At 37.6% G+C, this 72,089-nt stretch overlaps 1 protein-coding gene across 1 annotated transcript; it reads right to left on the reverse strand.

The window, feature by feature from the left end:
• Positions 1–41,277: 41,277 nt before the first annotated feature.
• On the reverse strand, positions 41,278–42,406 carry LOC103126331 (nucleoplasmin-2-like). The gene has a single exon (XM_007537229.2). The coding sequence runs from the start codon at positions 42,400–42,402 to the stop codon at positions 41,704–41,706; it is 699 nt and encodes a 232-aa protein (XP_007537291.2). The 5' UTR covers positions 42,403–42,406; the 3' UTR covers positions 41,278–41,703.
• Between the last annotated feature and the right edge of the window lie 29,683 nt (positions 42,407–72,089).

The raw sequence follows: 72,089 nt of genomic DNA on the forward strand, positions 1-72,089 counted from the left end.
ACCTAATGTTCTTTCCTTTCTATTCTATTCAAAGACAGTCAACCTTTTACTCCTTGTCTCTCTCTTTTCTACTGTACAAATTAAAAGATTTACTAGTTTTTCATTTTACTCAGCAGTTTACAGGTATGCACAGAGTATAGGGTTGCTCACAACAACAGGAAAAACAGATCCTAGATTTCTTAGTCTTGAAAAATTATTGGGGTTGCTTTTCCTCATATGCATTTGAAAACTAATGCTTGTCTTTGTATCCTGAGTACAAAGTGCATTTGGAGTTATTTCAAAAGTGGACATGATAGGTGGATGGATATACTGTTTAATATATGACATACTTCAATACTGGATATTTCAGTATCTTTTCCTTCTAGCCACATTGTGTTAAACTATGGGAATTCAGGAAATAGCAGAGAGAATGTGTGTGAGTGAGTAAATTTGGTTTGCTAACCTGGATGTTTTTGTTAGGACCATATTGTTTAATACCAACATATCTAAGTGTTTTCCATAGCCCGTTCTGTTATTTATGATTTCATGCCATTACTTATGAGAACATGACTCAAAATACTTTAAATTTATTGATACTTATATGAGAGTCTATCTTGGGAAGTGATTTTTTTTAGAGATATTTTTATTCCTGAGACAGAAAGACTTTCACAAGAGTAGACTGAAAAAAAAAAAAAAAAACCAGAACACTACTCTGGTTCACACATACACATAATCTTAGGCATTAATCCTGGAGTCTCAAGCATGTAAGTCTTGTACTTTACTAGCTAAGCTATTTCCCTGGTTATTGAATTAAATTTCCCACACTCTAAAAAGTGTGACAATAAGAAAGAAAAAAAAAGAGCAGGGAAAAAAAAAGAAAGGTGTCTCTAAAGTAGAACAAGTCTTTTTGTGACATAAAAGAAATAATTGATAAGGATATCAGTTTTTCTTTACAATCTTTGAGGCAAATTGAGAAATTTCTTTATTCTGGATGAAATCAGCATGATGTAACATTCTGGAGAATTTTTGGAATAGGAGATAAATTACTAGTGATGCCGGTGATTCTCTTGGAATAAATATCATGATAACAATGTGCATCCCCCGAATTTATTTTTATTTTTTGCGGCCAAGTTTTTCACTGAGGCTCTGTATGTACATGATTCTACTTTTCTTGACAGACTGATGATTTTTTTCTTTAGATAGAAGGTGAGAAATAAAAAAGAGAAAAAAAAAGAGAAAGAAATACCATAGTACTTTCCCCACTACAGACGAATTGTATTTTTTTTTTCTTGTATAAATGATCCCTTTAAGAGCTAGGACTAGGAAGTCAGGCGGTAGTGCAGCAAGTTAAGCACAGGTGGCACAAACCGCAAGGACCGGCATAAGGCCAGGTTCGAGCCCCAGGCTCGCCACTTTCAAGGGAATTGCTTCACAGGCGGTAAAGTAGGTCTGCAGGTGTCTCTCTCTCTCTCCCCATCTCTGTCTTCCCTCCTCTCTCCATTTCTCCCAGTCCTATCCAACAATGACAAGGGCAACAAAAAGGGATAAAAAAGTATGTTAAATATTTTAAAAAGGTCTAGGGCTATAACCTCAGTCCTCACTCATGGCAAATTGTGTAGTCAGTTGATGATCAGCCTCCAACATCCAAAAAAAAAGAGAGAGAGAGAAAATTCAGTAAAGTGAAATGAGTAGGATAAAAAAAAAAAAGCAGTTAGAAGGGAAAACTTGTAGATAAAATTCAGAGCTGAAGCTATCAATGAAGAGAGTTAAAGAAAGATAATATTTTAGGGAGGGTTGGGTAGCATCCAGCTTACCAGGGCCATATAAGATCTGCAAAGTCATGTCCTGCCAAGGCAACATGAACTTTTATTATAGCAACATTGCTGATTTTTAAGTTGATTATATATGGTCCCCCAAACAGTGTTATAAATATCTTGGTAGTCTTTGACAGATAAAATGCTTCCCACACCTGGAAGCAGAACTTTCAGATTGAACTACCCAATAGAGAAATTTTCAAAAAAAAAAAAAGAATCTTAGTCTCCTTCTACCCTATATGTTCTGTTTTGCTTTCTTTGAACGTGAATTTCTTTTCAAGTCACATGTATTCTGTTAAAAATTTTTTTTTAATTAAGTCATATGTCACTACTATCTCCCCCCTTCCCTGCTCTAAAATATTGGTGGTGTTGTCAGTCACTATACAGATTTATAGCTATTTCACTTTCATCTCAAAGCTCTTATCACTTTGTAAAATGTAACTTCAAAAAACACTTGACAATTTCCATTATTCAGCTTTAGAAGACAGAATACGGTATCTTCTATTAAAAGGTGTTTAATAGGAATATTGCACAAATGCTTTGTAAAGGATTAAAACTATGTAAAAGATTTAGCTCTTTACAGACAAAAATCCCAAGAATAAATTTTTGATGATTTAGAGAATAAATTCTGTATGTAAAAGAATAAAACAGTGTAGATAAAACAATGGGGCAAACCGCAGAAGTCAATTTATTAAAGTTTGAAGCATTCATAATAGCAAAGATAACGACTAAGAATTCTGAGCTATGTATTAATTTTTCTTTGAAGAGAATTATTATTATACATTATTCTTTTCATTGTTGTTGTTTATTTGCCTCCAAGGTTATCGCTGGGGCTCAGTGTCTGCACTACAAATCCACTGCTCCTGTGGCCATTTTTTCAACCCCCCTGAAGGTGGAGAAATGGGGCTGTGCCGGGATAGCCTGAGGGTGCTTCTTCCCGAGCTAGTGCTCTCTGGCTTGGAGAGAACTCAACTGGAGCCAATCTAGGCTGCTGCGTGGGAGAGGGATCAGGAACTCGTGCCACACTAACTTCCGCAGGAGATACACTCTGGAACTCTCAGAGCCAGAAAGCAATTTCCAAGTGTCTTTAATCAGAAGAGCAGCTGTTTTTATACTCTCCAAGTAGGGTGGAAACAGGATGTGATATAGAGAGGGTGGAGAGAAAAGTGACTGGTGAAAATCAGAGTGTGACAAGGAGGGGGTGGAACAGGCGAGAATCCTATCACTGAACCACCAATGCCCTGGAGGGAGTGCTTTATGTAAATGTAAAAGTGATTTATGTAAATAGACCAAAGCTTTGAATGGGATCAGTAAATCCCTGTATAGGCATATGGTTAAGCAGAAGCCAGGGGGAGGTGGCATACTACCCAACATCTCCCCCTTTCTTTTTAACTATTTGCCATAGTATCAGGAGTGCGGGGCACTTTGTGAGGCAGGGAGACTGATAAGAGGCACACCTTTTTTGGGGTTCTACTGTCCCTCCTTGCTCAACCTCTCTGTGGAGAGAGAGACTAACAGGATTGACACACCCCTCAGGCTCAAGCCCTTCCAAGCTCAACCATATCCTCACAATTCCTCAACATCTTCCTCTTACTTAATGGCCATATATAACTGGGTCAATGTCTGTAAAAGGCTTCATCTCTGTCAGGGGAATAGCAGTGTAGGGGTGAACAGAAACCTGTTGGGAAGAAAGCAGAATGATAGTGTGTAAGTGTCTTCAAAAAGAACTAACAAGACAGGGAGGGATAAGTAAGAGTAGCAAGAGACAGAGTGAGCCTGATGGGTGGAGGAGTGGAGGCCTGATAAGCCGAGGGGCTAGAGGGGTGATCTGGCATTGCAAAATCCCGAGTCAGCTGGCGGAAAGTTCTATGAACTGCTACAGTCATTCTTCAAGAAGTCCAGCAGTATAAAAGGAGTATCCAGCAAGTTCTATAGAAGCATCAGTCCAATGTCAACGGCCAGGAAATAAATGCCACACGTCTATCTTGATGGAGGAGGATGGCCACTGGAACTTTTCTTCTCTGTAGAGAGTGACCTGGAACCGCCAAAACATGGTGGGCGAAACAGAAGCAGGAAGAGCAGACACCGATGGTTGAGAGAAAGGCAGTAGGAAAGTCTTGTCCTTTGGAGTCTGTGAATCAGGTTCTCCAGATCGTGTCAGGTCACATCATGGGTTTCGGAGGATGGCTGTAATTGTGGGTGATGTCAGAGGTCAGGGGTCCAAGATGGATTTCTGGGGATTCTATATGAGCAGATGCTTCTTTATGCGAAGGCTTGTCATAGCTGTAGTCAATTACTTATGAAAAAACTTTGTAACAAATTAGAAGTTTACTACAATTAATAACTCAATGATTATAATTGGTTTAATCTTTATAATTTCGTGTAAAGGTCATCTTATGTGACCTCATGTAGCAGTCTTTATATAGCAAAATTTTCATATCAAATTTAAGTCACATATATTGATTCTTAACTATTTTTACATTGGGTTTTTAAGCAAACTCAGGTTACTAGAGTTAACACATTTTAGTGACAATTTTTTTTTTTTCACAATGCTGTCTTTATATATACTTCCCAAGTAGGGTGGAAACAGGATGTGACATAGAGAGGGTGGAGAGAAAAGTGACTGGTGAAAATCAGAGTGTGACAAGGAGGGGGCGGAACAGGCAAGAATCCTATCACTGAACCACCAATGCCCTGGAGGGAGTGCTTTATGTAAATGTAAAAGTGATTTATGTAAATAGACCAAAGCTTTGAATGGGATCAGTAAATCCTTGTATAGGCATATGGTTAAGCAGAAGCCAGGGGGAGGTGGCATACTACCCAACAGGGCTGGAACCAGGATCCCTTGCAGGTCCTTGTGCTTCATACCATGTGCACTTAACCCTGTGCACCACTGATGGACCCCTTATTATACATCATTCTCATAGGTACATAGCAAATAATGAAGCACAAAGAATATAAAAGTGAAGAGGATTGTTTTAGACAGGCAAAGCGAGAGGGAGAGGGAGAGGGAGAAGGGAGAAAAAAAGACAAAAGTTTCAAAACTGTTTTCAATATGTTCAGAGCCAGGCTCAAACCTGTGCCATGCACATGACAAAGCAGCTACTTTGCAGTCCCAGAAATTAATTGTTAAGGAGATTAATGCAAGGCAACTCTGTAATGTACCAAGTGTAAGCATTATTTAGAAGAAGCAAGGGCATCACCCAAAAATAAATAAATAAATAAAAGGCAGCAGCTTTAATTTGTATTCACTGTATTGGGTAATCATTTACAATGTATTAGTTGTCACACGCACAAGACCTTTTTTTTGTTTTGTTTTCATTCTCTTTGCCTTCCTCAAGACTTCGCTGCTCTGGGACCACTTTTTCAGAGGGGGATAAAGGCATGAGGGAAGCCAGAAGAAAGAGATGGAGAGAACTGGCAGTACTGAAGCTTCCTTCAGAATTCTTCAGTGTTGTGGAGGCCACACTCACACAGCACTCTATCCAGGTGAGCTGTTTTGCAGGTCCTTTTGTTTCTTTCTTTGGAGTCCTGGTGCATAATGAAATAGTACACATGCGTGACTACACTTTAAACAACCATCTTCATATAAATGATAGAAACTTCAACAATTTGTTTGGCTTTGTATGTTATCTCTCTTTTCAGCTACCAGGTTCCAGATGCCAGCATGATGCTGACCAGACTTCCTTGGACAGGTAATCCCACCAATGTGTCCTGGAGCTCCCCTTCCCCAGAGACCCACCCTACTAGGGAAAGAGAGAGGCAGACTAGTCAATGCCCATGTTCAGCAGGGAAGCAATTACAGAAGCCAGACCTTCCACCTTCTCCATCCCACAATGACCCTGGGTCCATACTCCCAGAGGGATAGAGAATGGGAAAGCTATCAGGGGAGGGGATGGGATATAGAGATCTGGTGGAAGGAATTGTGTGGCGTTGTACCCCTCCTATGGTTTTGTTAATGTCTCCCTGTTTAAATAAATAAATAAGAAAAGAAAAGCAAAAAAAAAAAAAAAAGATAGAAACATCTATTTATTCGCGTCAGAGAGAGCTGGGACATAGAGGAGCAGAGAACAGCTCAGTTCTCCCATAAAGTGATGACTGAGATTAGCCTGCAACCTCTCAATCTCCTCAGCATAACTGGGTTTCCCAGACCCTCTCTATCCTCTATCACCCTTTACCTCCAAACCCCTTTCTTTAGAGTCCTAGGATATGCTAGTCAAAGTTTGATGCTACATTTACACATTCTTTGTTTCCCAAATTCCACCTCTGAATGAGATTATCCATTATCTGCCCTTCTCCTTCTGATTTATCTCACTTAAAATGATTTTTTCAAGCTTCATCCAAAATGTAACAAAAGTGATATCATCATTTTTTTTTACAACTGAGTAGTATTTCATTGTATATACCAGGTTGTTCTTAACCATTCATCTATCATTGAACATTGGGGGTTGTTTTTGCATTATGTTTATCACAAATATTGCTGTTATGGACATAAGTATGCAAAGATCTCTCCATATATGTGATTTTGTGTCCTATAGATCCCTCAGAAAGAAATTAATGGATTGTACAGGCCTAAGGATCCTGGTTCGAGCCACTGGCTCCCCACCTACAGGAGGGTCCTGTCAGAAGCAGTAAAGCAGGTCTGCAGAAGTCTATCTTTCTCTCCCCCTCTATCTTCCCATCCTCTCTGTCCTATTCACCAACAACGATGTCAATAACAACAATAATAATAACCACAACAATTATTTTAAAAAAGGGGAAAAATAGCCTCTAGGAGCAGTGGATTTGTGGTGCAGGCACCGAGCCCCAGCAATAACACTGGAGGCAAAAAAAAAAAAAAAAAAAAAAATGAATGGATTGTATAGTAGGTGCATTTCTGAAGTTCTGAGGAATATCCAGACTGTTTTCAACAAAGATTGAATCATTTAACTTTCCTTCCAACAGTGTAAAAAAGTTTCTTTTCTTTACATGCCAAGACTGAAGAAGATTTGACAGGATTCCTGACTCAGGACTCTGTGTTATACGATTTCTCAGGTATAAGTGATATTGTAAATGTCTTCTCATTTTCAACTCCTGAGAATGAACCCAGAGTCTTGTCATGCATAATAATGACCAGTCTCTCTGGATTAATTACTATATATTTTATTATTGAAAAAGAGGCAGAGAGGGTAGTTCCTTAGGGCTATTCATATTGATCCCATGTGAAGCCTAGTATTGGGGAAAGCAAGTGCTCTGGTAACTGAACTATTTTCTAGTTCCTGTAAATGTCTCAGAAGTATGGATATGGGAGTCGGGTGGTAGCACAGTGGGTTAAGCGCATGGTGCAAAGCACAAGGACTAGTGTAAGGATGCCGGTTCAAGCCCCCGGCTCCCCACCTGCAAGGAAGTCTCTTCACAGGCGGTGAAGCGGGTCTGCAGGTATCTATCTTTCTCTCCCCCTCTGTCTTCCCCTCCTCTCTCCATTTCTCTCTGTCCTGTCCAACAACAAGGACATCAATAACAACAACAGCAGCAACAGTAAAAAAAAAAAAAAAAAAAGACAAGGGCAACAAATGGGAAAATAAATAAATAAATAATAAAAAAGATAATTTAAAAAAGTATGTTTGTGATTTACTGTCACAAATTTTATATTTCAGTTTATATTGCCATGTAGTGGCTGAGACTTAAAGCTACCTGGATCCCCTGTACATGGTGAAATGTGTGCTGGGCTGTGTGAGCTATCTCCTGGCACCTAAAATAATTTTTGCTCAGCTGTCTTTTTGAATTTTTTCCATATGTTTATTTATGTTTGGATAAAGACAAAGAGAAACTGAGCAGTAAATATAAAGAGGAATAGTGAGAGGGAGGGGGAGGAATCAAGAGAGAGCTACAACACTGTCTCACCACCCATGAAGCTTGCCTCCTGCAGGTAAGGGGCTTGAACTCGAGTCTGTGCAGTGCAATGTGTACAATCAACAAGGTATGCCACCACCCGGCCCATATAGTTTTTGCCATAACTGATTTTAGTTAAAAAAAATATTTCTGAAATCTACTAATGCAAAGCAAATAAATATTCATAATTAGATAGCTTTATATAATCAACACATTTTCATAGCCCAATGTTAAAAATACATATTTCTTCTTTTAAAAAATTATGTTTATTTATTTGTTTGTTTGTTTGTTTTCCCTTTTGTTGCCCTTGTTGTTTTTTATTATTGTAGTTATTATTGCTGTTGTTGTCATTATTGTTGGATAGGACAGAGAGAAATGGAGAAAGGAGGGGAAGATAGAGGGGGGAGAGAAAGATAGACACATGCAGACCTGTTTCACCGCTTGTGAAGCAACTTCCCTGCAGGTGGGGAGCCAGGGACTTGAACAGGGATTCTTCCTCAGGACCTTGCGCTTCGCGCCATGCGTGCTTAACTCACTGCACTACTGCCCGACTCCCAAAAATATATATTTCTATAAATTAATGTAGCTGTAATTAGACTAGCATTACCCAAAATGAAAGCACAAAACACAACATAGTCTTCCTTATAATTTTTAAATACCTTCTTTAGATTTCCTATTTTTTTTTTATAAAATCTCAGATAACCTGAGGAATTTTCTAATTACATATCATGTTTTTACACCATATGTTAAAACATGTACTACAAAAAAATCATCTGCTATCATTAAGGAACAGAAGCTCTATTACTAATTTTTTATTAAATATATATTTATTAATGAGACAACAAAAGAGAGAAAGGAAACCAGAATTTCACTCTGGCACATTCAGTGTGAGGGATTAAACTTGGGGCCATATTAATAAGAGCCCAACACTTCATCTACTTTGTCATCTCCCAAAATCCATCATTTAACTAGGGAAGTTCTGCTTGACTTCTGTCTTCTTCTTACTTTTACTTTTAGCTCATTAACTATAGTTTCTAAGACATGAGATGATGGAAGAAATAAAGGAGAGAGCAAAGTTCTCATTTGTACTGTTTCTGATTATGGTCACAGTTACATTTAAAGTATCACTAAAGCAGTCTGAGAGGTGGAGCAGTGGATAAAGTTGGATTTTTAAGCATGAGGCCTTGAGTTCAATCTTAGGCAGTGCATGCATCAGAGTAATGCCTAGTTCTCTTTTTCTTTCTTCTATCTTAAAAGTCTTAAAAATCACTAATGTCTGACATACATCTATTATTTTAAGTTTTCTTTGTGTCCAAACAGTTCCCTAACACAACATTTGGTTTCTTTCCTGACTTTCTGCTTATGCAGATGAGATATGCAATCTTTTTTAAAAATATGTATTTATTTATTCCCTTTTGTTGCCCTTGTTGTTTTATTGTTGTAGTTATTATTGCTGTCTTTGTTGGATAGGACAGAGAGAAATGGAGAAAGAAGGGGAAGACAGAGAGGGGAGAGAAAGATAAACACCTTCAGACCTGCTTCACTGCTGGTGAAGCAACTCCCCTGCAGGAGGGGAGCCAGGGCTCGAACCACGTTCCTTATGAGGTCCTTGCGCTTTGTGCCACGTGCGCTTAACCCACTGTGCTACCGCCGGACTCCCGAGATATACTGTCTTAAAGTTGCCTCCTAGTCATGACTATTTCAGTCTCCAATGGAGCCCATCAGCAATGTTATTGCCACGGGACTTGTTCATATCCTTGCATATCACATCTCTTGGTTAGTCTATGGCTGTGCACCTCCAACTGCGTTACTATGTTTGAGTTGGTGTAATATTGTAAGAATAATCTAGAAACTCACTGTCTGCTAAAAAAACATCTACTAAGATTTGGAATTGCTGCAATGAGCATTACTATTAAAATTAGTATAATTTCGATGAGGAGGAAAATAGTATAGACATAAATGGAAACAAACTATGAGTCATTTTTCAAGAAGTTTTTGTGAAAATAAGGCTCATGCAGGCCAGGGACTTGTTTGTTTTTATTTTAACAGAGCCCGATGAATATTTTTTCTCTATTAGCATATGTTCCTGTGAAGTTCATGATGTCTGGAATAACTAAAAGGAATCTTCTTTTAAATTATCTTTACTTATTTATTGGATAAAGGCAGCCAGAAATTGAGAGGGAAGGGGAAGAGAGACAGACACCTGCAGCAAAAGAAACATGACAAAATTACTCTACATTGCACTAAATTCCCCTCAACACCATATGTTGCTGAAGCTTGAATCAAATAAAATAAACAGCATGAAGTTGCTATACTTTTCAGATTTAGAAAAGTAGCTCTTCTCATCTCATTCTGGCCATTTATTCCCTACTATTTCCAGTTAATTTCTTAAAAGTCAGAAACTAAAATAATTTATTATCACAAGTGAAAAATTATGCCTAGCTGAGGCTTAACCAAAAAAAAAGAAGTGACAGTAATAGAAAAAATTAAATTAGCTCTAAAGGAGAAAGCTAAAGGTTTTCTCACAGTGAATCCCTTAGGAAACTGATAGTCTTTTGACTCCTCTTCCTAGAAAAGAAAAACGAGCAAATAGGTAAAATGTTCCATAAAATTTCACTGAGTTCATTATACTCATCTACAAACTGTATTTCACGAATCCCAGTAAGTAAAGAACATTTACAAATGACAATGATATAAATTTTAATGAAATGGAAATTACCAGCTGTATGATTTTGATAAATGCTTCATTCTGTCACACGTAGTGATTGTTATCAATTGGTGAAACCAAAACTGAAAATTTCAACAACAACAACAAAATATATGATTCCCTAAATACTCATGTATGCTGCTTTAGAATTACAATTACAATAGGATCATAAAGGGATTTTTTTTTTCACTTCAAACATCAGAGAAAATTTTCATTTGTTGAGAACAAAGTCAGTCAAATGATATTAATATGGTAAAAAATGTTTGAATGAACCCATCACACTTTATTATAAGTCATCACATAAATGTCTCTAGAGTATTGCGAATGAGCGTGCCAACTCAGTTTTGTGATTTTTTCTTCAACAGCTATAAAGGAATATAATAATAACTACATATGTGATTTTAATTTTTTTAAAATTGTATTTATTCATGTTTTAGATAGGAACAGAAAAAAATTTAGACTGAGACAGCTCTGAGTGGGGGTTTGAACCCAGATCGTTGCACATTGTTGCACGTACACTTACTATCTGGGAATTTCACAGCATTGCTGAGAGATCCAGTATTGAAGACATCAAATGCATTTTATGTTTTGAAAAAAACTGAAAGCTCTTTGTATTATTCTGTTTAAAAAATTGCTAAGACTAAGACAAGCAACTTTACATTCCTCTTTTGTAACAAATAACAAATCAATCTTTCATTATTTTATTTTTTAGAGAGAGAGAGATGGAGAGAGAAAGAGTAAAAGAAACAAAAGCACTGAAATTTCTTTCAATGCAGTGGAGGCTGGTCTTGATGCTGGGTCACAGACATGACCGATGTGTATGTTATCCAGTGAACTATTTTGCAGGCTCTGTAATTGCATTCTTGACACTAAAAAAAGAAAAATGAAATTCTTATAGATATCAAAGCTTACAGACATTTTAAACCTGAAACTTAACTTGCAAATGCATAGTGGCCTTTTGATCTTGCACTTAAAATATATACTCTTTAGTTGAAGTATGTACCATGTATATACATAACCAAATTTGATGATTAAAATAGTCAAGTATATATTTTTTAATAGTTTTTCAAGGTTGTACTTTCTTATTGAAAGCCTTTAGTGACTCTAGTGTAGAAGCATACTATGGTGGTGGAAGATGGCAAGTTGGTCTAAGATGTAGTGTGCTGACACTTATCATGGCTATACATGAAACTATACTTTTTCCAAGTCAATATTTGAAATGCAAGTGTATCAAATGATCTCTCTCTCTCTCTCTCTCTCTCTCTCTCTCTATATATATATATATATATATATATATATATTTTTTTTTTTTTCCCTCTCCAGGGTTATCGCTGATGCTCAGTGCCTGCACTACAAATCAACTGCTCCTGGAGGCCATTTAAAAAAAAAAGTTCATTTATATAATGGAAATATTGACAAGATTATAGGTTACCAGGGGTACAATTCCACACAATACCCACCACCAGAACTCCCTATCCCATCCCCTCCTTTGATAGCTTTCCTAGTCTTTGTCCCTCTAGGAGCATGGACGCAGGATCATTATGGGGTGCAGAAAGTGGAAGGTCTGACTTCTGTAATTGCTTCCCCGCTGATCACAGGCATTGGCAGGTTGATCCATACTCCCAGCCTCTCTTCTTCCCTAGTGGGGCGGGGCTCTGGAGAGGTGGATTCCAGGACACCTTGGTGAGGTCATCTACCTAGGGAAGTCAGATTGACATCATGGTGATATCTAGAACTTGTTGGCTAAAAATGCTTTAAGATACACAGCAGAACAAATAGTTAAATAATCAGGAACCTAAAGGCAAGTATATAGCAGATGAGATTTGGGGGTCTCCATTTTGGAAAAATCTAGTAGGTAGGTCTATTTTAGGTATATTCCAAGGGGCCCATGAATTTTCTATTTTTATTACTATTATTTTATTATTATTTTATGGCATAGGACAGAGAGAAATTGAGACAGAAGGGGAAGATAGAGAGGTGGAGAAAATGATAGACACCTGCAGACCTGCTTCATCGCATCTGAAGTGACCCCTCTGCAGGTGGGGAGCCAGGGGCTCAAACTGGGATCCTTGAGCAGGTTGTCCTGCTTTGTACTATGTGAGTTTAACTGGGTGTGCCACTGCCCTACCTGAAATGATCTAGAATTTTTTTTTTAATATTTATTTTCCCTTTTGTTGCCCTTGTTGTTTTTCATTGTTGTGGTGGTCATTATTGTTGTTGTTGATGATGTTGTCATTGTTAGGACAGAGAGAAATGGAGAGAGGAGGGGAAGACAGAGGGAGAGAGAAAGACAGACACCTACAGACCTGCTTTACCCCCTGTGAAGCAACTCCCCTGCAAGTGGGAAGCTGGGGGCTAGAACCCAGATCCTTAAGCCAGTCCTTGTGCTTTGCACCATGTGCGCATAATCCTCTGTGCTACTGCCGGTTTCCAATGATCTAGAATTTTAAAGATATATAAAAACATAGAAAAAGTGTGTGTGTGTGTGTGTGTGTGTGTGTGTGTGTGTCTGGGCTCTATAAAAAAGTGCCTTGACTGGGTTAATAAAAACTGTTCAAGTATGCTTTTAAAAATATATAGTTTTAAAAAATATATAGCACACAGGTTACAATGCACAAGGACCTGGGTTTGAGCCCCTGGTCCCCACCCAAAGGCAGAAAGTTTTGCAAGTGGTGAAGCAGTGCTGTCTCCCTTTCTCCTCCTCCCCTCTCAATTTTTTGACTGTCTCTATCCAATAAATAAGTAAAGATAACATATCTATACATATATATTATCTATTATATAAAGCTATTACTTTTTTTTTACTTAGTCTATGGATAAACACTGTTGCACTATGTACTCTTTAATAATTAATTTAGGATAGATTTAGAAAATTGAACACATGAAATGCACTCAGTAAAATGAAATATTTGGGGGATTGATAATTAAAAAGTGATATAAGTTGGAAAGTAAATTTGCAGGGACAGAAAAAAGCATGTGAATATAATGAGTAGGTATATTTTACTACTGCCACTACTACCCCTTGTAGAATTATTTCCTTGTGTCTTCTACATAATAAATACTTTTCAAATGTAAGAGTTAGTTTGTCACAGTTTTCTTTTTTTTATTTTCCAAAAATCAAATAATTTTTAGTGTCTAAAGGAAGTTATCTGGTAGGTATAATAACTTTCTCTATTTTTCTATTATATTTTTTCTTTTCTTTCTTTTTTTTTGTCACAGTTTTCTAACTGAAATCAGCTGTATTTTCCATTATGAAATCTATATTTACACAAACACTTTAAGAATATACTTATAGCAGTGTTTCAGTTTTATTTGTGTCTGGAGTTATTTGTAGCCTGCATTTTGAAATATAATCCCATGAGATATAGAATTCTAGAATGAACTTTTTCTTTCAACAAAAGGAACACATTATTATTGTTATCATCCCCATCCCCCTCCCCCTCCCCCTCCCCCTCCCCCTGCCCATCCCCATCCCCATCCCCATCCCCATCACTGGATTATCACTGGAGCTTGGTGTCAGCACAATCCTCTACTACTTCCAGAGGTCACAATTTCCTTTTGTAGAGGTCAAGATAGAGAGAGGAGAGAAACACTGAAGGAGGGAGAAAGAGGAAGACAAGATACCTGCACACTGGTGCAGTACTCATGCAGCTGAGGACCCATAGCTTAGGTCCTGGTCCTTCAAGGTGGTAAAGTGCGTTCATTACTCTTTGGGTCACCCCCCACCCCCCAACATTATTATGTTGATCTAAATATTTTAAAGATACATTGGAAAGATTTTTTTTTACGAGCATAGGGGCATCTGTTTTCTAAGTAATTTTCTCTTTCATTTCTGCTTAGTATTTCAATCACATATGTAGCTAAAGTTGAGGGTTCCACTTAGAGTGATTTTTCAAATCTTGGAGACTTGAAGATGTTAACTCTCCTGCTAACAAGCATAATGAATCAAGCATGATACATTGTGGACATTGTTTTGAACTGCTCATGCTGAGCTACTTTCTGTGTGAAGCTGAGTCAGACAGCTTGTCTTTGTAGGTTTCTGTTGGGTATACACATAATTATAGTACATTTTAACTTTTGCCTAAGGTCTTTAAGTGTATATTTTTTATGCAACTACCTTGCTTAAGAATGGGTGACCTTTTTATATTCCAGGCATAATATATAAAGGCCCCACAGTACTCCACAGAGGTGTAAATTGTTATGCTTCACACTAATTATTACTCATAGGTTATCTGCTTACCCAAAATATAGGAACATAAGTTAAAAAAAAAGAGGATATATCACTAATCTTAAAAGCTCCTAATGACATAAGAGCTACTCCCCACTTTTTCGAGTACATACATTGCTTGTCAGTAATTCCCCTGTCAGTTTGATCTTCAATGAAACTGAAACTCTTGTATATGTCAGGAAGTTGAATTCTATTCTTATAATCATGGTGTTGTAAACAACATTCAAAACTACATGTGAGAATGTAGTCTCACATTTGGTGGGATAAAATGTCATGAGAAGGCTAGCATAAAAAAGTTTTAGGACATGTATTATTCAGTGATTTTTTTTTAAGTGAAATTACATTTTTGGTCAAGCATCTTAGAAATAGTCAAGGAATTTAGAGATTTCAACTGCTCGTAGTTAGTCTAGGATGGCCAACTTAAAAAAAAATTATTTATTTATTCCCTTTTGTCACCCTTGTTGTTTTATTGCTGTAGTTATTATTATTGTTGTTATCAATGTCATTATTATTGAATAGAACAGAGAGAAATGGAGAGAGGAGGGGAAGACAGAGAGGGGGAGAGAAAGATAGACACCTGCAGACCTGCCTCACCACCTGTGAAGCGACTCCCTTGCAGGTGGGGAGCTGGGGGCTTGAACCTGGATCCTTATACCGGTCCTTTCACTTCTTGCCTAAACCGCTGTGCTACCGCCTGACTCGCTAGGATGGCCAACTTTATGAAGCATGAAGCTTTTTTATGTTTCACTAAAATCCTGTTGGTAGTAGTTAGTCCATTAAAAGTAGCAATATTTAAATATCTGGGACAATTTTTAAACTTATTTATTATTTATTTGTATATTGGGAATTAATGGTTTAATTTGTATATTGGGAATTAATGGGTTGCATTGGATCGACCTTCTCGTGGTGCATCCCGTGAGTACCCATTCATTGGGGAAACTGACGATCCTTCTTAGCCGACTGAATCCACATGGATCCCAGTCACTTTCAAAGCCAGCAACAAGCAGCTCCTGACAGCCTTCAACTTGACGCTGTTGACTGGCTATGGAAGAAGGGCAAACGCTAGAAGAAGAAGAAATGGTTTAAATTTGATAGTAAAATCCAGTAGTTGATACATGTGTGACTTTTCTCAGTTTTCCACATTACACGCTAACTCCCCACTTAGGTCCTCCTCCACCATCATCTTCCAGAACCTAGACACTCCGCTCGCCTCAGGTCCTTTACGTTGGTATAAAACACCAAATCCAGTGCCAGTTCTTTGGGTTTTCCTTCAGTTCTTATTTTCCAACTTCTGATCAGAGACTTTTTTAATATTAAATATTTAACTGCAGTCATACTTTAAGCTCTGTAACATTTCATATAAATAAAACAAGTACTGGAGAAGAGAAAGTGTCAATGCCTGGCATGATTGATGCCAGGTTAAACAACAGCAAATGAGATGATGTAGTATTTTATTTCCTTAGGACAAACAACTGTAGTTTGATATATAACATTTCATGAAAGCATAAAGAAATAAAGTACATCATTTTTTCTTTTTTAATATTTATTCATTTATTTTCCCTTTTGTTGCCCTTGTTGTTTCTTATTGTTGTTGTAGTTATTATTGATGTCGTCGTAGATAGGACAGAGAGAAATGGAGAGAGGAGGGGAAGACAGAGAGGGCAAGAGAAAGATAGACACCTGCAGACCTGCTTCACCGCCTGTGAAGCAACTCCCCTTTTGCTAGAGAAATTAAAGGGTGAAAATCTATGAGAATCCCCAAGAGACCCCTAGACACATATATTAATTTTCTCTGATATGCATCACTCTTAGCTTCAAACTGTAATTTCTGCTTTTTGAACTCTCCATGGATGGGGTTGATTTAGGACAAAACCGAGGGGAGAATAAAAAGGAAACAGGCAATCAAGATAAAGCAATTTCCCTCAAGGGAAAAAAAAGAGGGCACCCTACAAGTTTTTAGATACGATTCCAAATGCAGAGAGAGAAAAATGATTTTTAAGGAACAGATGGCTGCAATCAAATAAATGATCACTAGTCTTTATACCGAGTCAGATACCATATCATTGCAGATAAGATAAAATATAAGCTTTACTGAGTTGAGAATCAAGCAAAGACTCACAGGGAATATATTAACAAACTTTTTCAATAAATCAGTCACTTTTGACTAGACGGTGCCTTTACATTTCTATTACATATGTTATCAACTCTGTACCTAAAGTGAAAACATGATTTGAAGTGTGCTGAAAAGTTATATAAGGTTATTTTTTTTCTTGTGGCCTGGGAGGTGGCACAGTGCTAAGGCTTTGGACTCTCAAGCACGAGGTCCCAAGTTCATTCCCTGCAGTACATGTGCCAGAGTGATGTCTAGTTCTTTCTCTCTCCTATCTTTCTCATAAATAAAATTTAAAAATTTTTAAAAAGGTATATAAGATATTTTTCAATAGTTATTGACATTAAGAATTTTTTTTCTTTTTTCTTTTTCTTCATCTTCTCAGGGCTTATGGTATATGATGACTCTACTCAGGACAACTTTTTCAGAAAGAAAGAAAGGAAAAGAAAGGGAACAGGGTACCACAGCAGTAGTGCAGAGGGTTAAGCGCAGGTGGCACAAAGCGCAAGGACCTAGGTAAGGATCCTGGTTTGAGCCCCTGGCTTCCCACCTGCAGGGGAGTCGCTTCACAGATCATCCTTCCTGTAGTATTTACATGTAGTATGCTGAGGATTTGAATCTGGGTTGCAGACACTACCAAGGTAAGCTATCCTTTAAACCCAAAATATTGTTTGCTCTAAAGGCAAAAGACAAATAAAAAAAGGATAGATAGTAGTTATCTGATACTCTGGACCAATGTCATGTGGTTGTGTTAAGGAGCCCTGCCCTTCAGAGGTCATAGTTTCCTATGGTTTATAGCTACAGTAGTCTTCTTGACATTATCATTAAAATATTAAGTTTAAAGTTTCCATTTAGTGTTCTGTCAAGTTCATAAAATGGTGAAGGCGCTTTTCTAGGCTATATACTACTGACTTAATTATAGGAACTAAGGAACTCTGTGGAGTTTTATTTTTTTATAGGAGAAGTAAAGCCATTTAAGAAGACTCCAACCTAAACACTATCCCAGAACTTTGTTTCCTAATACTAACAAGTTGTGCTTAAGATTCCCAATATTTGCATTTTTTGTTAATTTTTAAAATATTTATTTTCTCTCCTGTTGTCCTTTTTTATTGTTGTAGTTATGATTGTTGTTGTTATTGATGTCTTCATTGTTAGGACAGAGAGAAATGGAGAGAGGAGGGGAAGACAGAGACTGGGAGAGAAAGATAGACACCTGCAGACCTACTTCACAGCCTGTGAAGCGACTCCCCTGCAGGTGGGAAGCCAGGGGCTCAAACCAGGATCCTTACCTAGGTCCTTGCGCTTTGTGCCACCTGCGCTTAACCCTCTGCACTACTGCTGACTCCCCCAATATTTGAATTTTGAGAGGGTTGCAAATAGAGTTCACATCAAGTTAGCTATACCCCTACACAAAAGAAATGGTGCTTAATATTATAAAATAATACCATATATAATGTAGTTCAAGGTAATAAGATTGGATAAAATGGAACATAACATGATATGTTAAAGATACTGAAGCCAAACAGAACCACTACCCAACACAACAGAAAATGCAACCCATGCTTTTGCATGAAGGGGAATTTACTTTATTTTCATTCTAATCATATGCAGGAAATCAAAATATAATGAACTCAAATTAGCACCCTCCCTCCACCCTTTGGTGTATTTCCTCTTTCTCTTTCCTGTCTTTACTTAAGTTTGAAGGTTAAAATCTTCAGTTACTTAGCCATAAGGTCTTTCCTTCTCCCAATATTGTGAGCTTCTCACTGTAAAGACTGGTAAAATATTCCCTTAGGCTCCTATGAGGAGAGAAGTAAAAGGAAGTTTTTTAGAAATCCATGGTGGGGAGTCGGGCTGTAGCGCAGCAGGTTAAGCGCAGGTGGCGCAAAGCACAAGGACCAGCATAAGGATCCCGGTTCGAACCCCAGCTCCCCACCTGCAGGCGGTGAAGCAGGTCTGCAGGTGTCTATCTTTCTCTCTCCTCCTCTCTGTCTTCCCCTCCTCTCTCCATTTCTCTCTGTCCTATCCAACAACGACAACAACAATAATAACTACCACAATAAAACAACAAGGACAACAAAAGGGAATAAATAAAATAAATATTTTTAAAAAAAACTCAAAAAAAAAGAAATCCATGGTGAAGCTGCTTTATTGTATTTTATTTCAGTTCTATTATTCCTACTATTATTTTAGCAGTGACACAGTTCAATTCAGGTTTAAAGTAGGGAGGGAGATCAAATTTGGGACTTTAGAGCCTCAGGCATGAAAGTCTTTTTGCATAAATTATTCCATTTCCTCTATCCCAGGGCAGTATTGTTAAGGAGACTTACACTCTGGAGAAACTCATTAAGCCTAATTTAATAGGGTGTTAAATGAGTCTGATGTCCAACTCTGACACCATCTTCCCAGACAATACTTTTAGCCCACCTGCATGTTAGCTGTTGGGCTCAGGCAAAAATCAGTAAAGTCATGGACCCCTTTGAATATACCTAAAATAGACTTCCTAGCTTTTTCCAAAATGGAAACCCCAAATTTCATCTGCAATATTCTTACCTTAAGGTTCTTGACTTTAAACAGTTTGTTCTGCTTTATATCTTAATGATTTTCAGCCACTAAGATGTAGATGCTACCATGACCCCAACATGAATTCAGGGCAGACGACCTCACCAATGTATCCTGGAACCCCATCTCTCAAAAGTCCTGCCCCACTAGAGAAAAATAGAAATAGGCTGAGAGAGTGTGGTTCGACCTGCAAATGCCCATGTCTAGCAGAGAAGCAGTTACAGAAGCGAAACCTTCCAGCTTCTGCACCCTATAGTGATCCTGAGGAAAGCCTCCAATGGTAGGGATGGAATGCAGAACTCTGGCGGTAGGAATTGTACTACTCTTATCCAATGGACTTGTCAGTCATAATTAAATCAATTAACAATTAAAAAAAGAGCCTGCTTGTACTGAGAAGGAAATACTCAATTCAAACCTGTGTCAACATTCTTTTCTTTTTTTAAAAAATATTTTTATTTGCTTCCCCCCCCTTTTGTTGCCCTTTTTTTTATTGTTGTAGTTATTGTTGTTAATTCTGTTGTTGTTGGATAGGACAGAGAGAAATGGAGAGAGCAGGGGGAGTGAAAGACAGATACCTGCAGACCTGCTTCACCAATTCTGAAGCTATCCGCGCCCCCCCCCAGCCCCCCCGGCCCGCAGGTGGGGAGCCCCAGGCTCTAACCTGGATCCTTCGCTGGTCCTTGAACTTGACGCCATGTGCACTTAACCCACTGTGGATAAGAGGGGTACAACTTCATCCAGTTCCCACCACCAGAACTCCATATCCCATCCCCTCCCCTGATAGCTTTTCTATTCTTTATCTTACAGCACATCAGGGACCAGAAACTTTTTGGCATTAGCCAATTTGGGGTCTGGTGCACCAAAAATAAAAACTCTGTTTCCAGTAACCACAAGGTGTCTTTCTTTCCCCAGCAATAACTCTAGAGGGGGGAGAGAGAAAGAGAAGAGGGGAGGGGAGGGGAGGGGAAGGGAGGGGAAGGGAAGGGATGGGAGGGGAGGGGAGAGGAGAGGAGAAGTGAGAAACACCTGTAGTTCATTATTTAGAGGTTTAGGTTTCTTAAATATTTAAGCCTTGGCCTGGGGCAATAGCAAAAAGACTCTCATGCCTGAGGCTTAAAAGACCCAAATTTAATCCAGCGTGACCACCATAAACCAGAATTAAGCAGTGCTCTGGCAAAGGAAAAAAAAAAAGTAAAAAAAGACATGATAAAGCTAAGGTCATCACTTCAGTGTAGTATTAGTGAAAGAATGCACAAACAGAACAGTGTAACAAGATAGTCCACAAACAGACCCACATGAACATACTAAGCTAGTCTTTAGCAAAGAAAAAAATTTTCAAAGAAAAGATAATCTTTCCGTAAATGATTTTTGCACAATTGCATATCCACAGGATAAAAAAAAATCTGTTGACTAAAAAGCCAATTATACAACTAAATATCAAATGCAAAACTAGAAAATTGCTGGAATACAACAGAAGGGAAAAAAATTAAAAACCTTGAATTTCTTGGGTATAGTCTAAAGGACATAAAATTAGAAAAGAAATGATAATCTGGACACAGTTAATATTACAACCTTCTGCTCTGCAAAATACAATATCAAGAAAATTAGACATCAATTCCAGATAGCAGAAACTATTTGCAAGGGCACATTTTACAAACGTTGTCATCTAGAGATATAAATAATGGCTAAACCTAAGTAACAAAGAAATTAGATTAAATAAAAACAGGTGTAAAGTATGAACTGACACCTCATCAAAGAACATATTGTTTGCAGGGAGGGAGTAGCTATCTGGGGCCATTTCTCTAAGCTGCCCTCCAATAATATGAGATAACAAATGCAGCCATGAAAAGATTCTCTGCATCCTATGTTATTAGCAAAATGCAAAGGTATACATCACTGTGACACTACTGTAAGCACTGCAGTGATCTGTGTAAGGTAACAATGAGCTGTGTAACTGAACAACTATCTATGTAAACATTAGAATAAATTTTGTTACCCCAACTTCACACTAGGGAGAATGTACCGCAACAGAAACTCATTCAGTAATTTCAGGAATACGTGATTTTGTAGCTACTTTGAAAGTCTGCGGTTTTTCTTTCTTTCAAAATTTAATTTACTTTTTTCCTCTTTGTATATATTTTTATTGCCATCAGTGTTATTGTTGGGGGTCAGTACCTGCACTATGAATCCACTACTCATGACAGGCATTTTTCTTTCTTTCTTTACTTGAGAATAGAGAGAAATTGAGATAAAAGGGGGAAATAGAGTGTTGGTTATTTAGTCTTTTTATTTACAGATTTACTTTACTAATTTGGGGGGAGATAATTATGTTTGGGATGCTGGGATTTGAATCTGAGTAAACAGCTATATACATCTTACATTGCTATGAAGTATAATTTTACATGATGTACTTTTTACTTTATTAATTTGAGGGCAGGGTATTCTCATAAGAAAACATGTCAAAACAGGTCTGAGGAAATCTGAGGAAAAGGCAAAGAAATCAATATATTTCAAGTACATTGGTTGACTATAATGAATCACTGTTAAAACATTTAAAATTTTAACTGTGTGATTTTAGTGACATAGCAAAATTATTATTTCTGACTTGCATTCAACTGATGGTATTTAGTTGGTCTTGGGAACACTATTTTGTATTCTCACCACAACACAAACATATTAATTGTATTTGTGGGTGTGCTGTTAAGCAATTTTTAATGTTAATATTCTACATTTTGCTTAAATGCAAAAAAAACCTATTTAAAATAGACAGGTCATCCATTATGCAAATTAACTGTAATAGCAGTACTTCATATATATTCATGAATAGTAACCATTCAACTGTAATTCAGTTTTCCTTTTAGATTTCCATCCTGAAACTTTGTTTTAAAATGCTACAGCATGCTTTTCTTTTAATTTTCTCTTGAATGGACACGTTCAAATTAACAGTCTGTAATTATCTATTCAAAAAACAATAGCTAATTGATTCTTGCAGTTTTCTAGTCTATCATCTACTTGCGAAGAAAATTAAGTGTCCATCAAGAAATTACGTATTCACTTTTGGTGTGATATAGACTCCTTTTTCCTTTTGGAAATGCAGATTCAAATTTTGGTTTGACAATCAAACTCTTAAGACTTTGTCTTTAAGCTGAAATTCTTATAAAGGAAGGATAATTTAAATAATACAAGATAGCTTTACATCAAGGTAAAACAAAACATGTTTAACACAGCAAATGCTGGAAATATTAGAAATATTATATTTCTTACAAAACAAAATGTCAATGCTCACTTTTTTATATGGTGTATCTGATTTAAATGTTAGTTATAACATTGGGAAACAAAGATTTTAAATATGCATTTCTCTGGGACTATTGCAAAAAACTACAAAAAGTACTAGCAGTTCCAAGAAATTAATTCTTGACAACTGAAACATCAAAAAGTATGTTTTGTACTCTCAGGTGTCCCTGTGCTATCCAATATGGTTGCCACTAAACATATGTTGCTGGGGCCAGATGGTGGCACACCTGGTTGAGTGCATGTATTACAATACACAAGGACCCAGGTTTGAGCCCCAGTTTCCCACCTGCAGGGGGAAAGCAGGGCTGCAGGTATCTCTCTGTGTTTCTCCCCCTCTATCACCTCTTCCCTCTTGATTTCTGACTGTCCGTATTCAATAAGTAAAGATAATAAAAAAATAAACCCATATGTTGCTATTTAAATTAACTTAATTAAATAAATTCAGGCCATTGGTTGTGCTAGCCATACTTAAGAGTTAAGGTGTCATAGGTATCCAGTGCCAATGCTTCTGGTGATCACAGAGAACATTTATAACCTTAGACTTCTTTCGGATTGTTCTGAGGCAGACTTGCAGACTTACACACTGAGAAGTTGAGCGATTGAGAGTGTGGGTGTCAAAATAAGAAGTGTGATCCTGGTCAGGGAGGTGGTGCAATGGATAAAGCATTGGACTCTCAAGCACGAGGTCTTGAGTTCAGTCCCTGGAAGCACATGCACCAGACTGATGTCTGGTTCTTTCATTCTCTCCTCCTATCTTTCTCATTAATAGGTAAAAAAAATTTTTTTTTTTTACAAAAAGAAGTATGACCCTATAAAGAATTATTGATTTTATGACTGCCCATAGTAAAGTGAGTGCTGGAAATGAGGAATAATTAAAATTTCTAAAGGAGATAAGACATATCTCATTTAGAACATCTATTATTGAGAAGAAAGAACAAGTTTGGAAAAGAAAATAGCTAGAGTGGAAGAAAGAAAAACCTAGTCAATGTCTTCAATGTCTTAAAAAATGGGACCATTTTAAAGGAATTTTAGTGTCATACTGGTGTGGCGAATTTCAAAAATTTGTACTATCTACAATTTCAGAAGAGCAAAGGCATCATTAGTTCACCAATGTAGTCAGATCTGGTGGCTATGGAATAGGAGCCATTTCAGATCTAATAAGCTGAAAAATAAAAATCATCTGAAAATTCAACATACTGGAACCAGAATTTCTTCAGAAACTCACTAAGCTACAGCCACCAAGTTGTAGATGGTACCATGATTTCCTCCAGAACTTCCTGGGCAGATGACCTTATCATTGTGTCCTGATACCTTACTCCCCCCCCCCAGAGCCCTACCCCTCTAGGGAAAGAAAGAAACAGGTTGGGGGTCTGGGTAGAATTGCCAGTGACTATATCCAGCAGAGAAACAATTATAGAAGCCAGATTTTCCACCTTCTGCACCCCAAGAAGGTGATAAGATGACCACCATAGGGCTCATACCCAGAGAAAGAAGAGTAAAAAAAAAAAAAAAAAAGGGGGAGGCAGGAGGTGGCGCACCTGGTTAAGTGTTCACATCACAGTGAGCAAGGACCTAGGATCGAGCCCCTGGTCCCCACCCACAGGGGGAAATCTTCATGAGTGGTGAATCAGGTTTGCAGGTGTCTTTCTGTCTCTCATCCTATCATTCCTCCCTTCTCAATTTCTCTCTGTCTATCTAATAATAAATAAATAAAAATATTAAGAAAGAGGAGGAGGAAGAGGAGGAGGAGGAAGAGGGGGAGAAGGAAGAGGAGGAGGAGGAAGAGGACACTTGGAAGTAGTAGGCAGGCAGGACAATGAAAAAAAAAGGTCACATATATAAATATATAGATAGTTATAGAAGTAATAGTCAAACCATAAACCCTTATCTGTGATCTTGGGAGAACTACTATAATTTCCAATGGAGGGAGTAGGAACACAGAACTCTGGTGGTGAGAAAGATGCGGAATTATAACCCTGTTGTCTTATGATTTTGTAAACCAATATTTAATCACTAATAGAAAAATAAAGAGAAGGGGGTCTTTGCACAGAGAGGCCTTTTGGGATATCCTCAGGCATGCACTCTCTTGGAGTTTTCCTCTGTACTTTAATTTTATTTCTGCACAATTTCTACCTCACAACTTAATAAAAGAATACTGAAATCTGCCTATCAAAGGCATATATATATATATATATATATATATATATATATATATATATAATTTTAAGGACAACTACTACCTATAGTTTTTGGAAAATTTGTTTCTCTTTTTTGCCTGTATAGTCTGCACAAACATGGCTGTAAGAACACCAAAGAGTTATCTTCTTTATGTAAATGAAGGATTTCTGCCAAGTTCTTCTATTAGGGAATTTTGAGGAAATTTTCTATCTCTGAGAAAAATTTAATTAAAATACAAGTGAACGGCTTAAAATGAGATCTGTATCATGATATCATGTGCTTTTCCAAAGGCCCTATAAACAGGGCAAATGTCTTTATCTTTCTGTTCTTCAATTTGTCTCAAGATGACAAAATCAAACCAAACAATATATATACCTGTGTTTGTGTGTATGTCTGTGTGTGTGTGATTGTGTGAAGATACCACTTTAAAAGTTTCCGTTCAGGGAGCACAGCAGGTTAAGCATAGGTGGTGCAAAGTGCAAGGACCAGAATAAGGATCCCTGTTCAGCCCCTGTGCTCCCCACCTGCAGGGGAGTCGCTTCACAGGTGGTGAAGCAGGTCTGCAGGTGTCTGTCTTCCTCTTCCCCTCCACTCTCTATTTCTCTCTGTCCTATCCAACAATGATGACGACAGTAATAACTACAACAATAAAACAATAAAGGCAACAAAAGATAAATAAATAAAATAGGTTCTGATCATAGTCTCAAAGATTATTATTATAAATTTTTAAAAAATTGTATCTTGGGACAGGTGGTGACATACTCAGTAGAGCACACATGTTATAATGTGCATGGACCTTGTATTAAGCCTAGTCCTAACCTACAGAGGAGAATTTTTAGGAATAGTCAAGCAGTGCTACAAATCTTTCAGTTTCTCTCTCCCTATCTCCACCACCCTTTCTTCTCAATTTATTTCTCTATTCAAAATAAATTAATTAAATTAAAACATATATATCTTAAGAATGTATAATGTGATCTTATTTTAATTCCATCAAGTACTATAAAGCTCAGCAGCCTTTACATAAAATTAGCCATTCAGTTTCTTATTCTGTGAATTGATCCATTTTTCTAATGACTAATTTTTCCTTTTTCATTGTTCTAAATAAGAATGTATCTATTTGCTTAAATTCTTTTTTTTTTAAGATTTACTTGCTTTTGTTGCCCTTGTTGTTTTCTTGTTGTTGTTCTTGATGTCATCATTGTTGGGTGGGACAGAGAGAAATGGAGAGAGGAAGGGTAGACAGAGAGGGGGAGAGAAAGATAGACACCTGAAGACCTGCTTCACCGCTTATGAAGTGACTCCCCTACAGGTGGGGATCTGGGGCTCGAACCAAGATTCTTCCTCAGGTCCTTGTGCTTTGCGCCACGTGCGCTAAACCTGCTGCACTACTGCTGGACTCCCTACTTAAATTCTTAAAATACTTTCTTGCTCATATTTTCAGAATGGGTTTCCCTCTCCCCTAACTTTAAAATAATGTGTATCATTATTTTATGTGTGAGAGATTTTCATGAGAGAAAGAGAGAGAAGCCAGAGCATCACTCCATATATGTAGCACTGGGGATCCTGGGCTCTACTAGATTACCTATTTCCCTGATTCTCCCGTGAGATTATTCTATGATGTCTTGTTTTGAACAGAATTCTTATATTTCAATGTATATATTCTAAAATAAGCTTATATTTTTCCTTGATGGAGGAAATTCTTTAAACATAGGAACAATTGGGACTAAGACATCACTCATCCAATTTGAATGCATACTTTACTATGCATAAGAACATTAGTTCAAGGCACTGATCATCCTTATGCTGGTCCTTGTGCTTCCCATAGAAAACAGTGGAGTGATGGGATATATTTTCTCTCTCTCTCTCTCTCCCTCTATGTCTCGCTTCCTCTATCTGGAAAATGGAGAATTGAACTGGAATGGTGGAGTAATGAAGCACAAAGTCTCAAGACAGTTCTGGAAACAAAAATAAATTCATTAAAGAAAATAAAAGGATAATGGCAATTTGGAGACAACACCTGGTATGAGCTCAAAAAAGAAGCATCTTTCAATCTGGGATTCTCTGGAGAGGCCACCAGGTTCCAGATGCTACCATAATGCCAACCAGACTTCACTGGGCAGATAATCCCACCAATGTGTCCTGGTGCCCCGCTTCCCCAGAGCCCCTCCCCACTAGGGAACAAGAGAGACAGGCTAGGAGTATGGGTCGAATTGTCAACGACCATGTGCAGCAGGGAAGCAATTACAGAAGCCAGACCTTCCACCTTCTGCATCCCACAATGACCTTGGGTCCATACTCCAAGAGGGTTAAAGAACAGGAAACATATCCTATGTTTTTTGTCAGTGTTTCCTTTTTATAAATAAAAATTTTAAAAAAAGAAAGAAAGAAAAGAAAGGGGTGAATAATTGCTGAAAATCAATATTGAAAAGTTTGTTATTTTGTGTTAGTCTGTAGAGTTGCAGTGTCACATATTGTGTCCATGGTGCTTCTATATGAGACTGTCCATTCTGCGTCACTAACCTCTTTTTCCATGCGACTGTGTCATTGTGTCTTGTTTTATTTTCTTCTTTATTTGAGGTAACAAGTTATTTGCTTTTAGTTTTTTTATTGATTGACTTAATAATAATTTCAAGACCATAAGGGCTACAATTCCACACAATCCCACCACCAGAGATTTGTATCCCATCCTGTCCACTGGAGGCTTTTCTATTCTTTAACCCTCTGGGAGTATGGACCAGGATCATTAGTGGAATGCAGAAAGTGGAAGGTCTGGCTTCTGTAATTGCTTTTCCTCTTAACATGGGTGTTACAGGTTGATCCATATTCCTAGCCTGTCTCTCTCTTTCCCTATGAGTCAGGACTCTGTAGAGTCCGTGTTCCAAGACACATATGTTGGTATTCTTCGTGTTGGTTTGGTCCCCTTCCCCCTACCTCTGAGAGAAATGGTTTGGCCCTTGCTAGTTTCACGCCCCTCTTTCTCCCCACCCCGTATGCTAAGGACGGGCAGAGTCCCAGCAACAGTGGCGGAGAAAGAATGATAGGGAAGCACATGGTGTGGTGATTTGCCCGCTTGTGAATAAAGATTAAACTGCAGCTTCTCAGCCCAGCCGTGTGTCCACAAGTCTCTGTTCACCACCGTGAAGCTAGCCCGGCCTGCTGGAGCCTCCGAAACTTTAACAACAAATGGCGCCCACGTGGACCTGACCTGCGCATCTCTCAGATAAGTGAAGACAATTTGGCTACCTATGTACTATGGCCTTCTCTTCTGCTTGTGAAGAGATCTCCAAAGGCCTCTGCCCTTTCTTCACGAGACTGTTTCGCTGTTTCTGGAACATTTATCTCTGGACCACTCTGTGGTTTCCACCCAACGCCAGCCCGCAGGAACCCAATGCCAGCCCGCATGAGCCGGCTTTCTGCTGCGTGGCGCGGGGCATTGGGTGCCGGCTCCCTCCACGCTGCTCGGTCGACACTATCCTGGCTGCCACCCCGGGGTACCTTGGCCCGTGCCTTCTGCACGGCTGGCCCGCCCGCCCTCATGCTATGAAGTCTGGACAGATCCCGGACCACCCAGAGACCGCGGGCTCCCTGCCGAAACTGGCCCCCTGGCTGAGATCCTCAGCTCGGGTCTGAAGGCAGACGAGCTAGAATACGTAGAGATTCGTGCAGAGATCGCAACCTACAATTCCTAGAAGTGAAGTTGCCCAAGAGGCCACCACTGGACAACACACTCCCCGAACGGCTAAGACTGTACAGATCTGAATTCGTGTTTGAAATGACATGTCTTCATAACAAAAGTTTCTCTCCTTGTGTATTGAAGACCATGTGTATGTGTGTGTTTAAAGTTTGGTAACATTAACTTTAAGTTTAAAAATATAACTTTAAGGCTATATTCTTACCAGACAGAGTTAAATGAAAAAAGGTTTTCAATGTAATGCTCATAAAGATAAAATTAACTTACATTTAAAGTCTGAGGTAAAAATTAGTTTAAATATCAATATATTTTAACTAATTTGGTAAAAAAAAGAAAACCTGCGCACACCTAGGGTGTGTCTCCATCTTGAATGGGTGTAACAAAAGGTTAAAAAGATGTTGTTGATATGTAAAACTCTCAAATTCCTTCTCAATTAGATTGCACTATGGTTATGCTAATAATTCTCATGCCTGAGGCCTTTTTTCTTTCTATGGTTCATGTTTTCCTTCCCACATTCTATTGTTTAAACTTTAAATAGCCTTAGAATCCTGCTGGAAGAGACTTCCAATTGTGATAGAGTTATCAACTGTGGTAAACTTCTAACCTGCTACAAGTTTTGTTTCATAAGTAAGTGAATTGCAGCTGTCAAGTTCTCTACAGAAAAGCAGAATTCCGATGGCTGACATTCCCCATCGAGACAGATGTACAACAATTCACCCCCTGGCAATTCTTCAGTGGACATCTGCTTTGGACTTCTATCGGACTCACTGGTACACCTCGGACACTTTGCACAAAACTAGCAGCTTCCCTTATGCTGCTGGGTTTCTCAAAGACTGACTGCAGTCATGCCTTGGGACTCTAGGCCTCACCCTCCCCCATGCTAGAAAATGCCCATTGAGGCAAGTACGCCCCCCAGAGGTAGGAAATGTTTTTTTTTAGCTGATAAAGTTTTGCCCAGAGGCAAAAAATGGCCCCCTCAGGCCTTCCCTTGGCAGCACACTGGTTCTTGTTAGTCGCTTACATGTTTCTCCATGTTTGTGCCAGTTTCTTTTTTGAAAATGCCTATATGATATAGGTTTATGTTCACCCTACACCCCTGATACTGTGGTCATTTAGTTAAAAAGAAAAGGGGGAATATGTTGGTATTATTCATGTTGGTTTGGTCCCCTTCCCCCTACCTCTGAGAGAAATGGTTTGGCCCTTGCTAGTTTCACACCCCTCTTTCTCTCTGCCCCATATGCTAAGGACGGGCAGAGTCCCAGCAGCAGCTGAGGAGGAGAAAGAATGATAGGGAAGCACATGGTGTGGTGATTTGCCCACTCATGAATAAAGATTAAACTGCAGCTTCTCAGCCCAGCCATGTGTCCTCCAGTCTCTGCTCACCACCGCAAAGCTAGCCCAGCCTGATGGAGCCTCCAAAACTTTAACAACAATTCTTTATAGAATGCATAGCAGTATCAGTGACTCTCCTACCTATACAGGCTTTGGTCCCTAAGAACACAGGTGTTTGTCTCTGTGCAAGAAATAATGATGCCATACAAGAAATTTAGTAGAACATTCATATAGACTTACTATTTGTCAACCCTCAATTCATATATTTATACTTAATCCACAGTATGATGGTATTTACAAGTAAATCTTTTGGAAGTTCAGTAAGTCATAAAAACAGTTTACTGACTAAGTGATTTGGAAGAAGCATTAATTTCTTCTGGTTCGGGAGGTTAGTAAGTTTAATATCAAGGTGCTAGCAGGTAGGGTAGTTGATGAGGATCTGGTTCCTGGTTCATAGAGGTGATATTTCATCTGAAATCGCACATGCTGAAGACGTGGTGAGTTGCCATCTGTCTCATTTATTTATTTATTTATTTATTTATTTATTTATTTATTTATTTTTGCCTCCCTGGTTATCGCTGGGTGCCTGCACTATAAATCCTGTGGCTATTTTTAAATATATATATATATATATATACACATATATATATACACATATATATTAAATAAAATGTATGATATATAATATAACATTATTTATATTATATTATAATATAATAATATAATTATATATGTAATATAATAATATATATGATTATATACATATATATAATTTGGATAGGACAGAGAGAAATTGAGAAGGGGGGGAAGGTAAGAGAGGGGGGAGAGAAAGACACCTGCAGACCTGCCTTACTGCTTGTGAGCTCCTGAGGCAAACCCCCTGCTGATGGGGAATCAGGTTTCAATGGGGATCCTTGCTCCTGTCCTTGTGCTTCTTACTATGTGAGCTTAACCTGGTGTGCTACTGGCAAATTATAAAGGCACTAATTCTATTCCTCAAGAAGACTGCATCCTCATAACCTAGTCAAATCCTTAAGGGCCCAACATCACCTTGTGTGTTAGGTTTAGTATGTAAACCTAGAGTCACACAGATATTAACTCAGAAGTAGATAAGTATGATGCACCTGATTTCTTTTTTATTTTATTTTATTTTATTTTATTTTATTTTATTTATTTATTTATTTTTAAATTTTTTATTTAAGAAAGGATTAATGAACAAAAACATAAGGTAGGAGGGATACAACTCCACACAATTCCCACCACCCAATCTCCATATCCCACCCCCTCCCCTGATAGCTTTCCCATTCTCTATCCCTCTGGGAGCATGGACCCAGGGTCATTGTGGGTTGCAGAAGGTAGAAGGTCTGGCTTCTGTAATTGCTTCCCCGCTGAACATGGGCGTTGACTGGTCGGTCCATACCCCCAGTCTGCCTCTCTCTTTCCCTAGTAGAGTGTGTCTCTGGGGAAGCTGAGCTCCAGGACATATTGGTGGGGTCTTCAATCCAGGGAAGCCTGGACCTGATTTCTTTTTATTTGTCCCCTGTCCCAGTGAAATTTTGTTGCTCGCTCACTTCACTTAAACAGCCAAGTTGAACATCTTCTGTAAAGCATAGTACTGTTGCTCCCTTGAATGATTTTCCAGTCTTCTTAAAAAGGAATTTTAGTGATCTATGGAGATGCAAGCACAGCTTCATTTCATTTTTATTTAAAGAAACCTATTAAAACCCTTAAAAAAAATAAAAAAAAAAACCCACAAAACTACAGTTCTTGTTTCGGGCTTCCTCCATGTACTGGTCCCTTGTCAAAAAATAAAAATTTTAGAAACACTCTAAACAGCATTAAATGCATTAAGGACTTTCAAATTTTCTAGCTTTCCTTACCCACACACAAATAATTCGAGCCCCAAAATTCAACATAACTACAAAGATGTAACTGAAAATTATTTGAAAATTACTTGGGGTGTTGGGCGGTAGTGCAGTGTGTTAAGCGCACATGGTGAAGCTTAAGGACAGGCTTAAGGATTATGGTTTGAGCCCTGGCTCCCCACCTGTAGGGAGTAGCTTCACAGGCTATGAAGCAGCTCTGCAGGTGTTTATCTTTCTCTCTACCTCTCTGTCTTCCCCTCCTCTCTCCATTTCTCTCTGTCTTATCCAACAACGATGACATCAATAACAACAACAATAATTACAACAATAAAACAACAAGGGCAACAAAAGGGGAAAAAAAGACAATTCTTTGGCTTCTATTTATTTGAATATATATATTACAGTTATTTTCCAGTAAGCAAAATTGTGGTAACAAGGTAAAATCTCTTCTCAGTTAATCTTTTAAAATGAAATGTAGGGGCTGTAGTACATTTATAAATAAATATGTGTCAACTGAATACATATACAACTGTTTGCACGATTCAGCAATTGAATGTTGGAGCATCCTAAAGAGCCTCTTACTGATTCTCTGCTATTTCATAAATATACTTGATACAGGACATTCTTAAAAAAAAAGGGCTTTCATCTTGTTAGCACTAATGTGAAAATGGTATTTTCTGGCACCATATTAACTAGACTGTAATTTTCTCATTTGGTCTCTTAAATAGACTAATGATATCAGTACAGAGACTAGTGAAATTTTTGATATCAAGCTAAATGTTAGAGGGTCCAATGAAAGAAACAAAGTGTACGATTTCTCAAGATCATAATGGTTGGAACTTACCTTTTCAAAATTTCTAGTTCTATTTTCACAACACAGTGACAGAAAGTAAAAATGAAATGTGATTACATTTGTGCAAGAAATTTCAAAGTGGCTCATATAAAATCTGTATGGGTCAATTATTGGAATTCTTCTGTTTATGCATTTCAATTGACTATTGAATTTATAGATAAACCCAGAGGCCATCAGTGGCTATTTTAAATCAAAATAATTGCATTTCACTAAATAGAACTGGCTATTTTTATAGGAAAGCCTATATAGCTCTTGTGTTCTTCGCATATATTAAGGAAGTACATCAAATACAATATAAAAATAGTATGCAAAATAACATTATAAGTCCAAAACAATTCAGCCTTGTAGCTGGGTCCTAGGCAACCCCATTTATGCTAGTAAGTAGTGTTTGATCTTAATTTGATTAGTGTGTTTGTTATTTTGCTCTTTTATAAATATATTTGTTATGAACCTATAATATGTCAGAGTATAGTAAGAATTATAATTCATCAAGTAAGTTAAAATAAATTTTTAAACACTTTTAATATTTATTTATCCCCTTTTGTTGCCCTTGTTTTATTTTATTTTTTATTGTTGTTATTGTGTAGGACAGAGAGAAATGGAGAGGAGGGGAAGACAGAGAGGGGGAGAGAAAGACAGACACCTGCAGACCTGCCTCACCACCTGTGAAGCGACTCTCCTGCAAGTGGGGAGCTGGGGGCTTGAACCCCAGGATCCTTCCACCTTCCTTGCGCTTTGTGCCACGTGCGCTTAACCCGCTGCACTACTGCCTGACTCCTAGTTAAAATAAATTTAAAGAGCAAGAAAATATTATATAATCAAAAATCATGGGTAATACTAGAATATAAAAGTGAGCACAGACTGAAAACACAGATAGCTTATTCTGATTACAAAGTATACTGTAGGCAGGTTAAAAATTGAGAAAGGGGTGTCAGGGTTATGGCTCAAGTCTGGCAGCACAGGACTAACATGTCTGAGGCTCCAGTTTTGATTCTAGGAATCCCACTCTAGGAAAGAACGACACTTTGACTTCTCTCTCAACTCCATTTCATATGAAATAAATAACATAACTCTTAAAAAAAAATAAGACGAGGAAGGTGAAAAACCACAAAATCTTGGTCCTTTAAAATATAGCAAGTTTTAAATTTTACCCTGAGTTGTAGTGACTGAAAGATTTGATTGCTGAAGGAATACAGCACTGATGAATTTTGATGTCACTGAATAAGATACAAATCGATAATTAAATCTAAATTCAGTTCATCTGCTCACAAAACTGGTTAAACTCACAGTAATGTTTTATTGAGCACAATAATGTGCTGCTCATAACATAGCAAGAAAACTATCTTGGTCTTCTCCTATATCTTTCGTCTGCAGTATACAGAAATAATAAATAGTTATGTAGGAGCACAAAGAAATAGTAAAGGCCAACTTTGATAAAAGATAAGATAGTCACCTAAAGCAAATCAATATAGGGAAAAGTCTAAGTACTATAGAAGAAGATGGGAAATACATAAAAATTAAGAGCCCTAATGTTTGTATGTGTGTAAATACATATATAATACATTTATAATATATGAACACACCATATCATATATATATATATATATTATAACCAGAGCACTGTTCAGTAATGGCTTATGGTGCTACTGGGGACTGAATTAGGGACCCTGGTGCTTCAGGCATGAGAAGCATTTACATAACTATTATGATCTTCCTGGTACTAGAAGCTTAATACTGATGTAAGTGACGCAATGAAAAATAAAATAGCCGAAGAATTCAAAGGAAACAAGTAAAGAAGACAAATTTTAAAAATGATACAAGGAAAAATAGAAAAATCAAGCTGATGACCTATCATATAGGTTAAAATATTTTTATATTTAGTTAGATATTTATTTTTATGAGAGGAGTGAGAAAAGACAGAAAGAAGACAGGACATTGATTAAGTTGGAACTGGGAAACCTGACTTTTATTTTGTAAGTCTGGCATAAGTTGGAACTGGGAAACCTGACTTTTATTTTGCAAGTCCTGTACTGAATTAAGTTCAGGGTTGCAGATTAACCATTTTATTAGACTCTAATCTAACTATTCCAATTAGAGAGGAAGTAATGAGCATCCAAGTGGTGATGCATCTTGTTATAAGCTCAAAGACCCATGTTCAAGGCCCTGGTCCCCACCTGGAAGAATTGAGCTTCAGTAGTGGTAAAATAGCACTGCAGGTGTCTTTTATTTTTCTCTCTCCTTCTTTATCACCCTTCCTTCTCTCAATTTCTCTTTGCCCTATTTAATAAATACAAAGCTAAATGATAGCAGGTATTGTTAAATCAAATTGAAAAGCAGGAACAGATTACTGCCTATGAGAAACAATACATGTTAAATGCATAGTAAAAGCTAAAATGATAAATAAACATTTAATAGAAAACAGCAGCAGTGACTTATTAATTTCAGGTAAAGGTGAGATAGGAGTCATATCAGCAGGAAGACATAACTCTAAACAAGTATGGATATGTTTCTAACAATATAGTTTCAACATTTATGAAGCAAAATCTGATTGGAATGAGCTGAAAAACAAACAAAATAGAATATTGATAGTCAACACACTTCTCTCAGTAATTGATGGTACAAATGAGGGGGAGGAAAGTAGGTTTAAAGAAGATAAAACAATTACTGGTCATCAATTTGGCCAACTTAAAAATTTTAAAGTATTGTATTTACAAAATGCAAAATAAAACTTTTTTTCCCATCTTAGTGTTTTCTTTACCTTGATTTAATATATTTTAATATGAAGTATATACTCTAACTGTATAACATTAATATGCATATTAAATCGTTACTTCCTCCCTAAAATAAATATATAAATCCTATTTTGTATAAATACTACTATAAAAAATAATATTCAACGACCCTTGATAAAGTTAGTAAGGTGGTTTTATTTGATGTCATTTCAGTAAGTTCAAGGACCCTACAATGAGATTCTGCAGTCTTCTTCTAGCGTTTGCCAGATTCTGCAGTGAGAGGACTCAACCCAAATATGGAATATGCCAATGGAAATCTGTAGCCAAGAAGCAATGTAAAGGTTGTGACTGGAAAACTACTAAGAGGAAAGATCAAGGGTTAGGAAAACTCAGGAGAAATGAGCCTAATAGAATTCTTTGCTCAAAACAGGTCATAGTGGTAGAGGGTGAGGACTCCAATCAGATGTCAGGATTGATCCGATCTAAATGTAAGTTTATGAGGAAACAGATTCAGCAGAGTTCACCAGATTTTGTAAGCAGTACACAAGACCTTGGAAAATATTCAAGTGTCTGAATAAAATTTAGTCATGCTAAAGAATCTTTGTAAACATCAACATTATCATATTTATCAGTAAATAATCATCTATGACTGATGAATTTATATACATAAAGCTTACTGGATCATTTTTAAAATAATGACAACTTGAAATTTACTATGACAAAATTATGTCTGTGTCAAAATCCTATTAATAGTTACTGAGTAAAAGGGTGGAGGAATGTTCAAATACCTTTGCTACACAATGCCAGAGCTATTCTCATAAAATTTGCTTTAATGACCTCCTGTGAGCCTCTCCAGAACCTTGACCTCACTGTAGAGAAACAATGGTAGGGACTGCCCAACTCTTTGAAGAGAGGCTGGGTCATTCTGTTCTGCTATTCTAGGAAGACAGGTCCTGAAATGAGTGCAACCTAGAATGTTCCCAGTTGTGACAATAGGCTGTGAGCTCAGACTGACAGGGAGTAGGAGGTTACACAGACTCCTGTGCTAAATGTGACTATATATGGGCTCTGGGCCAAATTGATGGGATAAACAGTTAATTATATTTATAAGCTTTCTTCAAGTTTGGGAGCTGTTCTCTGCCCTAATTCAGCTTTCTAACCCCTTTCTCAACTCTGACTACATCTTCCCAGACATGTTTTTAGTCCACCTACATGTTACCTATCAAGATCAAACAAAATTACTCATGTCATGGGTCCCTAGCACATACCTAAAATAGCCTTCCTAGCTTCTCTCCACCCTAAGGTCCCTAATCTCATCTGCTCTAGTCCTACTTTTTGGCAATCTTTCAGTCATCAAGTCACAGATGCTATTATGATTCCATCCTGACTTCTCTGGGCAGACAAGCTAGCTTCACCAATGTGTCCTAGAACCTCACCTCTCCAGAGGCCTACCCCACTAGGGAAAGATAGGAACTGGATGTCAACATCCTTATCCAGTGAACAAGCAGTTACAGAACCCTGACCTTCCAACTTCCATATCCCAAAAAGAACTTTGGTCCATATTCCCAACTGGGGAGAAATGATAGCAGTGAAATGATCAGAGGTCTGTGGCCTCCAACTCTATCAGGACCTAAAAAAAGAAGAGAAATAAAGGAAGGACATTCAGAAAGAGTAATAGGTGTAAGTGTGACTTGGAAAGGAAGAGAAAATGGAAGCATGGGAAAAATGGGCAAATATATATACATTTACAGAAATAATAGTCAACCCATATGTGTGACCTTGGGGCAACTGCTCCAGTTGCCAGTGGAGGGGATGGAGACACAGAACTCTGATGGTGGGAACAGTGTGGAATTATACTCATATGTCTCATAATGTTATATCAATTAAGTCACTAATAAAATTTTTGCTTTAATGTATGCAAACATTATGCTTTAATGATACTTCTACTATTTTCCTTTTTTTAACAAAGTTTTTTTTTTTTTTACAATTTATTTTATCGGAGAGAACAGAGAGAAACTGAGAGGGAGAGGAGATAGGGAGGGAGAAAGAGACACTTGCAGCACTACTTCACCACTCATGAAGCTTTTCTACCTGCAGGTGGGGACTAGGAGCTTGCACCTGGGTCCCTGCACACTGTAATATAAACCCCACTGCACTAGAAGTAGTTTTGTGCTATGGTATTTCTCCCTGTCATGTCCCTCTCTCTCTGTCTGAAAAAGTTGTTTTGTGTTATGAAGCTCTGATGACATCAAGATAAAAATAAAATGTATTTGATTTGAAATATATATATTATGCATGCAGACCTATACAGGTGAATAGATGGCACCATGGAGAAGTTTCATGGATGATGGAGTCTTGCCATTGTTTCTATCCTCTTCCTTCCTTTCTTTTCTTCTACATTCTCTTTTTATCTGAAATTAAAGAAAAGTTCCCTGGAAGCACTGGTATTACACATGCACAAGGCTCTAGCACTACACATACAAAAAAAAAAAATCATTGTTGGGAATTTATTAGAAATTACATTAAAATTTATCAGTTTTTGACATGGATGACTATTGTGTAAAATCCATTTTCTCCACTGACTAATGTAATTATATGTGCCCCCCCATTTAGCCCCTTTATGTGGTGAGTTGCATTGATTGACTTTTTCAAAAGCTATACTTATATTATGTCCCTGAAATAAATCTCACTTGGTTAAGTTATATACTTTATTGTTTATGTAATTTCATAATTTAGTCCAGAGCATTTTGTTAAGGATTTACATCTATTTGATCTACCGATTTCTTCCTTTTTGTACCTTCTACCTTTTGGAAAAGATTGTATTGAATTCATATTGATGCTTTTACAGAGGCTTGGTATATTGCCAACAAAATTAACTAGTTTTTATTGGATGAGTTTTAAAACTATGAATTCATTGTTCTGAATAGCTATAGGGCTATGGAAATTATTTTTCATTTTGCCACCAGGGTTATCACTAGAGATTGGTATCTGCACAACTCCACAGTTTGCTGTGGACATTCTGTATTTTTTTTCGTTATTTATTTATTTATTTATTATTTATTTTTTTTTTCTTTTTAAAAAATATTTTATTTACTTAATGTTGGATAGAAACAGAGAAATTAAGATGGAAAAGGAAGATAGGGAAAGAGACAAAGAGATGCCTTTAGCCAAAGAGATACCTGCAGTTCTACTTCATCACTGGTGAAGCTTTCACCCTGTAGTTGGGGGCCAGGGGATTGAACCCAGGTCCTTGTGCACTGTAATGTGTGCGCTTAACCAGGTGTACCATTGCCTGGCCCCCCTGTATTTTTCTTTTCTTTTTTTTTTAAATTTTTTATTTAAGAAAGGATTAGTGAACAAAAACATAAGATAGAAGGGGTACAACTCCACACAATTCCCACCACCCAATCCCCATAATCCCCCCCCCCCTCCCATGGTAGCTTTCCCATTCTCTAGCCCTCTGGGAGCATGGACCCAGGGTTGTTGAGGGTTGCTGAAGGTAGAAGGTCTGGCTTCTGTAATTGCTTCCCCGCTGAACATGGGCGTTGACTGGTCTGTCCATACTCCCAGTCTGCCTCTCTCTTTCCCTAGTAAGGTGTGTCTCTGGGGAAGCTGAGCTCCAGGACACATTGGTGGGGTCTTCAATCCAGGGAAGCCTAGCCAGCATCCAGGTGGCATCTGGAACCTGGTGATTGAAAAGAGAGTTAACATATGAGGCCAAACAATTTGTTGAGCAATCATGGATCCCAAGCTTGGAATAGTGGAGAGGAAGTGTTAGGGAGGTACTCACTGCAAACTCTAGTGTACTTCTGCTTTCAGGTAGCACAGCTATATACAAGATACTGGGTACTGTACAGCAAACCATAACAAAGGGACTTTTCAAAGTTAACCCAATTAACAAATAAAGTGATGATAATATTAACTATCGACTGTCTTTTTGAACCCTAAGACAGCAGGAACCTCACATCTTTACTATAGAGCCCCTACTTCCCCCAGTCCTGGAACCCTTGGATAGGGCCCACTTTCCTGTATGCATCTCCCAATCCGAACCAAATAATATTGTATCCGCCGATCACAACCTAACCAAAGCAACGAATGCCATCTCAACATGCTTCACCTCAGACTGTATCCAGAGACTTCACGTGTGGAAAGACAACCCTTCAGCTTCATTACTCGGGTGAGACCTTTCCTTTTATAGTATACTCTAATTTCATCTCAGGTAGTTCACTTTCTAACAAAGTCCCATAACCTAGATATACACCAGTTTCTGTGAGAGAGAGCATATGTGCACACGTATCCATAAACTACTGCAAAATATATACCTGAAAGCGTTTTTTATTTTTGAAGAGAGAGAGAGAAAGCATAAAAAGTGACATCTGCAGCAGTACTCCATGCACATGAAGTGTTCCTTCAGTAAGTGGAGGCCAGGGGATTGAACCCGGGTTCATCATGCGTGGTAAAGTGTATATTCTCCTTGGCGAGCCACCTCTTAGCTCCCTGAAAATTATTTCATGTTGAATGGTTATGAGAATTTGTACTTTTTATATGTAAACTGTTAAATATGTTTGTAAAGTTGTTTTCTTAGTATTGTTTTATTTGTTTACCCTCCGTATTGTATATTGTGATCTTGGTTAATTTCTGATATTGTTTATTATTATTATTTGCTTCCAGGTTATCTATCCCTGGGACTCAGTGCCAGTACTACGAATCCACTGCTCCTGTTGGCCATTTTTTCCCCCATTTTATTGGATAGGATAAAGAGAAAGTGAGAGAGAGAGAGACAGAGAAAGAGAGAGAGAGAGTCCTGCAGATCTGCTTCACTGCTTGTGAAGCAAACCTCCTCAAATCATAAAAAATGATACATTGACCATCATCAAAATTTTAATCCTCATTTCTTAAAGAAGATTTTATAAAATAAAGACAGGCCACATATCGAGAAAACTGTTTGCAAACTATATGTCCTAAAGCAGGCTTGTCTTTAAAATATAAATGGAACCCTTACACGTAAACAATTAGAGAGAAATAGGCCACTTTTCAAAATGAGAAAAACCTATGATGGCAAAAGTAGTAAATGACCACTAAGCATAGGAAAAGAATATGGACATTTTTTTGTTAACAGGAAATTCAAGTCAAAACTAGGTTTTATGACTATACATACTCAATAGGATGATTAAGAAATTAGAAAGATTTATAAGGCCAAGTCCTGACCAGAATGTGGAGCAATTACTTAAATCATTTATTAGTACTCTGAATGACAAATTATAAAGTAGCCGTATAAAATTCTTCACAATGTTTTTTGAAATGTTGTTGGACACTTAAACCTATGATCTAACAATCTTATTCCTAGATTTACCATCTAACAATCAGATATTACTTGACATAAAGAATGAACTACTGATTAATGACGTGAGAGTAAAGTATTTCAAACGACAAATACTAAATGAAAGAAGCTCAAAGCAAACTGCTACATTATGTACGATTCCATTTATATGGTTTGTTTTTTTTCTAATAGGAAAATTGATAGAAAACAAATTAGTGGTTTTCAGAGGCTAATTTTTGGAGAAGATTGATTTCCAAGTGCCACAAGAGAATTGAAGGGGCTTCTAGAAACATTCCGTGGCTTGGCTCTTTTGGCACTTGCATGACTGCGCTTTTTGACCCAAATTCATAGAACTGTGTGTTTTAAAAGACTGGAGTTCATTGTGTAAAATAATGAACTTTAAAATCACTTAAAAATATATATTCTGACTGATGAGCCAATGAAAGAAGCCACCTAAATTAGAAGCCACTGCAAGTACTTCTGGCTGAACTCTATCTGGGTGATGGTTTGGGGGGTTGAAAATGGGTGTAGAACAGCATCATGAATAAGCATGGGTTGCATTGGATCGACCTTCTTGTGGTGCATCTCGTGAGTACCCATTCATTGGGGAAACTGACAATCCTTCCTAGCCGACTGAATCCACATGGATCCCAGTCACTTTCAAAGCCAGCAACAAGCAGCTCCTGACAACTTTGCTGTTGACTGGCTACAGAAGAAGGACAAACGCTAGAAGAAGAATGAATAAGCATAATGTGAAATATTTTGAGTAACTGTTGCTTTAGCAGCTTTATATTAAATTCATAATCCAGGAACCTCTGTATTTTAAAAAATTAAGATAATCCTCATTAAAAGAATATTCTTTTCCTGGTTATTGGGTTTTTTTGTTTGTTTGTTTATGTTACTTTTCTTTGTATTCTTTTTTTTTTTTTTTCAAGGCAAAGCAAACTTTATTGTGACCAGTAGGTCAGGGCTCTTCCCTCCAGGTCCTGCTGACACCAGAGAGTTAGGGGGGAGGGGTTTGTGTGTTGTCCCCAGCATCTCCATCACATTGAGATTCAGATGGGTGGGGGCAGGGCTGGGGCAGGGGGACAGTCTGAGGAAGATCCACATTATAAGGTGAAGGTCTGGCAGGCTCTCTGTCACAGCCACCAGGTTACTCCTGGCTTCTTACTTCTTGGATGGCTGCTTTTTTGTTTTAAGTGGCATTTTGGCCTTTCTCGAAGGGCTTTTGTCTCTGGATCTTACAGGCTCCTCTTCTTTCTCTATCTTCTTCTTCTTAGCAGCACTGCTCTGCTTTGAGGGAGCCAACCTCTTGGATTGTTTGACGGGGGTCTCCTCTAGGGAAATATCTGCATCATCATCTTCCTCCTCCTCTTCTTCTTCTTCTTCTTCTTCTTCTTCTTCTTCTTCTTCTTCTTCTTCTTCTTCTTCTTCTTCTTCTTCTTCTTCTTCTTCTTCTTCTTCTTCTTCATCCAGGTCCTCCTCTTCTGCCTCCTCTTCCCAGGAAAGGTCTGAGTTGTCAAAGCTTTCCTGGCCACTGATGAAGACCGGTCCAGAGCCAACTCGGAGCTGAAAGGTGACGGGAGGAGCAAGCTCCATCTCCATCATGATGACCATGGGAAGCACCGAGGGATGCAGCGAGGCAATGGGAACAAAGCGGGCCTTCTTGCTATCCTCCTGGTCGGATTGGGGCAGTGCCTCCACCAGGTGCAGTTCCTCTTTGGCTTTGTCCCCCATGCAAATCGTACTCAGCACTAGCTTGGAGTCCTGCCTCCCCTCCTTCTGTGTTCTGACAGTGCAGGACCTCTTCTCCTGGTTTAGCTCACAGCTCCACAACAAGCAGTTTAAGACCCTTCCCGTCGTCATGATGCTTGGTCTGCCGACATTCACGTCACTTGCGGGGGTGGGGGTGGGGGTGGGGGTGGGGGTGGGGTGGGGTGGGGTGGAGGGGCCTATTCTGAGGCCTTTCCACCGGCTCCTTCGCAGCTTCTTTGTATTCTTATGAGCAAAGAGAGCAAGAGGTACTTAGTAAATGTTCACTATGTGAATGAAGGAATTAAAAATCAATTGTCTTAAGAAATACAGTGAAAATCACATAAGTCTATTAGAAATGAATATTTCTTTTTTGTAGATAGCTAATACTCCCATGTTCAGCAGGGAAGCAACTACAGAAGCCAGACCTTCAACCTTCTGCATCCCACAGTGACCTTGGGTCCATACTCCCAGAGGGTTAAAGAATGGGAAAGCTATCGGGAGGGGATGGGATATAGAGATCTGGTGGTGGGAATTGTGTGGAGTTGTAACTCTCTCATCCTATGGTTTAGTCAATGTTTCCTTTTTATAAATAAACAAATTAAAATTAAAAAAAAGAAATGAACGTTCTTGAAGAGTGGCATACCAACGAGAAAAACAAATATTTTAGCAACTGTATTTCATTAATTTTTAGCTGCTGATATTGAGGTGGCTCTGTGCTTCAGAACATATATTTTTCAAATGCCAGGGGGTATTTAAAAAAATCTTTATTTATTTATTGTATAGAGACAGCCAGAAATTGAGAGGAAGGGGAGACTGAGAGGGAGAGAGACAGAAAGATACCTGCTTCACAGCCCTGCTTCACCACTTGTGAAGCTTTCCCCCTGCAGGTAGGGGTTGGGGGCTTGAACCTGAGTCCTTGTGCACTGTAACATGTGCACCCAACCAGCTCTTCAGAGGGTATTTTTGATTGTAACAGTAATTAAGGAGCTTTACTGGCATTCAGTGAATGTGGACTACCTATAATGTTTTTCTTTCTTGCCTGTGACAGTTCTGTGCAATTAAATATCACTCTGTTATACTTGATTGTGGAATATTATGTATATACACCACCTCTCTATAATTATCAGAACTTTGAAATTACTATTACTACAGTTTACTCATAAGCAGATAAACCTTGTGTGTAGCTTAATGTACTCTGAATTTTTCAGGAATGCAAGTACCATAATAAATTGGGAGGAAATTATTATTTGCTTTATTTGAATTTTTTGCACAACAGTCACCACGTAGACAAATAATGCAGTAGCATTTATATTGTTGGGATTGTTTCTATAGCATGTCTGTGTACAATTGTATATGTAGCTATTCCAACTACAGTGATCCAACTACTATTACTATTACTACAGTGATCCAACTAGCTATTCCAACTACAGTGCTATAATATAAGCAGCTGTAATCATTATTCATGGCTGCAACTGCTTATAACATTAGAGCTGAAAACACTCAATACCTTGAGAACTCAGTGACATTGCAAAAAGCCATTCACTGTGCTGAGTGTACCACTGTCCCTCATGGTGAACAATTGTTGCACCAAAGTAAAAGACGGGGTGGGAACTTTCAGGTCCTGCAGCATGATGGTGGAGGGCAACCTTGGCTGGGGCTGAAAGTATTTTGCAGAAAAACTGAGAAATTTTACACATGTAGCAACAACTGTATCTATTATAAACTGTTAATCTCCCCTGTAGAAAAATATTGTGCTTTCTACATAAAAATATTGGACAAGAATACACATGAAATTTTAATGAAGATTACAGCTGCAATAGACCAAACCTAGACTAAGTTCTTTGTGTTCCCCCCTTCTGTTCTCATTTCTCAACTTCAGTCTATGACTGAGATCATTCCATATTCATCATTCTTGTTCTGGCTTATCTCACTGAACATGATTCCTGCAAGCTCCATCCAAGATGAAGTGAAGAAGGTGAAATCATCATTTTAATGGCTGAGTAGTGTTCCACTGTGTATATATTTCAAAGTTTTCTTAGCTACTCATCTATTGTTGAACACCTAGATTGCATCCAGGTTGTGGCTATTACAAATTGCTCTTTCATTAACATACATATACACAGATCTTTTTGGATTGGTTTGACTCATTAGGATTTATCTCCAGAAGAAGAATTGCCAGGTCATAGGGTAGGCTCATTTGTAGCCTTCTGGGAGTTCTCCAGACTTGACTCCATGGAGATTGGACCAATTTACATTCTCACTAGAAATCCTGGAAGGTTTCTTTTTTCCTTTTTTCTTTTTGCCTCTAGGATTATCACTGGGGCTCAGTGCAAACACTATGAATCCACTGCTCCTGAAGGCTATTTTTCCCATTTTGTTATCCTTGTTGTGGTTGTTAGTGTTATTGTTGTTGTAGCTGTTGTGTTGTTGGATAGGACAGAGAGAAATGGAGAGGGAGAGGAAGACAGAGAGGACGAGAAAAACAGACACCTGCAGATCTGCTTCACCACTTGCAAAGCGACTACCCCCTGCAGGTGGGGAGCCAGAGGCTCCAACCAGAATCCTTATGCTGGTCAGTGAATTTTGCGCCATGTGTGCCTAACCCATTGTGCCCAGCCCCCAGGAAGATTTGTTTATCCCTGCAACTTCTTCAGCATTTGTCATTACTCTGATTTCTGATGTATGACATTCTCACTGGGGTGAAGTGATATCTCATTGTTGTCTTTATTTGCATTTCTCTGACAATCAGTCACTTGGAGAATTTTTCATATGTCTGTTAGCCTTTTGGATCTCTAGTGAACATTTTGTTCATATCCTCTCCCCACTTTTTGATGGGGTCATTTGTTGTTGTTTGATGAGTTCTTTATATATTTTGCTTACTAGCATAGTATTTTTATAAATTGTGTTTATTTTTGTTCCTGTTTACTACAATTAGATTTTATGTTGATTTTTGGAAATATCACACACACACACACACACACACACACACACAATGCTTATTTTATATATACTATCTTCTGTCCTAAGGAGCATTATACCTAATAAATCTGAAAACTGCTTATCTGAAGACTGAGTTATAAGGCCGGAGGGTATCATACCTTGTTGAGTGCACACATTATAGTACATAAGGACCTGAGTTCAAAGACTTGGTCCTGTCTGCAGTGGTGAAGATTCAGAACTAGTGAAGCAGTGTTGCAGGTCTCTCTCTCTCTCTCTCTCTCTCTCTCTATCTCTCTCTTCTGCATCATTTCCTCCCCTCTCAATTTCTTTATCTTTGTCCAAAATAAATAAAGTAAGGAAGTGAAATTTTAAAAAGAACTTAGTTACTTAATCTTTATATACACAAATATATATATGTGTGTGTGTGTGTGTGTGTGTGTGTGTGTGTGTGTGTGTGTGGTTTTATATACTCTATGGTACAATTTCAATCATTTCATATTTTGTTAAATTTGAATTTTTTTTTTAGTATTTCTGTGCCAAAATTATTAAAGTATGGTTTTAAACACAATTATAAGGCATTTAAAGTGCACACCATCATGAATTTATATAAAATAAATATAGATATATGTATAATATATCACATATAACACATTTTGGTGACTTCCGGCAAGATAGCTCACTACTATGAAGTCCTGATAGTTGGCTCCAAAGACTAAGCTGCATCTAAATACTAAGTTGCATCTAAAGTTGAATTTTCAATAAGCTGGCACCACAGAACACATGTAGCTCAGAGAGGACTCCAGAAAATACAGGTGAGTTGATGAGGAGTAGAAGTGAAAATGTGGAGGAATGATATGCCAGTAGCAGGACTTCATCATAAGTCAATAGATTCTATCAAGATACATGCAAGCAGACTTGCCTGAGAAGGATGCAGAGTCCCAGAACCCAGGACTCTGAAGCACTGAGGTCTGGTTATGGATAGACTAAAGCTAGAGACACTGACAAAGGAGCAACTACATGTCGTGATCAGCAGACAGACAACTTTTGAATTTGAGGACATTCATAGCTGCAACTGCTTATAACATTAGAGCTGAAAATATTCAATATCTTGAGGACTCAGTGACATTGCAAAAAGCCTGCACCGTGCTGAGTGTACCACTGTCCCCTGGGATGAGAAATTGTTGCAGTGTGGGCAGACTGAAATTCTCACAGTTCAGAATTGGTAACTCCATGAGTCAGTAGCTAATCCTCTGGGGAAGACAACTTTTCTGCTCATCTCTGATATTTCAAACACTCTAGATTTAGCCTTGTAACCCACACCAATGCTCAGCTGAATTACATCAAGGTTGCCAAGAACCCTGCCCATTTCCCTCACTCTACCCAGAGATGAAGGAAGTCATCCTTTAATCTGTACTTCTTCCTAGTTGAAATACTTATAACTTTCCCAAAGGCAACACTCATCATCCCTGCCCCTCTCAATGTCTAGATCTCAGAGTTAATCTATTAACCCACTAATAATTCCTGTCCCCAGCCTGACCACTTCTAGGTAAACAACTAGATCCAGTCCATCACAGCTGCACTCCTCCTCAGATATTCCAAAGGACCTCTTCTTAGCTAAAGGAAGGACAGGAATCCTCCCAAATAATCAATAACTCTACCACAGCAAACCATCATAGTAGAAGAAATTTCATTCCAAAGTGAACAAGGTCCAGTCAAGTAGGGATCTCCAAAACAGACCACTGAAAAATAAGGAAGCATCACCAAAAGAGAAAGACACGCCAGTGAGTAGGATAAGAACACTATATGCCATATATTAAAGGGTTAAGAATCCAAATCTATAAAGAGCTTCCAAAATTCAACAACCAGAAACAAACACCCCCATCAAAAATAGGAAGAAAACATCAACAGAATGTTTCTTTGCTTTTCTGATATCCTTGCTAGGTGTCAGGAATTAAATTAAGACCCCCACCCCCAAATTTGTATGTTGAACTTCTTATCCCTATTGTTTGGAAATAAGACCTTTAGGGATGTAATTAAAGTTAAATGATATCCTGATTGCAGTCTGAATTCCACAGTGGTATATCTTTAAGAAAAGATCTCACTCACCCTCACCACCAGGAAGAAACTCAGAAAAAAGGTCTTGTGAGGACTGAGCAAGAAGTCAGCTATCTAAAAGATAAGACAATAATTCTCACTTGGATGTGCTCCCTACCTGCAGGGGAGTCACTTCACAAGCAGTGAAGCAGGTCTGCAGCTGTCTCTTTCTCTCCCCCCTCTGTCTTCCCCTCTCTCCATTTCTCTCTGTCCTATCCAACAAAAACAACATCAATAACAATAACTACAACAATAATAAAAAAAACAAGGGCAACACAAAGGAAAATAAATAAACAAATAAAATTAAAAATTAATAAATGCTAATTGGAGACAAAAATGATTTCTACTAGGTGCTTATGGGATTGGGATGAAACGTAAGTTCTATTAATTTTTTTAATTTCTAGGAAATTCATAATTTTATCTCATTATTATTTGTGTAGAAATTGATCTAAAACTAAATATTAGCTATATTGTTTACAATAAATTCCTATTTAATATTTATTATTTTATTTCCTTAGCGTTGTCTTTATTTAAACTCACATTTAACTGATGAATTTAGTTATCCTATTTTTATTTCAAAAAATATTTTATTGAAAGAAAAAATAAAGCAGAAAAATTATTACAATCTTATTAATATCTAATATTAGTGTTTTGTTTCTCCAAGTCAGAATATGTTTGATGTTTTTTAAAATTTTGTAGGTGATGGTAATTTATAAATTTCAATTAGCAAAAGCATGATTCACAAGCTCATTCAAATGTTCCTTGATATTTAAATCAGATTTTAGTGATAATATTCTACCTGTCATTTTTGCAGAGATTCTTGGCATTGATGTAAAATTCTATCATGCCAATCTAGACATTCTTCTTTTGTGTTCTCTGAGAATTGGCTCTGCTCTTATTTTCTGCCATCATCCCAGTGGGAAATTTAGAGAAATTGCCAGATGGCCCATCCTGAAGAACACTGTGTAATCAGGAAGAATTTTGAAATAAAGCAAGCCTTGGCAGAAACCAGTAAGCAGAACTCATCATTATTGCTATTGTTTGAAGAACTGTTATCTTGGTCTCAAAGAGAAAAAGCACTAGTTAAAAAAAGAAAAAAAAAACAACAAAAAGCAATAGTTACAAAGTCTGGATTTCTAGAGCTAGATACTATAAGTTTATTTTACTGTATTAAAAATTACTAATTAACCTAGATAAGATTAGAATCTAGTTCAGATATGCTCGATTTAAACCAAAGAAGAAATCATTTTAAAATGATATATACCCAGCTATGTATAAGATGCTGGGTATTATACAGCAAACCCTAACAAAGGGACCATTCAAAGTTAACCCAATTACCAAATAATGTGATGATAACAATAACTATCCATTGTCTTCTTGAACCCTAAGACAGCAGGAACCTCACATTTCCACTATAAAACCTATATTTTCCCCCAGTCCTGGAACCTTAGGGTGGGGTGAACTTTCCTGCATGCTTCTCTCAATTCATATAAAATAATATTGCATCCGCCGGTCACAACCTAATCAATGCAACGAGTGCCACCCCAGCATGCTTCACTTCAGACTGTGTCCAGAGACTTCAGGTGTGGAATGACAACCATTCAGCTTCATTACTCGGGTGAGACCTTTCCTCTCATAGTATTCTCTAATTCCATTCTAGGTGGTTCATTTACTAACAAAGTCCCAAAAGCTAGATATAGACCAGGTCCTGTGAGAGCATATGCCCACATGTATCCATAAACTAGGGCAAAATATATACCTGAAAGCAAAAGTACACAATAGTCTGCAGTGAGTACCCCCCAACACTTCATCTGCACTATTCCAGCCTTCAGGTCCATAATGGTTCAACAATTTGCTTGGCTTTGTATGTTAACTCTCTTTTCAGCCACCAGGTTCCAGATGCCAGCATGATGCCGACCAGACTTCCTTGGACCTACAACCCCACCAATGTATCCTGGAGCTCTGCTTCCCCAGAGCCTCACCCTACTAGGGAAAGAGAGAGGCAGGCTAGGATTATGGACCGACCAGTCAATGCCCATGTTCAGCGGGGAAGCAATTACAGAAGCCAGACCTTCCACCTTCTGCAACCCACAATGACCCTGGGTCCATGCTCCCAGAGGGATAGAGAAAGGGAAAGCTATTGGGGGAGGGGATGGAATACAGAGATCTTGTGGTGGGAATTGTGTGGAGCTGTACCCCTCCTATCCTACATTTTTGTTAATGTCTCCTTTTTTGAATAAATAAATAAATGAATAAACAAATAAATAAAACAAAAAAGTGTACCTGTGTACAGTAATTGTTTTATTTGTAAAGAGAGTCATTCACTGGAAAATGTGATAATTGAATATTCACAATCCTTGGTTTTAAGGTACGTGGGACAAGATGCTAATATATATATATCAAATGAATAAAATAGTTTTTAATTTAAAAAGTAGAGTCATGAATTAATAGTTCTATTGAAGCTGAGACAAAATGATTCTAACATCAATTTATTATCATTCTAGTATATAAAGACCTATATTTTGTATTATTTTTTCATCAAGTCAAACAACTCTAAAAGGGTAGTCCAGGAGGTGGCACAGTGGATAAAGCACTGTACTGTCAAGCAGGAGGTCCTGAGTTTGATCCCTGGTGGTACATGTACCAGGGTTGGGTTAGGTCCTTGTATGCCTCCACTGTTCTTGGTTGTCTAATTTCCCCTTCTATATTTTTTTTTGTAGTGAGTGATAAAGGGAGAAGGAGGAAGAGGAGGAGGAGGAGGATGGGGAAGAGGCAGAGGGGGAGGGGAAGGGAGATCATCAGGAGAAGAGAAAGGGGCTGAAGAGAGAGAAGAGGTGCCTGCAGGGGGCCAGGTGGTGGTACACCTGGTTAAGCGCACACATTACAATGTTCAATGACCCAGGATCAACCCCCTGATCCCCACCTGGAAGGGAAAAGCTTTATGAGTGATGAAGCAAGGCTTCAAATGTCTCTCTTTCTCTCTCCCTCTCTATCATACCCTCCCTTCTCAATTTATCTCTGTTGCTATCCAATAAAAAATACCTAAATATATTTAAAATTTAGGTGCCTGCAGTAGCACAGCTCCACTGACCATAAGACTTGCTCTTTGTAGGTGGGGACTGGAGGCTTGAACTCAGCTTCTCATGCATGATAACATTCTTTTTTTAAACATTTTTATTTATAAAAAGGAAACACTGACAAAAACCATAAGTTAAGCAGGATATATTTCCACACAATTCCCACCAGAACTTCATATCCCATCCCCTCCCCTGATAGCTTTCCTATTTCTTATGATAACTTTCTTATGGTACTGGGTGAGACTGCCACTGAATTTTGGTTTTAATTTATATTTTTGTTATCTTTACTTATTGGATATAAACAGCCAGAAATCAAGAGGGAATGGGGAAATAGAGAGGGAGAGAGACAGAGAGACACCTGCAGTTCTGCTTTACCACTCTTGAAGCTATTCCCTGCAGGTGGGAACCAGGGTCTTAAATCTGGGTCCTTGCGCACTGTAACATGTGTGCTCAACCAGGTGTGCCACCACCTGGCCCCCTTAATTTAAATTTTTCTAATAGATAATGATATTGAAAACTTTTTCAGGTTGTTATTTACCATTTGCATATCTGTTTGGTAAAAACAGTTCTTCATATTTTCATCTGATGTTCTAATAGCTTTTTAGAATTCTCTTTACTGCTGAGCATTTATTGTATTTAGAAAAAAAACCTTTATTTTACTTATTATATAATTGCAGAGAGAAAAATAAATTCCTATTGGAGAGGGACAAGTGACAGCACTACTGTAATATATGTGATGCCACGGTCCAAACAGAAAATTTCAGACAAATAAACACAATATGTTACCTCTTGAGTTATTTCTGAGACCATGGCATGGTGACAACATCTTTATCCCCATCAGTATCCTATTCTCCTCACCTGGACAATACTGGCGAAGCTTCCTCAAAGATTGAGGAAGATTGGGATTAAGAGATTTAACCCAGGTCCTTGCTCATAGCGACATTTATGTTCTACTGGGGGAAGCACACACAGCCCCACTTGATAAATAGTTCTAACCACTAAGTCTTTCAAACCCACAGCCACAAAAATAACAGTTTCACTATTTATTTTTTAATTTTATTGGTGAGTTAGTACTGATTTACAAAGTTATAAGGTAACAGATTCTGTACCATTCCCAACACCATTGGAGTATCCCATTCCTTCCATTGGAAGCTACCGTAGTTCTCCCAAGGTCAAAGATACGTGTTGACTACTATTTCTTTAACTATGTGTCTATATTTATATATTTGCCCTTTTTTCCTATGGTCCCTTTTTCTCTTCCTTTTCAAGTCACACTTAGACCTACTACTCCTTTTTTTCCTCTTCACTCTCCTGGTCCCAATGAAGTTGGAGTTCAGAGCCCTCTGGTCAACTTCCATCTATATTCCTTCACCCTATCCCACCCCCACTGGGAGTATGGACCAAAATCATTTTTGGGGTGCAGAAGGTGGGAGTTCTGGCTTCTGTAATTGTTTCTCCACTGGACATGGACATTAGCAGATCGATTCATACCACCAGGGCTACCAGTGGGTTCCAGTGCCTAAAGATTGACTCTGTCTTACACAGTGACCATATTCCCAAGCTCTCAACTTAATGCTAACCTTTATTTTGGTAGAGATAGAAAGAAAAGTGGAGAGAGAGGGAGATTTTGAGAAACACCCAAAGCACTGCTCCATGTGGGGCTTGTAAAGCTTCCCCAGCTTCACAAGGGGGAGGAACTGAACCCAGGTCTTTGCATATGGTAACTTGTTTACTCTACCAAGTGCACCACTGCCTGGAACAAAAAAATGAGTTTTCATCTAATTTTAATCCCAATCTACCATGTTATTCTAGATCTGAAAGGCATGTTTATTTTGATGTTATTTAGTGAAATGTTTTATGATACCAATTGTAGTACTATTACTCAAATTTTCAACATGTTATCAAATACTAGAAAAAGGCATTACAATAATCCTATATGAATTTCTATTAGTTATTTTTTTCCTTATGTCCTTGTTTAACTTTTATAATTTATAATTGAAGTTATTGGTATAACATTTCAAATGGCTTATTGATTTTTTTTGTCTTCAGGGTAAATTGACTTATCTTTCACTAGGAAGCATTTATTTATATCTGTGCCGATTTCATTTTCATTTTAGTTTTTGTCTGAAAGTAGTGCAAATACTAGAATTCCTAGAGAAATTTTGTAGCCACTAAGTTCCTTTTCCATGCAATTTTTTATTTCATCATTTACTGATTTTTTTTTGTTATTAATGGTATATTACAAGCTTGTAAGATGACAATGTGTAGTTCCACACCACACTTACCGCCAAAGTGCTGGGTCTCCATGACCCACACCTGCCAAAAATAACCACCAAACTGCTCACAAGTCCTAGAAACACTTTGCTTGTTTCTGTTTCGTTTGGATTTATTTTTGGAGCGAGTGCGGGGGGGGGGGGGGCGGGGGCAGGATTCATGTAAATTTAATCTCTAGATTCCACATATAAGAAAAACCACCTGATAAGTTGTTTTACGTCTCTACTTATTTCACTAAGCCTTCAGTCCCATACATTTGCACCAAAGGACACAATATCTTCTTTTTTGATCTCAGAGTAGTATTCCATGGAATATATATCCCATAAGTATTTTTTTTTTAATAATGATTGACAAGATTGTGGGGTAAGAGGGTTCTAATTCCATACAATTGCCAGCACCAGAGTTTTGTTTCCTGTCCCCTCCATTGGAGGCTTCCTTATTCTTTATTCCTCTGGGAGCATGGAACAAAGATCTTTATGGGGTGCAGAAGGCAGGAGTTCTGACTTCTGTAATTGCTTCTCTGCTGGACATGGGTGTTGACTGATACCCCCAGCCTGTTTCTATCTTTCCCTAGTGGGGTAGGGCTCTGGGGAGGTGGGGTTCCTGGACACATTGGTATCATCATTCACTTTTAACACTTTAAAACCTTATACTTAAAGGTCTGTGAAGTCTGGCACACCTGGTTGGTTACACGTTATCATGCGCAAGGACCTGGGTTGGGGTCAAGTCCTCAGTCCCCACCTACAGGAGGGGATCTTCAGGAGCAATGGCTCTCTCTCTCTCTCTCTCTCTCTCTCTCTCTCTCTCTCCCTATCTCCCTTTTCCACCTCGGTTTTTCTATGCCTCTATCCAATAAATAAATACATACATAGAATATTAAAGCCTTCTATTTAAATTGACTTTCTTATATATGATTGGGTCTTGTTCTACCATATTGATTTTGCCTTAACATTTGTCATTACTTCACAGCAGGACTTGGTAATTGTGCCTTGAGGTGACACTGTGGTTTGCAAATTAAATTTTATTAGATCTTCTAAAACCCATGCACTTAGATGTTGCCTCTGAAATGGATAGGGATGCTTAGCAGTTCACTGAGAGTTGAGTAGGTGAAAAGAATGAAAGGCCTGAAAATCTAAAATCAACACTACAGTAGCTTTTGCAGGCAAGTCCAAAGACTCTTAGATAAGGGTTTTACTATGCATCTTTATCACCCTAAACCTTCATATAACACAGTGCTAATTCAAAAATAAAGCAGGAGCTTTCCTCCTACACATTTCCCATGCTAGCCTTGTACTATATTTGTAAAATATTTTATTTCTATATGCTAAAACCCCATAATGTATTTTCACTGATAGTACTTTTCATCAAACAATACTTGTTAGTGGCACTGTAAAAAATGAGAAACATAGGGAGTCCGACGGTAGCGGTAGCACAGTGGGTTAAGCACACATAGCCCAAAGCGCAAGGACCTGAATAAGGATCCCGGTTTGATCCCCGGCTCCCCACCCGCAGGGGAGTCACTTCACAAGCGGTGAAGCAGGTCTGCAGATGTCTATCTTTCTCTCCCCCTCTGTCTTCCCCTCTCTCCATTTCTCTCTGTCCTATCCAACAACAACTACAACAACAACAACAACAAAAAAACAAGGACAACAAAAGGGAAAATAAATAAATATTAAAAAATGAGAAACATAACTTTAATGTATCCCAGCACTTGCTATTTCTATTTTTTTCATTTATTTTCCTGATACAAAGTTCCACTTGATACTATTTTAGATTTTCCTAAATAAATTATGTTTACTACATAGTAGTTCATACCTACTTCTCATTTATTTACTAAGGTTTTTTTGAGTAAAAAATACCCAATTTGGAAGTCGGGCAGTAGTGCAGCAGGTTAAGAGCATGAAGTAAAATGTCTGACTGAAGGATCCCAGTTCTAGCCCCAGGCCCCCCACCTGCAAAGGGTGTCCCTTCATAAGAGGTGAAGCAGGTCTGCAGGTGTCTTATCTTTCTCTCCCCCTTCTGTCTTCCCTCCTCACTCCATTTCTCTCTGTCCTATCTAACTACAATGACATCAATAATGACAACTACAACAACCATAAAAATAAACAAGGGCAACGAAAGGGAAAATAAATAAATAAATAATCTTTAAAAAAATTTAAAAGGCATTTATTAAAAAAAACAAATTTTCACCTATTTTGAAGGGCAAGTTCTATCAATATAAAATGTCAAGGAAACCATTATTCTTAAATTATTTTTAAAATATCATTCCATAATGTTTTTTTTTACTTTTTTTATAAAGTTTTTCCTTCAGTTTTTAATTATGAAGGGGGGAAATATGACTCATAACAGAAATTATTCTTCATTGGTATTGATTTATATCATTGCTATTTACTTCTTTCCAGACTGAAACAAATTGTTGCTCTTATTTTCCTGACTTCTCCAGTTGAAAATTAGTTTGACTTAAAACACTTTATATTTTCTTAAGTATGTGTCTGTATTTTTATATGCATCATATTCCTATTAGTAACTCTTAATCTCAAAATAACCATCATGACATAGTTTCACTATCATATAAATTAAAAATAATTTCTGCTGTTCTGGGGACTGGGCTACGGAGCAGCAGCAGCAGCTGTGTTTCTCTACTCTCCTCTCCCTGGTAACTAGGAATACCAAAGGAGACCACCTGGGACGAAAACAAAGCAGCACTAGAATGACTTGAGGAACCCACCAAATCACCGGTGAGTACAAACATGTGTGGCTTGTGGACAGAGAGGAGCCTAGGGAGAGATTAAGTAGCTGGTAACAATCTGGCAGTTTACCAGTTGATACACCACCTCCAGTCTGTTTCACCAACAAAAAGATTGCTGAAGGGAGGAGAGGACTCCCTTAAGTCTCACCAAATGCAACTGTGAGTCGCCATTGCTACTGCTCTCAGAATCTTGAGCAGAGGCAGGGAGGCCCTGTGCTGACACCAGGGAACAGAGAACTAAAGCAGAAACTCAGGAGATCTATACCTCAGTGGCCTAGCGGTGAAGCTGTGGTTTTTTCCAGATGGTTTTACAAATGAATTCTACAAAACCTTCAAAGAAGAACTAATACCTCTACTTTTAAAAGTCTTCCAGAAGATTGAAGACACTGGAATACTCCCTCCCAGCTTCTATGAAGCCAACATCACTTTGATACCAAAAGCAGACAGGGACACAACCAAAAAAGAAAACTATAGACCAATATCTCTGATGGACATCGATGCTAAAATATTGAACAAAATTCTAGCCAACCAGACACAGCAGTATATTAAAAAGATTGTTCATCATGACCAAGTGTGGTTTATTCCAGGCATGCAAGATTGGTTTAATATACGTAAATCAATCAATGTGATCTACCACATCAATAAAGCAAGACCAAAAACCACATGATCGTATCAATAGATGCAGAAAGAGTCTTTGACAAAATACAACATCCCTTTATGATCAAAAAGCTACAAAAAATGGGAATAGATGGAAAATTACTCAAGCTAGTGGAGTCTATATATAGCAAACCTACAGCCAACATCATATTCAGTGGTAAAAAAACTGGAAGCATTTCTCCTCAGATCAGGTACTAGACAGGGCTGTCCACTGTCACCATTACTATTCAACATAGTGTTGGAAGTTCTTGCCATAGCAATCAGGCAGGAGCAAGGAATTAAAGGGATACAGATTGGAATAGAAGAAGTCAAACTCTCCCTATCTGCAGATGACATGATGGTATACTGTTGGTATGTTTTATATTGGTTTGCTCCCCTTCCCCCCGACCTCTGAGAGAATTGGTTTGGCCCTTGCTAGTTTCGTTCCCTGCTTTCTCCCTGCCCCCTATGCTAAGGGACATACAGAGTCCCAGCAGCAGCCGCGGAGGGAGAATGATGGGGAAGCACATGGTGTGGTGATTTGCCCATTCGTGAATAAAGATTAAACTGCAGCTTCTCAGCCCAGCCATGTGTCCCAGAGTCTCTGTCTATCGCCGCGAAGCTAGCCCGGCCTGCTGGCGCCCCCTAACTTTAACAACAGTATACATAGAAAAAAAACTAAAGAATCCATCAAGAAGTTGTTGGAAATTATCAGGCAATACAGTAAGATGTCAGGCTACAAAATTAACATTCAAAAGTCAGTGGCATTCCTCTATGCAAACACTAAGTTAGAAGAAGTTGAAATCCAGAAATCAATTACTTTTACTATAGCAACAAAAACAATAAAAAATCTAGGAGTAAACCTAACCAAAGAAGTCAAAGACTTGTATACTGAAAATTATGAGTCTCTATTCAAGGAAATAGAAAAAGACACAAAGAAGTGGAAAGATATTCCATGTTCATGGGTTGGTAGAATTAACATCATCAAAATGAATATACTACCCAGAACCATATACAAATTTAATGCTATCCCCATCAAGATCCCAACCACATTTTTTAGAATAGAACAAATGCTACAAATGTTTATCTGGAACAAGAAAAGACCCAGAATTGCTAAAACAGTCTAGAGAAGAAAGAACAGAACTGGAGGCATCACACATGGAGACAGTGATAATCCTGGCATCAAAAGGATATTAACTAAAATGAAGACCACATATTTAATTCAAATATTGAGGAGTGTTTTTTTAATTGAAATCATTATTTTGAAATAATTAAGTTTGAAATAATTGTATGTACACATGAAATTGTAAGAAGTAGTAGAATTCTCAAATAACCTTTATTTTTTATTATATTTATTTATTTATTGGATAAAGACATCCATTGAGAGGAAGGGGGGATAGAGAGACACTTATCATATAGATTAAATGGTATTAAAGGTATTAAACTAAAGGGAGATAGAGAGAGGCAGAGACAGAGAGACACCTGTAGAGCTGCTTCACCACCTGTGAAGCTTTCCCCCTACAGCGGGAGACTGAGGGCTTGAACCCAGATCCTTGCACATTGTAATATGTTTATTCAACCAGATGCACCACCACCTGACCCCTCTTTAATTTTTTAAAGATTAATTTTATGTATTACTTCTGAAGTAGAGAGTTTAAAATGAAAGAGAGAAAGAGAAAGTGTGTGTGTGTGTGCGTGTGTGTGAATGTGTCTTGAGAACACCACAGATACCTTTAGGGATCAACCAGGAAATTCAGACATATGAATCCTGAACTCTTCCAGTTGAGATTTTTTTTCCCAGGAAGGTTTGAAAATTTAGGTTGTTGTTTCAGGAATTTCCCTGCACTGGGTCATTTTTTTTTTTCAGATAAAGAGAAATGAAGAGGCCTAAGAGAGAGAAGAGAACATAGCATTGTGTGAAGGGTTGGCACAGCAGGTGCTTTTCCAGTGAACTACTTTGCCAGGCCTCTTTGAAGCCCTCCTTCCCCAGAGTACTTTGTTTTGGTGCAATATACTAAATCAGCCCAGGTTTTACTTTGTGTTTCTTTCTTGCAAAGGTTCAGTGGACAACAGAAAGACTTTAACCATGGCTAGTTCCACAAAGCAGAAAAAGATAAAGTTTCTGAGAGAGCCGTAGGAAAAAAAAATGGTTTCCAGGAATAGTGGATTCAAGCAGGCATCTAACACTAGCAATAACCCTGGTGGCAAAATAAATTAATTAAAATAAATAAATATTGGTTTAGTCATACTATTCTTGTATACATTATAACTATTATTATTTTCTATTTTAAGTATACCTGCTGTGATTTTCATGGGAATGTCACTGAATATATAGAGCATGTGGAAGAAATTGCATATTAAACAACATTTTTTTGAAAACTGTTGATATATTAAAATTTCTCTTAGCTGTGTCTGTAATCAATATATTAATATTTTGTACTGTTTCAAATGTATCACACATGTTATTTCATTTAAATTGAAATTCATTTCCAATTGTATATTGCTAATTATATAAAAACAATGGCTTTTGTATGTTAAAGTTGTGTTTTGTGCCCTTAGGCAACTCATAATATTTCCAGTAGCTCTTCTGAGGATTTCTTGCTATTTTTTTTAGAGATGGTAATAATAATTTCATCTATGAATAAAATTTCTCCTTTTTAAAGTTGTACTATTTCTTGCCAAAATAGAACTTTCAACAGAATGTTAATTAAATCTAGTGACAGAAAATACACAAGATGTCTTCATCATTCTGAGGAAAATATTCTTTTTCTCTCATTTAGATTTTTAACTATAACATTCTAGGAGATTGCTAGCTATAGATTTTTTTATAAATTCTCCTTATCAATTTGAAGACTATTCCTGTTATATTTATTTTCCTAGCAGTATCTTATAATTAATGAGTGTTGGATTTTTCAGTCTTTTAATATGATGAATTACTTTAATACTTTCCTCCTGAGGGTGGGTATACAGAAACTCACAAGATTTGACCTATTGGAACTTCATATACAACTTGACAGTATAGGCTATTAATGTCTAATATTAACATTTAACTTTACATGCCTAAAGTAGCTTTACTTTAGGGTGAGAAATAAAAGAAGCCTACAAAAATGCTGAGGATGTAACTATACCTAGATAGAATTTTAAATTGTATATAGTTTCTACAACAATATTAAGAATAGTATCTTTTCACAATAATGCACACAAATAGTATCTTTTATTTCTCTTAGTAATTATTTTCTCATTTGTACTATCCAGTGTTGGCTTTTGTAAAGTCCTCTAAATTGCTATGATTTATTTTTCAGTAAGGGGACAGAGGCCTGGATATATAAAACACACCATAGCAGCACCATTTGACTTATCTAATAATCACTTCTACCACCTTGAGTTCATATATCCCTGAGTTTATATCATCCTTATGAGATTGTAAATTGAAGGCAGAGAACATACTCCACTTATCTTTGCATTTCTAGCACCAAACAAACTGGCATATAAATTTTTTAAATGAATATAATATATGGTACATGTTAAGGAAAGGAATATATTCTAGCCAATTGCCTTAGGTAAGCCATAGAATTCTGAGATAGTGAAATTTTTTCTAAAGTATTCCATTTATGCTGAATCAACCAACCTCTTAAATCAAAGAAAAAAGTTTTCCCTTATGCTTTCCAGGTATTAACTATTATTGAAAGATAATCCCATGTATTTATAATAATTTATTTGAGAAAGAATGATTCACAAGGCCATGAGTCTGATTTCTTATCTCCCCATGATAAAGGGGGATATCTGCCCATCACTCTTAACATCAACTTAAATCCCCCTCCACTATAATGCTCTGGGACCTTAATGTTCTCTCACTCCCCTGATTCTATGTTTCAGTTTTGTTTTATTTTATTTATTATCTTTATTGGAGGGCTTACTGGTTAACAGTGGACAATAAAATACAGTAGCTGGTACATGTGTAACATTTTTTGTTTACTCTTAACACTCCTATGTTTCTTTATAACAGTAAATTTTAACTTGACATGGTTTGATATAACTCTGTCTTAGATTAATTTTGTTACAAGGAAGCACTCATTACTTAAATGTTTCTTTCTTTTTTTTTTTTTTTGTAAATGTATGTCTACGGTCAAAAACTATTTTCTCATTTCAGATGCTCAGAGAGGAAAACTTTTGCCGCTCAAAACTATCATTTGTAGATTGTACAATAAATAATGTTAATCTGTTTTGGAATGCAGTAAGTTTTAATTTCAAATGTACTTTCTTTTTTCCCCCTCTCATACTGATTAAATGGTGATTGATTAGATAGAGACTATAAGTTAATAGGAGTGCATATTGGGAGTCAGGCGGTAGTGCAGCAGGTTAAGTCCATGTGGCATAAAGAGCACTGACCAGAGTAAGGATCCCTGTTCATAAGTATCCTGGTTCGAGCCCCCAGCTCCCCACCTGCAGGGGAGTCACTTCACAAGGGGTGAAGCAGGTCTGCTGGTGTCTATCTTTCTCTCCCCCTCTTTGTCTTACCCTCCTCTCTCCTTTTCTCTCTGTCCTATCCAACAGCAACAACAACAATAACTACAACAACAATAAAATAACAACAAGGGCAACAAAAGGGAAAATAAATAAACATAAAAATTTTTAAAAACAGGAGTGCATATTAACAGTCCAATGTTTTATCCAGTGAGCCACTCCCAACATCATTCCCACCACCAACGGTCTGTGCCCCTACAAATGCATTTTCTATCTTTATCTTAGCAAGCATAGAAATATTTTGCAATATTTTAGATGCTATGGATCATCAAATGACAAATTTCTACCTTTGGTACAAAAGGAAAACCATGCAAAGTGTTACAATGTTTATTAATATTTACACTCTGAAAGATTGAAAAAACTTCTTTTAAAAATATTTCTTTTTATTCATTTATTTTTAAACTTTATTTGATAGAACAAAGATAAATTGAGAGGAAGGGGGAGGCAGAGGGAAAGAGAGACAGAGAGACACTTGCAGTACTACTTCACCACTGCTGGTGAAGCTTTCCCCCCTGTAGATGTGGGTGGACCAGGGGCTTGAACCCGGGTCCTTGTGCATGGTAATTCATGCACTTACCCAGGTGTGCTACCACCTGGCCTCCTGAATGAACTTTTTAAGGAATACAAGAGTATAATTCCTTAGAGCTTAGACTACACAAAATTTGTTGGAAGTGTTTATACATTAGGAAGTAAGACTTTTCTAACGTAGACCATAATGGCTGTATGATAAATTAGAGAGTGAAATGGCACTGGCTCAAATATTGTAAGGGCTTGACCTGAGGAGCTCCATCTTGACCTCCTGGTGACCCTGCCAGTACCAGTCAGCTCTAGGAAAACTTCTTGGTCCACTACAGTGCGGAGTATACTTACAAAATACCCTTAAAAACAAGGGAGTAGCGGGTGAGGATTTCTCGGAGAAGAAAGAAAGGGGATATTAAAAGTTAGCTGCCTATATTAGCTTCTGTATCCTGTTTGCTTGCCAATGCTGTGTTTTTTGCCTATATAACCAGCTAAGTAACGAGGGCTGACACTGTTCTCTGAACAGCATTTTGATGGAGAAACAGTCCCTGGCCAGGAAATAAAGACTCGCATAATTAGACTTTGGTCTGGAGTTGTCCTCCTTGCCTGGACTCCACAACAATATCATAGTAGTTTTCTCACAATCTCAGTGATTTAAGTGATGTTTGCTTATTTTCCAATGTAGACAGAGCTGAACTCATAGCTTAAATAGTGGGCACTTCTATAATACCACACATTCCAAGCAAAGAAGGTAGTTCTGAGAAAGGAATAAAGACATACATAAGGGAACGCTTAAGGAAAGTGCAGTGGGGAATCCAGCCTTAGCACAGCGGGTTAAGTGCAGGTGGCACAAAGTGCAAGAATTCCCCTGGCCCCCCATGTGCAGGGAAGTCGCTTCACAGGCGGTGAAGCAGGTCTGCAGGTGTCTATCTTTCTCTCCCCCTCTCTGTCTTCCCCTTCTCTCTCCATTTCTCTCTGTCCTACCCAACAACAATGACATCAATAAGAATTACAACAATAAAACAAGAGCAACAAAAGGGAATAAATAAATAAATAAATAGAAGAAAAATGCAGTGAGAGCTGTGTGCTTTTCAGTTATGCTCTACAATATTTTCTGACATTGCATTAAAGTTTAAAAATAAACAAACAAAAACCTTAATGTAACTAGGAGTCAATATTAGTAGATAAATTCATTTGATTTTCATTTTAGTCTTTACATAACTCAGTTCTAATGTTAAATTCTATATTTTATCAATGTATCTAGATCACACACACACACACACACACACACACACACACACACATACATATATATAATTTACCAAAGCACTACTCAGCTCTGGTTTATGGTGGTATGGGGGATTGAACCTGGGATCATGGAGCCTCAGGCATGAAAGTTTCTTTGCATAACCATGATGCTATCTACCCTCACCCAATAATTTTTTCTATTAAACCTTATTTCTTTATTCTACAAAGCTGCAGTCACTACACATGCATGTAGAAAACTCACCTATATTCTTATTTGATTTTGATTCACTATGATTACATTGAGTGACAGAACTTAAGAACTTAAAGATAAATACCTTCTGATATATTACTTTTCCATAAATGGGAAAAACACAATTTTTCAGATGATCTAGATTTCCTATTATATTATTATTTGAATTTATGCTTCCTCCATAATTTTCTTATATTTTTATCATTATTTTAATATTTAGAATTTTAGCTATTTGTCACAATAACCACATGTTATTTTTCTTTTCAATAAATAATTGCCTATTTATTTATTTGTATATTTGTTAATGAAGAGAATCAGAATATAATTCTGACATATGCAGTACCAAGACCCCCATTTGGGAATCTCAGACTTGTAAGTCCTGTACACTATCCACTATACTAGCTCCCGGGCTATTGTTATTATTATTAAATAATATTATTGTATTACTATCTTAAGATACTGACTTTTTTTGTCACCTCTCTCTTTCTGTTCATGAAATAATTATAGTAGTTATTCCTTAGTTTTCCTAAGAAATTTTTTTTTTTTAAGATTGGGAAGATAACATAGTGGTTTATGAAAGGAGATAAAGAAACAAAGGAAGGGAGGGAGAGAGAGAAAGTAAGAAGAAAGGAAGGAAAGAAAGAAAGAAGGAAGGAAGAAAAGAAAGAAAGATAAAAGGAAGGAAGGAAGGAAGGAAGGAAGGAAGGAAGGAAGGAAGGAAGGAGGGGCCAAAAAAAGGAAGAATGCTTCTTTTAGGAAAAGCAACCCTGTGAGAGAAGATGGTGTCATGTCAAATGCTAATAGCGGTTTATCAGTGCTAATATATTTTCTAATTTCATTTAGATTTAAATGTTTTTATATCTGCATAATTTTCCAATTTTCAACAGTGAAATTGTAACCCTAGATACACTTTGATTAAATATCAATTTATATTTAGCCTGAGGAAACACAACATTCAAAGTTTATAAATCATATAAATGTTAGTATGCCATATGTTTTAAATTTTTTTGGTAATTGACAATTATTCAAATCTCTAGTATCAGTCTATGATTAATCCAAGTTATATTTTCACTAAAGTATCATTTCCATAGAGAACAGCCATGTATATTAAAACTCTTAAAATATTTTGAGACATACACACACACACTTTCAAATCCTATTGATAGTAGCTTCCATGATAAAACCATCTTGGAAAAACAGGTTCAAAAAAGTTTGTAGTGATACTATTTAAAATAGTCAAAACTTTAAATATAGAAAAAATTAATTAATAGCAATTTGAATTGGCTACATAAAATGGTCATTTAACTTTTTCATTTAATCATCTTCCTAGCACTGGAAAATATTTAAAACAAAGGGACTCTGGGGAGGGAATGAAATAAGGGTCCTGAGGGGAGGTCTGAGGATGCATTGGATCGACCTTCTCGTGGTGCATCCCGTGAGTACCCATTCATTGGGGAAACTGACGATCCTTCCTAGCCAACTGAATCCACATGGATCCCAGTCACTTTCAAAGCCAGCAACAAGCAGCTCCTGACAGCTTTCAACCTGATGCTGTTTACTGGCCACGGAAGAGGGCAAACGCTAGAAGAAGAAGGGGAGGTCTGGAGTCCTTGATGGGGTTGAGGGAGAAAAAAAAGGAAAAAAAAAAAATATATATATATATACTATATGGCACTTGACAGGATAGAGACAAATTGAGAGGGGAGGAGAGACAGAGATGGAGAGAGACAGAGAGACACCTGCAAACCTGTTTCAGTGCTTGTGAAGCATACCCCTGAAGGTAGGGAGTGGGGGGCTTGAACCCTGGTCCTTGTGCAATGGTAATAAGTGAACTACTAGGTGAACCACTGCCCAACCTCTACATTTTTTTACTTTATCATGAACTTTGACTAGTTTATTTTGATATATATATAGTATCTTTAAAATTTTAGTTAAGGAGGAAATTTTACTAATTGCATTTTACAAATGTCTCACATAGGGAAAAAGCAACTATTTAAAAGTAGATTCCAAAAAATGAGAGATATCATATTGCCAACAAACATATGAAAATGTGTTCCACATCAGTTGTCATTAAATGAAAGAGAAAGGGGAGAGAGAGAGAGAGAGAGAGAGAGAGAGAGAGAGAGATCTTATACCTGCAAGAAAGCCGGCATCAACAAAACAGGAAGTGACAATTCTTGGTGAGGTGCATCAACAAAACAGGAAGTGACAAGTCTTGGTGAGGTTTTGGGAAGTAAAGGAGCTCTGTTACAGTGTTAATGAGAAGACTGGTGTGGTCCCTGTGGAAAACATTGCTGAGAATGCTTAAATCAAAATGGAGATACCTTATAAAAAGCCTAGTCATATATATGAAGGACATGAACACAGTAATTCAAAAGTATATATACAATCCTTGTAGCTGCACTGTTTACAATAACTAAAAAAAAAAATAAAAGAACCCAGAGTGCTCAGTGGGAGATGATTAGATAAAGGAATTTTGAGTCACATGTTCAATGAAATACTACTTTATGATAAAAAAAAAAATGAGATATCATTTGGGACAAAATGATAGAACTAGAGTGATTATATTCTGTGAAATAAGTAAAGAGGTGAAAGACAACTAATGGATGATTTTCGTATGTGAAATACTAGAACTAAACTATATGAACTTTCAAAAAAAAAAAGAAGTGGTAAGCACACTATCTCTTAAACTTCATAAGAACTATGTTGGTTATCAGGTAGTGGGGCACAAGACTTTAGTAGAGGGTACTGTGATTTCTTACCATGCTTGGGTGTAAAATTAGACTCCTAAAATCTTACACTTCTGCAAAATACTCTTAAATCACAAGTAATACTACTGAAAAAAAAAAGTAAGCTAACAAAGCTTGTCCACATTTCAACATTAATCACTCACTACTAGTAATGGCATGTGTCATTTATAATGAATCTATAACAGTAGTAATAAGTGGATCATATATTTGAAAATATTCTGGTGTTCAGACCATGGAACACTTGATTAAGCACATAGAGTCTGAAGAGCCAGGATCAGCACAAGGATCCCAGTTCAAGGCCCCAGCTCCACATCTGCTGGGTGTCGCTTCACAAGCAGGGAAGCAGGTCTGCCAGTGTCTTTCTCTCCCACTCTCTGCCTTCCCTTCCTCTATCAGTTTCTCTCTGTCCTGCCCAACAACAACAACATCAGCAACACAACACAACACAACACAACACAACAACAATAATGAAAAAAATATGGCTGCCAGAGAAATGGATTTATAGTGTAGGCACTGAGCCCCAGCAATAACTATGGAGGGGGAAAAAAAAAAGGAAAGGAAAGAAAAAGAAAATATTCTAGCTAGTTATTCCTCTCATTGAAGATTTTTGCAATCTGATGAGGAGGACACACTTTACACAAGTATTTATACAAAAATTATCACAAAAATGTCACTTCTTCTAGCATTTATTTGCCCTTCTTCCTTAGCCAGCCAACAGCGTCAGGTTGAGCCTGATGTAAAGTTTCGAGACCTCCTTTGAATCTGGAGAGGTGGCAGTCGTTGACTATGTGGGTCATAGTCTGTCTGGAGCCGCAGGGGCAGTTCGGGTCGTCTCTGGCTCCCCAGCGATGGAACATAGCGGCGCACCGGCCATGGCCTGTTCCATAGCAATTGAGGAGGGCCCTATCATAACGTGCTAGGTCAAAGCTGGGTTGACACTTGCAGGGGTCTGTGATGAGGTGTTTGTTCTTTACCTCAGCTGACTGCCAACTCTGTTTCCAAGAGTGTGGAACAGAGAAGTTCAGTGTAGGCATAGGGGACCAGATTGGGTGACGAGACGTCAAGCGTTGGACAGGGTGGGCGAAGATATCCGCGTATATTGGCAGGTCTGGTCGAGCGTAGACGTGGGAAATGAACTTAGATGATGCCACATCCCGACGAATATCTGGCGGGGCGATGTTGCTAAGAACTGGCAGCCATGGAACCGGGGTGGAACGGATGGTTCCAGAAATTATCCTCATGGAGGAACATAATTTGGAATCGACCAAGTGGACATGGGGGCTACGGAACCATACTGGGGCACAGTATTCTGCAGTGGAATAGCATAATGCCAGAGATGATGATCTGATGATTGTAGTGTGGAAGCGCTCGCGCCCCATGAGGAGCTGGCCAGTCTTGCAATGATGTTATTCCTCGCGCCCACCTTTGCTGCAGTTTTTATGAAATGTTTGTGAAATGACAGGGTGCGATCGAGAGTAACGCCAAGATAGACTGGCTGGGCTTCATGCCGGATTCTCGTATCGCCAAGCTGCACATTAAGCTCACGCGAGGCCGAGGCATGGTGTAGATGGAAAACAGATGATACCGTTTTTGCAGTGCTAGTGATTAGTTGCCATTTGTCACTGATATATACTATATGTTGAATAGATATTTGACACACGAATGAATGTAAACGTTATGTTATTTTTTATTATCTTTATTTATTTGTTGGATAGAGACAGCCGTAAATTGAAAGGGAAGGTATGATAGAGAGGGAGAGAGATAGAGAGAGAGACACACATGCAGCCCAGCTTCATGACTCACAAAGCTGCTCCCACTCACTGCAGGTGGGGTCTAGCGCCTTCAACCCTGGCCCTTGTGCACCGTAATATGGGCACTCATCCAGGTGCACTGGGTCCTGAATATAAATTTTAAACACAACATATAACAGCAGTTAAAAATATAAAGAAATGTTCAGTTATAATAACATCTTAGTCTCTCAACTTTCTTTTTATTTTTAATTTATTTATTTTCCCTTTTGTTGCCCTTTTTATTGTTGTTATAGTTATTATTGTTGTTGTTATTGATGTTGTCATTGTTAGATAGGACAGAGAAAAATGGAGAGAGGAGGGGTAGACAGAGAGGGGAGAGAAAGACAGACACCTGCAGACCAGCTTCACCACCTGTGACGCTACTCCCCTACAGGTGGGGAGTCAGAGGCTCCAGTATAAGGTCCATCCTTATACTGGACCTTGTGCTTCGTGTCACGTGCACTTAACCCGCTATGCTACAGCCAGACTCCCGTGTCTCAACTTTCAGAAGTTGCGACATTAAGAGAAATGTGTCAGTTAAGAAGGAGATGATTCTGGATTACAGATATGTATAAATAAATAATATAAAATATGTCCATATTATACATCTAGATGGAAAAGAATGAGCTATTAGCAAGGAAACAACATATTTGTGGGCAGCCTGCCCACTCCAAGTTGTAGAACAAGCTTCTGAGGAGAAAGGGGAAGTTTGAGTAGAGCTAGAATGAAGTAGCACTTTATGTATGTTTGGGATCTTTCTTAGTAAAACTATGCATATTTATGAAGGGGAACTGTGAGCTAATATAATCGAAGAACATAAAATGAATGTGCATTATTATATATTCATGTTACAGGCAGTGGAAGAATAGTGAGTCAATATGGTAAGAGGTAAATGGTTATTATTGTCAAAGTCATCTTTGACATCTATTCTTCAAAAATCAGTTGTCTCTGTACAAGGATCTTGGATCTTTATGACTTAGTTCAGTCATAGCTGAAAGGATATAGTAATATAGAAAATCTGAGACAGGATTGTCACATTATCCAGCTTAACTACAAGGTTCAGGCCAGACTATTATTTTATTCATATTTATTTAGTTATTTAGAAAAACAGGACAAAGAATTACTTTGACTTAGATAGTACTGATTTAAAACTAGAGCCTTACACAAGAAAGTCCGGTCTTATATTGCTGAGTCACTTTTTTGACTTCATAGTCCCAAGAGAGTCCTGCTGAAAACACAAGGGGCATAAAGCCACATAGCATTTTGATTGTTTCATTACAGTTTTTATATTTATGTATTTCCACAGTGGGCCACTGTTAAATCCAACTCTTGTCATTTCAAAGAAGTACACCCCCAAAAGCTATTATATTAACTTATTCAATGTTTTAAAGCCAAAACTAATGGGCATTTCTTCTAAAACTATAGTTTCTATTCATTTTTGCTGTAGTCTAACCTAACATTCACTGCTAAGCTAAGGCAACCAGCACAGCATTTAAAATAATTGGGTGAAAATAATTAGTAGATAGTATTTATCTATTAAAGATTAACATATATCTTTCTCATTTATTTATGGCCATAGATATAATTAAAATAGTGATACCTACTAATTTATTTAATTTCTCCAAAATTAAAAAAAAATGAGTGAGTCGTTGGTTACAAGCTTTTAAGGTTACTGCGTATAGTTCCACACTATCCTCATCACCAAATTTCTGTATCCCTATACTCCCACCTCACAGAGATAAACACCATAGTTACCACAAGTCTTACAGTTTGTTTTTCTTTTGTTTGATTTTTTTTCTTTTTGTTTAAGATTTCATTTTTTTCTTAGTGAGAAAGAAGAGAGAGAAAGAACCCACTATGGTATCACTCTAGTACGTGTGCTGTCAGGAATAGAACTCAAGACCTCATGCTTGGGAGTCCAGTGGTTTATCTACTGTGCCATCTCCTGGGCCACTAATAAAGGATGAAAGCAGAATTGCTTTTTTTTTTTAATTCATGTAAATCAGACCTCTAGATTTCACATATGAGGGAAATCATCTGGTTTCATCTCTTATTTCATTAAGTGTAATCACCTCCAGTTCCTTCCATTTTGTCTCAAAAGACACAGTCACCTTTTCTGATTGTAGAGTAGTATTCTATGAAATCATTAATTATGATTTTTTTATCCAGTTATCTACCCATGGGCATTTAAGCCGTTTCCACTCTTTGGTTATTGTGAATAATGGAGCTGTGGACATAGGGATGAGTATGTCCCGTCTAATTAGTGTTTAAGTGTCCACTGGATAAATGTCTAAGAGTGGTATTTCTGGGTCATGAAGCACTTCCATTTTAATTTAAGGACTCTTCATATAGTCTTGAAAAGAGGCTGTACCAGTTTATATTCTCACCAGCAATGTAGCAGAGTTCCTTTATCTCTACAATCTTGCCAACACCTGCCATTTCCTGGTTTGCTGATGTAAGCCATTCTCTCATATGTGAGATGGTATCTTAGTATAGTTTTAATTTGCATTTCTCTAATGATAAATGAATTGGAGCATTTCTTCATGTGTCTGTCAGTCATGTGTATCTCTCTTTCTTTTTTATAGGACAGAGAGAAATGGAGAGAGGAGGGGAAGACAGAGAGGGGGAGAGAAAGATAGACACCTGCAGACCTGCTTCACTGCTTGTGAGGCGACTCCCCCTGCAGGTGGGGAGCAGGGGGCTCTAACAGGGATCCTTACACCAATCATTGCACTTTGTGCCATGTGCACTTAACCCACTGTGCTACCACCTGACCCCTTGTATCTCTTTTTTATAAAACTGTTTACTCCTTTGGCCCATTTTAATCCATTCAGTCACTCTGAATCTTTTGCCTGGTAAATTTAAACTATTCACATTTAGGGTGACTATTGATAGTAATACTGATTTTTGTTTCAAGATTGTTTTATGTTCTTGTTTATTTTCCTATTTGTAACTTAATGTGGATAATTTTCAATAATGATCTTGCCTACTATAAATATGATTCATATTTGACTTTGTGCAAATATTGTGTTCTGAGTTTATCACGAATATTGTGTAAGTGAATTTTTTTATTAACCTTGGTTCATCAACATTGGATTTTGTTGCTCTGTATATTTTGCTCTCCCTTTTTGTCTAGTTTTCCCTTGTTGCTGCTGTTTTCTGGCTTTATTTTAATAATGATCATCACATTAGGATTGCGATTCCTTTGCTTCTTCTTTTCATGTGGGACTCCTCTCAGTAATTCTTGCAAAGCAGGTTTTATAGTGGCAAATTCCTTCAGTTTCTGAATGTTTGCAAAGATCTTCATTTCTCCCTCACATTTGAAGGATAATTTAGCAGTATACAGAATTTGTGGCTGGAACTTCTTATTCTTTAATAATTCCAATATGCCATTCCACTCCCTCTTAGCCTTTTGGGTTTGTGATGAGAAATCTGATGAAAGCCTGATGCTTCTGCCTTTGTATATTATTTGCTTCTTTCAGTTTTATTTGGCAGCCTGCAGTATTTATCCCTTGTCTGTGATTTTGGATATTTTTTACAATGATATTTCTTGGTGTGTGTCTTTTTTGATTTAAGAATTTAGAAGTATGTTCACCTTCTTGGATTCTTATATTTTTCACATTGCTCAGGTATAGAAAATTCTCTGCTAAAATTTCTTTGAATATATTCTCTGTTCCTCTCTCTCCCTCCCTCTTCTTTCTCCTGGATCCCAATAATGTTGATGCTCATCTTTCTTATGGAGTCTGCTTCATTTTAAACCTTTCGTCTCCAAGAATTTTAAATTTATTGACTGCGATATTTGTGTTCTAGAGTTGATACTATCTTCTCCAGTTAATTAAGTATACTTCTGAGGCCTCTCATGTCAATCTTAACTGCATTCAAAGTGTTCTATAGGCCCTGCAGTTTTATTGTTTTTTTTTTCTCTGTAATTTGTTAAGTTTCTGGTAAAATGATTGTTGAATTCTTGAGTCTTAATTTTAGTTTCTTTCAATGTTTTCATAATGAATTTTCTGAACTCTATCTCTGTCACTTTTTCTAGATCAGTGTCTGGTCATTTGGGGTTCCTGTCATTGATGTCTGTGCATTTCTGTTTCCTTGTTTAGTGCATTTTTCATTGTTGTGCCAGCAGGAGGAGCTATGGTTAAGGTGCTGGATATATATATATATATATATATATATATATATATATATATATATATATATCTTGGTGGGGGAGGGGAGATTTTATCCTGAGTCACATGGCCAAGTACTTGTCCTTGATGCCAATATGGGGTTTCCCTGAAATAGCCTCTGTAAAGCAATAGCAATGGAAACTCAAGAAGTTGTAAATAGGTGAGATTTTAGGTGATTTTTTTTTCTTCTTAACAGTATTTTTGATGCCAAAAACTGGATCAGGAAGTGGTATGCCTTAGCTTCCAGTCTCCTAATTTGGCACCAGCTCCCCCTGAGAAGTGCTTTTTAGTCCTGGGAATTGCTCCCTTATCCATTTTCTATACACATGTATACAAGTATCTGTAATTATTTGTGGCTTGGTGAGTTTCTGAAGAGACCCTTGTTGTATTTTGTGGAGTTTTCAGATAATTTTCATCCTTTTCTCTAGTTTATCTGGGGAAGGAAAATGTTATTGCTATTCCACAGCCAGGTGTCTGGAACTCCCCTACCCCCTCTTCAGTTTTTGAAAGTTATCTGCACAGCATATCATCTATCTCTTTATTCCTACCAGATATACATCTTACATCAGAATTACCTATCTATTCAGTGTGTGTGTGTGTGTGTGTGTGTGTGTGTGTGGCGCGCGAGCGCGCACTGGGCTCAATAAAATGGCCTAAAATGTCTGATTCTTTCTACCATTCACATTTTTTCATTTTCTATTGTTGTTTTGTTGTGGAGGGTGGTATGCAAAAGGAGGAATAAGAATCGTTTTTCTAGGAAGATGCTGCAAATAGA

Source organism: Erinaceus europaeus, chromosome 6, assembly GCF_950295315.1.
Source record: "Erinaceus europaeus chromosome 6, mEriEur2.1, whole genome shotgun sequence".
Lineage (NCBI taxonomy): Eukaryota > Metazoa > Chordata > Mammalia > Eulipotyphla > Erinaceidae > Erinaceus > Erinaceus europaeus.

Bases quoted from the DNA above. Each gene is read 5' to 3' on its own strand.
- LOC103126331 (XM_007537229.2), bottom strand. From the start codon at position 42,402: ATGACGACGGGAAGGGTCTTAAACTGCTTGTTGTGGAGCTGTGAGCTA.